Source organism: Carcharodon carcharias, chromosome 1, assembly GCF_017639515.1.
Source record: "Carcharodon carcharias isolate sCarCar2 chromosome 1, sCarCar2.pri, whole genome shotgun sequence".
Lineage (NCBI taxonomy): Eukaryota > Metazoa > Chordata > Chondrichthyes > Lamniformes > Lamnidae > Carcharodon > Carcharodon carcharias.
The window spans coordinates 247,512,051-247,584,139 of NC_054467.1; the positions used below are offsets into that span (position 1 = coordinate 247,512,051).

At 44.5% G+C, this 72,089-nt stretch overlaps 3 protein-coding genes across 6 annotated transcripts in view; all 3 read right to left on the minus strand.

Annotated features, from left to right (window-relative positions):
• Nucleotides 1-10,248: 10,248 nt before the first annotated feature.
• Nucleotides 10,249-26,574, minus strand: LOC121279987 (apolipoprotein L3-like). Of its 4 annotated transcripts, XM_041191622.1 has the most exons (6): nt 26,441-26,573; nt 25,918-26,000; nt 16,535-16,562; nt 14,126-14,198; nt 12,629-12,915; nt 10,249-11,906 (listed from the first exon to the last, which is right to left on the minus strand). In XM_041191622.1, the coding sequence occupies exon 6, from the start codon at nt 11,883-11,885 to the stop codon at nt 11,154-11,156; it is 732 nt and encodes a 243-aa protein (XP_041047556.1). In that variant the 5' UTR covers nt 11,886-11,906; nt 12,629-12,915; nt 14,126-14,198; nt 16,535-16,562; nt 25,918-26,000; nt 26,441-26,573; the 3' UTR covers nt 10,249-11,153. The 4 variants fall into 4 exon arrangements, with proteins under 4 accessions (XP_041047556.1, XP_041047549.1, XP_041047564.1 ...); XM_041191615.1 differs by lacking the exon at nt 14,126-14,198; XM_041191630.1 differs by lacking the exons at nt 14,126-14,198; nt 16,535-16,562.
• Nucleotides 26,575-36,194: 9,620 nt separating this feature from the next.
• On the minus strand, nt 36,195-59,628 carry LOC121275893 (apolipoprotein L3-like). The gene is made up of 5 exons (XM_041183708.1): nt 59,530-59,628; nt 56,896-56,978; nt 56,373-56,455; nt 45,751-45,775; nt 36,195-37,640 (listed from the first exon to the last, which is right to left on the minus strand). The coding sequence occupies exons 1-5, from the start codon at nt 59,626-59,628 to the stop codon at nt 36,893-36,895; spliced, it is 1,038 nt and encodes a 345-aa protein (XP_041039642.1). The 3' UTR covers nt 36,195-36,892.
• A 7,353-nt stretch (nt 59,629-66,981) lies between these two features.
• LOC121275902 overlaps nt 66,982-72,089 on the minus strand; it is a 46,537-nt gene continuing 41,429 nt past the window's right edge. The window contains 1 exon segment of the mRNA XM_041183717.1: nt 66,982-68,095. Coding sequence (XP_041039651.1) covers nt 67,351-68,095 — 745 coding nt within the window. The 3' untranslated portion in view covers nt 66,982-67,350.

Here is a 72,089-nt window from a genome sequence, read left to right on the forward strand (position 1 = left end):
TTTACAAAGGGGAGTTACTATAATTTGTAATTGGCAGTTGCATGCTGGGCCACATTTATATTCAAGGCAGAGTCAAGACAGATTTTTGATCCATGGAGGCAAGAGTTATGGGGGGCAGGCAGCGAGGCGGAGTTGAGGCCACAATCAGATCATCCTTGATTTTATTGAATGAAGGAGTTGAATGGGCCATTATTTTTATGTTCCTATGTTCCCCACTTGCCCTGTCACCTTCAACGATTTGTATGTTTGTACCCCCTCTATTCCTGCACCTCCTTTAGAATTGTACTCTTTACTTTATATTGTTCCTCTACATTCTTCACTTGGTACTTCCCCACACTGTGTTACAACCAGGTGAGCAGGAGTGAAATGGCTCCCCTCTATTCAGCTTCCTTGCTTGGTCACAGCAAGTTTTTTTCCAAAAATGTCTTTTCAATATGCCTTTCTCAATATATTTTTTACTATCTCTGCAGTGAACAATAAGGTTTTGCTGAGTCAAAGAAAGAGCAAGTTTAATAACTACTAAACCCGAGGGGAAAAAAATAAAAGATGCGACACTGTTTACACACAGATATCAGAAGTAAGGAAAGTTAGAATTCAAGTAATTGTTAAAAGAATATAATGTTAGAAATCCTCTTCTTGTCTTTGAGGCGTAGATTGTTAAACACTGCGGCCATTGTAAGTGCGCTGGTTTCTTTAGAATCCCGGAGTTGAATTGAAATCCAAGTAGTTGTACTTGTTGGAGGCAATTTCCTTCATAATCTGTAAGCCGTTGATGGCAGAAATCAAAGAGATTCTCCTGAGGTTCCTATGGAAATACACTATCTCTGTGAATGATTTTGAGACTGTTAAGAAATAGGGCTTTGCTTAACTTAAGAGAGAGAGAGAGAGAGATGCCTTGCTACTCCATTAGCAACTTCTCCAGCTTTCTCTGACGACTTTTGCTCTCTTACTCTGCTTTGGCAAAACCAGTTCCTCAAACCCTGCTGTAGATGTAGATTCCAAAGGGATCTGATTACCTTGTCAGCTGTAGTCATTGTTGTAGAACAAGTAATTACATTTTCATGTTTCGACTCAGAAACATTTGACACATTTCAAGAGTGTAGAAACCAATGGGAGATGGGATTATTTCATCCTGCACAGAGGGTTTGAATGTCTGTTGGGTGTATATCCTGATTGGCCAGCAGTCACCCCAATGTTTTGACAGAATTACAGTTGATTAAAGTCCAGAGCTTTGCATTCTTAATGCCTTCCTTTTAATAGTCCCTTGTTGAAGTGGACCTTGACACCCATGCATGCTGCTGGCACTTAGAATTTTAATTGTATTCATGTGCGAGAGCAAGAAAGTGGACATGGTGCATGGTTCTGGTTATGACATTCGGAATGACACACTGTTGACAAAATCCTGACAATGGTCATAAGTCTAGCCCACTTCCATAAGCTTTGATTCATCCAAAACACAGCCTGTATTCCAAGTGGCACAAAGAGCTGCTCAACAATCACCACTGTGCTCTTCATGCACCAACTTCAATTTCAAATTCTCAAGCTTGTGCCTCCAAAATAAGTGCAACGAGCCCTGGAATTCTTGCAGAACTCTGCACAATTTTTTTATTCATTCATGGTATGTGGGTGTCACTGGCTGGGCCAGCATTTATTGCCCAGCTCTATTTGCCCTTGAGAAGGTGGTGGTGAGCTGCCTTCCTGAACCACTGCAGTCCATGTGGTGTAGGTACACCCACAGTGCTGTTAGGGAGGGAGTTCCAGGATCTTGACCCATCGACAGTGAAGGAACAGCGATATATTTTCGAGTCAGGATGGTGTGTGGCTTGGAAGGAACTTTCAGGTGGTGGTGTTTTTATGTGTCTGCTGCCCTTGTCCTTCTAGAGAAACCTTGGTGAATTCCTGCAGTGCATCTTGTAGATGGTACACACTGCTGCTACTGTGCGTCAGTGGTGGAGGGCGTGAATGTTTGTGGATGTGGTATCAATCAAGCGGGCTGCTTTGTCTTGGATAGTGTCAAGCTTCTTAAGTGTTGTGGGAGCTGCACTCATCCAAACAAGTGAATAGCATTCCATCGCATTCCTGACTTGTGCCCTGTGGATGGTGGACAGGGAGTCAGGAAGTGGGTTACTCTCCACAGAATTTCCAGCCTCTGACCTGCTCTTGTAGCCACAGAATTTATATTGTTAGTCTTGCCATGGACGCTAAGAGCCGTGTGATATTCAAAGTGAGGGACGCCGAATGTGTCCAAGGTGGCTGTTGGGGGAGGGGGTTAGGAGCAGCCATACTATCTTCTGGGGTCTGATCACCAGTCGTGTGGACAGGAGCCGCAGGAGGCCTCAGATGGGCCGCTGTGGTTGGGGTGCGGCCTGCGCGTGCAGAGTACATGAGCGAGCAGCCCCAATAAATCCTCTTCTCTGTTTTGCAGGCAAACAATCACCACAATGCCCAGGAGCGCCAGAGGACTGGAGGTGGGCGCGCCGTCCTGCAGCGCCTCACGCCTTATGAAGAGCAGGCCATGGAGCTGGGCAGGAGGCAGGAGGCCAGGGCAGCCAGGGTTGTTGAGGCTGGGGTCCGGCGGGGAGGTATTTGAGGTCCACAGTCCCATCCACTCTGTCTGCCCACCATCCAAACCTCTGATGGTTGCTGCAATCGTTAATGCTGAAACAATGCTCATTCACAGACAGAGGCATCCTGCTGTGTGGGTCATACAGGAGGGACCCTAGTCCCCTTGAGGAATCGCATCTCCACCACCTTCCAAAGTCACTTCACCCTATTTGTGACCACTATCACCATGGTCTAACACGCCATTGGATCGCTGCTGCACAGCCAAAGTCTTATTTCATCTGAGGGGGTTTGGGACCTCCTGCACCCTTTCAGCCAGTGCGACCCACATTACTCTGTCCAAAAGGACCTCAGCACCTCAGCTGCGAATCATATGACACTCAACTTAGATGAATGTCACCACGTTACTCATCCCTGCGCCAAGGGGAAATGTTGCTTTCTGCCCACCCGGTCTATACCCCTCCTTATGGAATGAAGGCCAATAATGTGACCTCTCAATCTCCTGTGATCGACAGCAAATGTCGCTACTGTTTGCAATGTTTCATCAGCCCTGCAACTATCCAGGCCACAATGCATCCAGGTCATGTACCTAGGATCTCTCCCCACTCCTATGGTACATAACAAGCCATGTGGCATTCCTGAGGCCATCTGACCAGCCTGTCTGCATGTGTGTTTAATGGTTGGGGCTCATCTTGACTCTTTTCCACCTCACCAATGTTCTTCTCCTTAGGGTCTTGAAGGGCAAGTGACCTATGAGGCTGGAGGGGGGAGAGGGATGAAAGGGTGAATTGAGTGAACGCTAACTGATGCAGTGTCCTTGTTGTTAATTTCAGCATCACCACCAGAACGACCCACAAGTCCACACTGCAGCCCCCCCTCCACACCTGAGGGCCAACATGTGCAACTTGCGGCACATCATTTCAGCCAGCGCAGACACACACACTTCGGTCGGGACTTTACCGGCAGCTAGTGTCCTGGGTCACAGCGGAGAGGGCATTTCATGATCACTGGAGGAGATGGCAGGGACAGAGCTGGAGAGCTGAAGGGAATGAGGCACATGCTGAGTCCAACACTGATGATGTGCCTCTGGAGTTGTCCACATTGCAGCAGCTGCAGGACAGGCGGCAGGAAGCGCGTTTGCATCTGGCAGGGTTGCATGAGGGAGTGGTTCAGTTGCTCTCTGTGACAGAGGACTCCAGGCAGACTGAAGGTGAAGATTCCCCCCTCAGGGCAGAGCTTCAAGCTTCCTCCAATGAGAGATTGGAGACCCTCATAGAGACGGGCTTCAATCGAATGGAACATTTCATGATTAAGATACGCTCTGATCTGCAAGCCCTCACAGCGGTACTGGCTATGGGTGGTCATTCCCAATGTGGGAGATGTTGTGGATACTAAGTATCTGCAGTGAACAGGGGGGTCCAATGTGACCTCATGTCGGTGCAGCAGCTGCCTGTCATCGCTGCGAGCTCCTCTCAGGGCGCTCCGGATGAGGGCTGCAGCTCCTCCGCCCCTCTGCCAGTCAACGTTTCTTCCGTTGAGGCTGCAACAACTGGGGAGGTGCCAGTTCTGGAAATGGCCGCTCCCTCCCAGGCGGAGCCATCACAGTCTCCATGGGCCAGAGAAAGCTCGCCAAGGTCATCGAGGCCAACAGGACAGCAGAGTCAGCAGGCTGTCTCACAAGCCACTCCGAGTGACGGGACGGCACCTAGACGTAGCACCCTCAAACATAAGCATAAGGCACGTTAAGCACTTCACGGGTTTGTCATTGGTGATTTTGTGTTGGTCTTAGAACAGGGACCCATATATTGGTGAGTGCAAACAAGTGCTGTGCGCTTTTGCTTTTGGACAAAATAAAGACCACCTTTGTAACCATGGCTGAGGGTCTTTTGTTTGTGGTATATTTTTCTTTTTCACATATTTATCATGAGTGTTTGAGTGGACATTGATGTTTCTGTACTAAGCCCTTAGTTGCAGCTGATGAGGTGGAAGATGGAGCACCTAAGTGCCACGTGTGGAAGCGCCAGGCAATGCTGCTCCTGCAGATCCATGTGTGTGGAGCTAGTTGAAGGTTCTTTGGATTAAATTGTCCCAGGTGTCCCTGCCTCCTTGGTGTAGCTGTGGGTCGGCATGCTGACCCCTCATCATTGCCCTGTGCTTCTTCATCCTCTGGATTCATCATGTGCTGCCTCATCCACTGCGTCAAGGTCTTCACCGTCAACTGCATCCCCCCCTTTCCGGCGCAAGATTGTGCAGAGCGCAGCATGCTACCTCTATCACAGAGATGTGATCTGGAGTGTGCCCCCTGAGCAGTCCAGGCAATAGAAGTGCATCTTGAAAAGACCGATGGCTCTCTCCACCACAGCCCTGGTGGTGCCCTGGTTCCTATTGTACCGCTGCTCAGCTTCTGATCTTGGATGGCGGAGAGGCGTCATGAGCCACCTTCTGAGGGGATAGCCCTTATCACCCAGCAGCCATCCATCTAACCGGGCTGGAGCACTGAGGTGCCCCGGCACCTGAGAGTGTCTGAGGATGTAGGTGTCATGGGAGCTGCCTGGGTACCTTGCACAGACTTGTAGAATCAGCATCCTGTGATCACACACTATCTGCACGTTCATGGAGTGGAAGCCTTTCCTGTTGACGAAGGCACCGGGCTCACCTGCTAGCGCCTTGACAGCCACATGTGTGCAGTCTATTGCACCCTGGACATGGAGGAAGCCAGCAATGGTCATGAAGCCTCTGGCTTGCTGTGTCTGACTTGCCTGGTCACAGCGGAAGTGGATGAAGGTAAATACCTGTCTGAACAGAGCGTCTGTAACCTGCTTGACACAAGTGTGGACAGCTGATTGGGAGACACCGCAAAGATCACCCACCATGCCCTGGAAGGAGCCAGAGGCATAGAAGTGGAGGGCAACTGTGACGTTTAGAGCCACTGGCATGGGGTGTCCACCCACACAGTTAGGGGAGATCTCAGGGCCAATCATCTGACAGATATAGATAATATTTCCCTTGAGAGTCGGAGTCTCCTTCCGCACTACACCCCAGACATATTGAGGTAGCTGCTTCGCCGCCTGTATACCCTGGCAGCAGGATAATGGGGTCCTCTGCGGCCCCTTCCGCCTTGGACAATCTCTTGGCCCTGCGCCCCTTGTGCCTGCGCCTGGCCTCCCAAAGGTGGCTCCCCTGGAGACTGATTGTCCAGCCCTGGCCTCCTCCTTATTCTAGCCCTTCCTTCCTCCTCAGAGGAGCTGCCTCCAGTGGAGAGCTCAGAACCCATACCCCCAGGCTAAATGGAGGCCTCCGGAAAGCTGCAGGCCCGGGAAAGATTACTGTCTGCAGACTGGTTTCAAAGTACACAAGAAGCTCTTGGAAATCGATGAGAATTGCTAACAATCACACAGGCAACTTTTAAACACTTTTAGCAATTAAAACTTTGTGTAAAACATGAACAACCCCTCTGAGTCCACATATCCCGACATTGCATGAGTTTTCTTAAATAATCTCCTACCCGCCTGCTCATTGGGCCCTTGTGCAGACCCAAAGTTCACACGGGCCCCTCAAAATCCTGGACAACTGGCAAGTTAAGGGCCTTAATGAGCCTTAAGGGCCTTAAGTACGATAGCAAGAAATGATCTTCGATTGGAAGATGTGGAATCCATTTGGATGAAGGTAGGAAATAACAAGGCAATGGTGGAGTAGTCTATAGCCCCCCTAACAGTAGCTATGCGGCTGGACAGAGAAATCAGGAAATAATGAGGGCATGTATAAAAGGCAGTATAGTAATCATTGGTGACTATAATCTCCATGTAGGTTGGGAAAATCAAATTGACAGAGTTAGCAACAAGCAAAAATTCATAAAGTGTATTCAGGGCAGTTTCTTGGAACAATATGTTCCAGATCCAACAAGGGATCAGGCTATTTTGGATCAGGTAATGTGTAATGAAGTAGGTTTTATAAAGGACCTCAGAGTAAAAAATCCCCTAGGAAATAGTGATCATAACATGGTGGAATTTAGCACTCAGTTTGAGAGTGAGAAACCTAGTTCAGAAACAACTGTGCTAAACTTAAATAAGGGTAATTACAAAGGAATGAGGACAGAGTTGGCTGAAGGGAATGGGAAAGGAGTTTATCAGAAAAGACGGTTGATAAACAATGGCAATGGTTTAAGAAAATAGTTGATGACTCACAATAAAGATATATCCCAGTGAGGAAGAAGGATTGTAGGAAGAGGCTAAACCAAACATGGTTAACCAAGGAAGTTAAAGATAGTATCAAAGTGAAAGAAAAAAACATACAACGTGGCAAAGATTAGTGGTAAGCCAGAGGATCGGGAAAGTTTTAAAAACCAACAGGAGATGACCAAAAAATAATACTAAAGAGGAAGAAAATAAACTTTGAGGGCAAACTAGCAAGTAATATAAAAACAGGCAGGAAGAGCTTCTTTAAATATATAAAAAGGGAGAGAGGCCAAAGTCAATATAGGCCCCTCAGAGAATGAGGCTGGGGAAATAATAATGGGGAACCAGGAAATGGCAGAGGAGTTGTATAAATACTTTGCATCAGTCTTCATGGTAGAAGACACTAATAGCATTCCAAAAATACTAAATAATCAAGGGGCAAAAGTAGGAGAGGAAACAAATACAATAACTATCACTAGAGAAAAAGTACTAGGGAAATTAATAGGGCTAAAGGCCAATAAGTCACCTGTTCCTGATGGGTTATATCCTAGGATATTAATGGAAATAGCTGCAGAGATAGTGGATGCACTGGTAGTAATCTTCCAAGAGTCCTTAGATTCTGGGAAAGTCCCAGAGGGTTGGAAAACTGCCAATGTAACACCCTTATTCAAAAAGGGAAGAAGACAAAAAAATCGGTAACTATAGGCCAGTTAGCTTAATGTGTGTCACTCGGATAATGTTAGAGTCTATTATAAAGGATGTAATAGCAGAGACAGGGAGTTGGGATAAGGGGGGCATTTTCAGGATGGCAACCTGTAACTAGTTGGGTAACACCTGATTCAGTGCTGGTGCCATAATTATTTACAATATATATAAATGACTCGGATGAGAGAAGTGAATATACCGTCACCAAATTTGCAGATAACACAAAAATAGGTGGGAAGGTGAGTGGTGAGGTTGATACAAGGAGGTTAGGTGAGTGGGAAAAAAAACTTGTCAGATGGAATATAACGTGGGAAAATGTGAGGCTATGCACTTTGGCAGGAAAAATAAAAGAGCTGAATATTACTTAGATGAAGAAAGACTGCAGAAAGTTACAGAATAAACCCCAAAAAGCTAGCATACAATTTCAACAGGTAATAGTGAAGGCAAATGGAATGTTGGCCTTTATTTCAAAGGGAATGGAGTATAAAAATAGAGAAGTCATGCTAGAGCCCTAAAAGGCAAAAGTTAGGCCACATCTCAACTAATGTGAACAGTTTTGGTCCCCTTATCTAAGGAAAGGTATAGTGACATTGGAAACATTGGAGAAGATTCACTAGGTTAATCCTGCGTATGGAGGGATTTTCCTATGAGGAGAGGTTGAGTCGGTTGGGCCTGTACCCATTGGAGTTTAGAAGAATGAAAGGAGAACTTATTGAAAGATAAAGATTCTTAGGGGGCTTGACAGGGTAGATGTTAAGAGGTTGTTTACCCCTTGTGGGAGAGTCTAGGACTAGAGGGCATAATCTCAGAGTAAGGGGTCCATCAACAGGTCTGGGCAGCGGGCGATTGTGGGGGTTGTCCGACTTGACTGTCTGCCGTCCCCCCGTGGCTACTTTCATGTTGTAAATATGTACACCGTCCCTGGGCGCGCAGAAGCAAGCAAGATTCTTTGAGGAAGTTTCCGTCCATCTCGGCTCCATCGAAGCGGCTGAGTGCAATGACCTTGGGGGGCATTTCAACTGTCCCCTCGAGGCCAGGGACCATCTCGTTGCCGATCTCACCAGATTGTGATTCTGAGGCTACTTGGTCCCACCGAGGTGTGTGTCCCTGCGCTGGTGGAAGGTGTGGGTGAGCGCTGTGACGGGACTTCAGGGAAGGTGCCTTCAGATTCCTCTTCAGAAGTTTCTTTGGGGCTTGATTGGATGCCCTGGGCCATGGACACCATTGGCTGTTTCCCAGATGTGCCTGTGAAAGCAAGGGGAGATAATCAGTGCTTGGCAGTGGCCTGTGAAACAGGACACATCACTCACAGCAGGCTTGTCTGATGGATGTTGCACTGCTGGATCCTCACTTGGAAGAGTACCACCGACCTCACCATCAGCACAGGAACAGCCTAGATCCTCGTTGGCTCTGTTTTCAAATCCGTGAGGACCTTGATTTCAGGCATTCCTTCCCCCCTCAGACCCTCAGGTCTGCCACCTCTCCCTCTTGTTGTGGGCCATGACTAGAGATGGAGAGAGTGTAAGCAGGATGCCTGCTAAACCAGGTGATAAGTATAAAAGCAAAATACTGCAGATGCTGGGAATCTGAAACAAAAACAAAAATAGCTGGAAAAACTCAGCATGTCTGACAGCATCTGTGGCGAGGAAGACAGAGTTAATTTTTCGAGTCCGTATGATGAAGCGTTGACTCAGGTGATAAGTATGCCTGGTATGTGTGGGTGGTGAGTGGTCCCATGGATGGGGTGAGGACAGTGAAGGTGTGCGTGTAAAAGAATGTCCCTTCAACCGGCAGTGAGTGAGGGCACTGTGGATGTATGATGGGTTTGTGAGTGTGAGAGTTGAGGGTGATGAGAAGAGTGAATTACCTTGGTGGAACAGAGGAGATCATTTACCCTCTTACAGCAGTGGCTGGCTGTCCTCTTTTTAAGGGCGTTGGTGCTGCCCATTGCTGCCACTGCCTCCTAAGCCGGATTAGAGAGGTTGCTAACAATCCTGCAACCAGAGCAGGGGTAGAGGAAATCACAACGAGCTCCTACTGCGTCCAACAGGCATTCCAGTGATGCGTCATTAAACCGGGGGCTACTGTCTTTTTATCTTTCAGGGCCATGTCTTCTGTGCAGCAATCATGGGCTGGAAGCACTGAGAGGTATTTTATTCAATTATGGGATGTGGGTGTCACTGGCTAGGCCAGCATTTATTTCCCATCCCTAACTGCCCTTGTTCAGAGGGCATTTTAAGAGCCAACCACATTGCTTTGGCTGTCCGTGTGGATGGACTTTAAATATGGCGTCCGGCGTGTTGAATCGGCGAGGTGATGTCGTGGTGGGTGAATGAGCGCCCGCCCGCCATGTGAGGGGCATGTTTCCCGAAAATTTATCATTTATGCAGCAGGTTTAAGATGATACGGTGTGAAAAGCTTCCATTGCGGACGGCGGGTATAACCTCATTTTACCAACCCACTACCGCACTTGGTGCAAATCTGGGACGGATCTGCCCGTTATATCCACATCTCAATCAAAATTTCCCATCGGCTTCATCAAGTCACCTTGTATGCCACATTTCCTGCCCTTGCAGTCTCCATAAAATCCATGCCCGTCACACTCCATCCCACCATTTCACCAACAGAAATCTAAAGTGAATCTGTAAATTTTAAAGTAAACATAACCAATGTTGTTATTTTTCCTTGGTATCTGATCTTGTTATCTGTAATTTAATTGATTTCGGCCACCACCATTTTGCCATTTAATAAATTGGCTGTGGTTCGGACAAGACTTAACCCAATCAAGACTTAATCCTTTGGATAGTAAATTTTAAAAAAGTTTATTAAAGGAAAAAGATAAACTTAACAAGAATGACTTTTGAAACTTCATTTGGTAATCATTCCGTGGAAGCGGAGCGCTCTCAGAATTCCTTCTTTGACGTAAATTCTATTGGAATTCTGCCTCAGGAGTCTTCAGTACTTGGCTAGCAAAGAAATCTCTTCAAACCTCTGCTTTTAATCCCCAAGTGATCATTACCTCATATCAGAGTTGGGCTTGTTCACACTTAATAATTGGTCCTTCTTGTTGCAAAGTTGGTTTAATTGGTTTCCAATTACATATGCCATCTGTCTTCATTAAGGCAGACAAGAAAACAATAGGACTGCTTCAAAATTTCTATCTGATTTTGTACAACTTGCATTCATAAACTTCAATTAATGTTACTTAAAACCCAATTCCTTCTAAGGCCATGGTACACTTTTCGACCTTAACACATCGTATCTGAACAAATATTCCTTCATAGACTGTACAGAGACTTACAATTATTAAGCGACTGTAACAAGCTTGCAGCGAAAAGTTTCAAGTTAAACCCAGTCTTTCTAATATATTTATTGATTCATCACTAGATCATTAATTGTAACTCAATTAAGGCTCACTACTTGCTCAATCATTATTTCTGACTGGTGACTATCTTAATAGAGTAGTTTTGATTAATACAGTTGTTTGTACAGAATGCAGAATTCAAAATGTCTTCTTTAGCCCTATGTTAGAATCAAAATGGCTTCCTTGGCCTTGCCAATTTGTTACAGTGGATACAAAATGAGAGTGGTCTAAAAATGGTCAAGTTAAACTAAAATCTGATGATTACTTACATCCACAAGGAATGTGAAATGTTTCTAATAATTTAGGGAGAGTTGTTTCGAATATTGACAGATTCCACCTCTCAGCCATTATTGAAATGTGAAAGTTTTCTTCAGCTCACTGTCAACTTTTTCATATTCATTCAGTTCCTCCTCTATAGTTTTAGCTGCTTCATGTATGTTTTTGGCAATTTCAGTCTTGCTTCCTTTGTAAAGATCCTTTGCATCTGACACCATAGAATAGAAATCCCACACCACGAGGAGCCCTGCCAGAACTCCTGAAGCAGCTTTGAGTGCTCTTAAACTGCTTTTGGTCACTACTGAGGACACCAGACTAACAGTACTCAAGCTTTTCATGACAGCCGCAGACGTACCGACAAAAATATTTTGTGGTATGTCTTTCTCACCACCTTTAATCCATGATTCAATTGCCTGGCGAACATTGTTTAAACTGTCTGACATAATTTTGTTCTCTTTTTGATATTCTTCCATAATGCTCTTTACTGTCTCCAGGTTATTTTTTTGTTTAACAGTATCAGAAACACTGGCTGCAACGTTAGTGGCTCCAGAAACTACGCCAACACCACAACCCACCCCAGTGAGGATTAATGAGGCTCCTGCTGAGAAAGGAGCAGCAATTAATCCAGCGATGCTCAGAGCTCCTCCTACAATACCTACAGATGACCCTGTGACATTTGCAATGGTGGCATCTTTGTGAAAACTGTCAATACCATCTGCAATCCTTCGTAGATTCATGATGTATCCTGTAACCTTCTCTTTATAAACACCGAATTTGATGAGATGCTGCTTAACATTCTCCATGGTCTTCTTTCTCCTGTAACACTGAAAACACAATATTTTTCTAAGTTATTTTGAGACACCACAAACACTGATGAAGTGGGATAACTGAAATGATTTTATATTTGTTAATGTTAAGACATGTATCAAAAGCTTTAGAATAGACAATATAGTAAATTATAGTGACTCCTTCTGGGCATGATGGTGTCATGAAGCTATTAATGTATATAATGTATTGAATTTGTAAGGTGAAAATGCTTTGCCTGGTGCCTGGTTAAGTCTCTGGGTTGCTGTTGCCTTAATGGAGATTAGTTTGAGAATTTGTGAAAAGTTATGATAGTAGTAATTTGTAGCCATGTGTATATATATTTTAACCTGTGTAAATTAATAAAATGTTTAATTTAGTTTAAAGTAAAACCTCGAGAACTGGTGGTCTGATTCCTGAATTTAGAATCACACCCCAAACATAACAATTAAAATTATAGGTTATGACAGTTGTTTAAAGTTTCCCTCTGGAATTTTTAAGTAACTCAGCTCTACCAACTGTTTGGTCATAGCAATGGGATCCTTGGCCAAGGACAGTTCCAGAGGTGGCTAGCTCAGCAGTTGTGACAACAAGACCTTTCACAGATATTCATTGCTGAACCAGAAAAGAAGATAAGGTGAACTGGAGGCCAGAAAGATGGTCAAGTCACCATGGGAATTGTGAGGGCCCAAGGCTGGACAGGGAAACAGGGGATCAAGAATTAAAAATATGTGCGACAAACCTTGTATCATGGAGACAGATTTCTTGGCTGGCTAAGGTTCTCTCCCTTGGAAGTGCCTGAAGTAAAATCTTTGCTTACATGAAACTCACAAACTTGAGAGCGGTCATTTTTACCACAACAATTGGCGTAGTCAGCAGGATCTTCGCAATGTCAGTCACCGGTACAAAAGTGAACGTTGATAGCAAAGGACTGGTGAACAAGCTCATTTACACCAATTAGAGAGGGCGGTCAGTATTGGAGACGGAAAGCCGGTGGGCTGGTTTGAGGATCAGTGCCAGAGTACAGGCCTGTGAGTGGAAAAGCTAAAGTTAGTGTGGTTGCGGTTTGATTCCTTGGGTAAACAAGAAGGGATTATTATAACTCTTCTCAGGGTAAACTATTAGTGAGAAACAGCAGGGTAAAACAGGAAAGACCATTTCCTAAAGAGTCAGATTCACACTGGGGAGGTGGCGGCATTGTTATATTGTCACTGGACTAGTAATCCAGAACCCCAGGGTAATGCTCTGGGGACCTGGGTACAAATCCCAACATGGTAGATGGTAGAATTTGAATTCAATAAAAATCTGGAATTAAAAGTCCAATGATGACCATGAAACCATTGTCAATCTGGTTCACTTTAGTCTTTAGAGAAGGAAGTCTACCTTATCTGGTCTGACTTATGTGTGACTCCAGACCCACAGCAATGTGGTTGACTCTTAAATAGCCTAGCAAGCCACTCAGATGTATCAAACTACCAAAAGGAATGAAATGGATGGAGCAGCATTGACCTAGCTGGCAAACTCAGCATCACAGGCTAGTCAAACCTAACATAGACATACTCACAGAATCATATGTTACAGATAATGTTCCAGGTACAACTATCACTATCCCAGGTGGGAGGAAGTTGCCCTAGGAGTCCTCAACATTGACTCTGAGCCCCATGAAGTCCCATGGCATCAGCTCAAATATGGGCAAAGAAACCTCCTGCTGTTCGCCACATACTGCCCACCCACCCCACCACCACCCAGCATTCAGCTGATCAATCAGTGCTCCTCTATGTTGGACACTGCTGGCAAGGGCGCAGAATGTACTCTGGGTGGGGGACTTCAATGTCCATCACCAAGAATGGCTCGGTGGCACCACTACTGGCCGAGCTGGCCGAGTCCTAAATGACATAGCTGGTAGACTGAGTCTGTGTCAGGCGGTGAGGGAACCAACAAGAGGGAAAAACATACTTGATGTCAACCTCACCAAACTGTCTGCTGGACATGCATCTGTCCATGACAGCATCGGTAGAGGTGACCACCACACAGTCCTTGTGGAGGCAAAGTCCCATCTTCACATTGAGGATACCCTCCATCATGTTGTGTGGCACTACCACCAAGCTAAATGGGATAGACTTTCAACAGATCTAGCAACATAAGGCTGGCCAACCATGAGGCGATCATCAGCAGCAGAATTGTACTCAACCACAATCTGTAACCTCATGTCCCGGCATATCCCCCGCTCTACAATTACCATAAAATCGGTGGGTCAACCCTGGTTCAATGAAGAATGCAGGAGGGCATGCCAGGAGCAGCATCAGGCATACCTAAAAATGAGGAAAACAAAAACAGAATTACCTGGAAAAACTCAGCAGGTCTGGCAGCATCGGTGGAGAAGAACAGAGTTGACGTTTCGAGCCCTCATGACCCTTCGACAGAACTTGAGGTGTCAACCTGGTGAAGCTACAACACAGGACTACTTGTGTGCCAAACAGCATAAGCAGCAAGTGATGGACAGAGCTAAGCAATCCCACAACCAAAGGATCAGATCTAAACTCTGCAGTCCTGCCACATCCAGTCGTGAATGGTGGTGGACAAATAAACAACTCACTGCAGGAGGAGGCTCCACAAATATCCCCATCCTCAATGATGGAGGAGCCCAGCACATCAGTGCAAAAGATAAGGCTGTAGCATTTGCTACAATCTTCAGCCTGAAATGCCGAGTGGATGATCCATCTCGGCCTCCTCCAGAGGCCTTGAGCTTCACAGGTGCCACTCTTTAGCCAATATGATTCACTCCATGTGAATGAAACTGCAGCTTGAGCAGAACTATATTTCATGCTATGGTTGTTCTGGTGGAAGCATGCCTGAGATTGGAACTCTCTTTAGCCTGAGACCATTCATGCCTGATGGGTGCTACAAGCTACATGTTTAATGGGTATCATTCGTCACCAATAAATTAGCCATTTAGTTGAAAAGAGATGAGAAGAGCTGTGTTGCATGGCAATGTTTGAGGATATAGGGATCATGACTACTCCCAGGGGACCGCACAGACAGTTACAGGATGTACTAACAATGATCACAGACAATCTGCGCGTTTAGAGTGTGAAAACTTTCCTGACTGACAGAAGCCCCTGGCTGGCTCGTGGCTGCCCCAATAGCTGCAGTTGAACAATTGATGGCCCCATGTGTCCTAAGAAAGCCTGCCATTGGCCCAAAGCCTCTCACTGTCAGGATGGCTCTCATCAGTAGTGAAATGAATGAAGGTTTCAACCCTCATTACAATGTCAGTACAAAGGTGGGTTGCTGATTGTGAAATGACAGACAGATCACTTTCTGATTCCTGAAAGGATCCTAATGCTTAGACATTGAGGGTCACCATTACCTTCAAACATGCAGCTGAAATGGCATGAACCTAAACTACCTAAGCCTATGAACCTAATTCCTATCTCCCCATCAATCATTGCATATTGATGTTACTAGTTCCCTGTATAGACAGAGTATACTACAACTCTGGCATTCATTCATCTGAAGGTCCTATAAACTCTTTCCTTAGGATAGTGTCTTCTCCTGGAGAGTACCTGTCCACACTCCCTTCACTGGTCTCAGGGCCTTCAGCATCATTGTGATGCTCATGTTGCTGGTGTGCTGGTTGCTGATGACCATGTCTCTCTACCTCACTGGAGAAGCCACCACCAGAGTGATTCTTCCGTTCTTCTGTTGTTGCAGGCTGTCCTGAAATTGTCTTTCCTGGTTCAAGCCCTTCTTCCAAGTCCCTCACAGATTATCCCCTTACATTCTCGACAGCCAAGCTGACATATATTTAAACAATGGAGCACACAGACCTCTCCTGCAACCTCCTAATCCTCAGTGTTCTCCTCTCCTGTGCTTGCTTTTAACCTACCTGCCTCACTGTGAGGCACCCTGTCGTGATTCCCACCTGCCTGTGCATCCCTGCAGCTACCATTCAATTGGATAGATTGTGTTAAATCTCAGTCAAGTAATTTGTTAAATAGCTAAAGCATTTCTTAATTGTCCTTAAGCGGAAGGCACGCTGGCTCCTGGGTTTTGGCTTGCTGGCCTTCTATAATTTCAGAATTGTTCATGGTAACATCGGCTGTTAATCAGAGCAATTGAGGTTAAATGGAGGGCATTGATTGGATGGTTACAGGACCACACGTAAAGAGACACTTACTGACACAGGGGCACTGTGGGGACAGGAGATATTTATACCTGTAATGTCTCACTCTGTGAATAAATCTATTCCAAATAAAGACTGGCTTCATCTGACTTAACATCACAGTTTCACCAGTTGGTGAACAGGGAGGTGATCCTTCCTGCTCTACACTCCAATATATCCTCATGAGAGAAGGAACACATGCTGTTTAAAAGGCTATGGGGGTGGGAATAAATTCAACAGCCCTTCTCTGAAAATTAAAGATATGGAAAGGATGAAACATGGTGTGGTATAAAATGGGGAAAAGATCGGTCAATGTGATGGGAACAGTTTGATTACATTGAGGGTAAAAGCTGACAGGGTTGAATGACCTGTTTCTATACTGTAACTGTTACATATTACAGTTTTTGATGAAGCAAAGAAGAATAATTCATTCCTAATTTAGAACAATTCATTCACATGTCTGCTACATAAATGTGTGCATACCTGAACTTCACTGTGTCTGAATCATTATCTGTTAAATGAATTAAACAAAAAAATTATTAATATGAATATATTAATGGTGGATACATATAAATATGCATATGAATTTTACCAGACATAGGTTTTCCTGCATCACAGTATGAGAGCAAGAGTGTCAGTGTGTTGGCTATTTTACTAAGAATTGCACAGAATTTACTGGTCTACATTGCAATTAATTCTACACCAGTCTCCTTCCACTCAAAGTCATATAACCTTATCAACCCTTATGTGTTTATCTAGCTTTCCCTTAAATACATCTATATTATTCACCTCAACTACACCTTCTAGCAGGGAGTTCCACATTCTAACCAATCTCTGTGTAGATAAGGGCTGGATTTAATGTTCACAAAGTGAGTCCCACTCACTGGTTCTCCAGCTGCTTCAATGGGGGTTGTGCAGCAAAATTAAATGTCAGTCAGACACTTAACTGGCCAGCATTGGTCTTTCCCTGAGATTTGGGACCATGGTGTCCAAAATCCCGCCACTCCCAAGGGTAACTGGCGAATCAGAGGGTGGCAGCTCTCCATTGCCAGTAACACCACTCGGAGCGGTGGCTGCTGTCTGCAGTGCTCCAAGTACTTCACCAGGGTTTGTTGCTGGGTCCCTGGACTCAGGTGAGCGAGGACTTTACTAATGGTCGTATCCACTTTCACCAACCATGGTTCCATTAGGCTTACACTCACTTCTTTAATATTGCTTCTCCCTCTCTCACAGCTTATCATTCCATTAGTCTTGCATGCCTATTGACTGGCCAGACCCATATTCTTAAAGATTATGTTTCGATCATCATAGCACACATCTCTTTTAGTTTAAATTTCCATTGGTTCTGTTATGTTTTGCTCCATTTTACCATTTAATTGAAAATGAACTGTTGCCCTGAGGTGTGCAACGGGCTGTGTTTATATGAGCTGTGTGGTGATCTGACATTTACATATTGAAATGATCATGAGGAAGCATTATCCAATTGAAGGGTTTCCCAGAATCGCTGATTAACCAACTCATCCCAAGCCAGATATCAAGGATATTTCATATTTCAGGAATGAAAAAGACTACAAGAAGGAAAATTTTACTCCCTCATCAATTGAAATAAAAGCCATAAACTATTTTACATTCACACCATTATCAGGTTTTATTTCCTGTTTGGCAAAAAAATAGTTCCGCTGTAATTTGCACAATGACCTCAAATTCTTTTATTTAAGGATTAATGGTAAAAACCTAAAAGATGCGTATAAACAACACAATTAATATAGAAATAGTGAATCAAGTTGGTTGTCAGGTGGGAAAAGAAGAGAAAAGTGTTTTAAAAGCTGTCTTGTAGTAAAGGCAGCCAGTCATCTGGGAAACCCTTCCAGACTGCTGAGGGAGGCAAGGGAGGAGATCACAGGGGCTCTGACCCAAATTTTTAATTCCTCTCTCGCCACAGGGGAGGTGCCAGAGGTCTGGAGAACAGCTAATGTGGTTTCGCTATTGAAGAAGGGTTGTAGAGAGAAGCCAGAGAACTACAGGCCGGTGAGTCGCACGTCAGTGGGAGGGACACAATTGGAGAAAGTTCTGAAGGAGAGTATCTATCTCCACTTGGAGAGGCAAGGTTTGATCAGGGATAGTCAGCATGGCTTTGTCAGAGGGAGGTCATGCCTAACACATTGATTGAATCTTTTGAGGAAGTGACCAGGTGTGTAGATGAGGGTAGTGTAGTTGATGTAGTTTATTAGGATTTCAGCAAAGCCTTTGACAAGGTCCCACATGGGAGACTTATAAAGAAGGCATATGCACATGGGATACAGGGTAATTTGACAAGGTGGATTCAAAATTGTCTTAGATGTAGGAGGCAGAGGGTGATGACAGAAGGATGCTTTAGTGACTGGAAGCCAGTGTCCAGTGGCATACCACAGGGATCTGTGCTCAGTCCCCTATTATTTGTCATTTATATAAACGACATAGAAGACTATGTGGGGGGTAGGATTCGTAAGCTTGCGGATGACATAAAGATTGGCCGGCTGGTTAATAGTGAGATTGAGTGTCTTGTGCCACAGGAAGTTATAGACGGGATGGTAAAATGAGCAGATAATGGCAGTTGGAATTTAACCCTGAAAAGTGTGAGGTGATATATTTTGGAAAGAGTAATTTGACAAGGAGGTATTCAATGAACGGCATGACACTAGGAAGTTCTGAGGAACAAAGGGACCTTGGCGTCTGTGTCCATAGATCTCTGAAGGCAGAGGGGCATGTTACTGGGGTGGTGAAAAAGGCATATGGGACACATGCTTGTTGGTGTTTTATAGAACCTTGGTGAGGCCACAGCTGGAGTACTGAGTGCAGTTCTGGTCACCACATTATAGGAAGAATGTGATTGTACAGGAGGGGGTGCAGAGGAGATTCACCAGGATGTTGCCTGGGATGAAACATTTAAGTTATGAAGAGAGGTTGGATAGACTTAGGTTGTTTTCGTTGGAGTAGAGAAGACTGAGGGGTGACCTGATCGAGGTGTACAAGATTATGAGGGGCATGGACAGGGTGGATAGGGAGCACCTGTTCCCCTTAGTTGAAGGGTCAGTCACAAGGGGGCATAAGTTCAAGGTGAGGGGCAGAAGGTTTAGGGGGGATGTGAGGAAAAACATTTTTACCCAGAGGGTGGTGATGGTCTGGAATGCGCTGCCTGGGAGGGTGGTGGAGGCGGGTTGCTTCACATCCTTTAAAAAGTACCTGGATGAGCACTTGGCACATCATAACATTCAAGGCTATGGGCCAAGTGCTGGTAAATGGGATTAGGTAGGTAGGACAGGTGTTTCTCACGTTAGTGCAGACTTGATGGGCCCAAGGGCCTCGTCTGCACTGTGAGATTCTGTGATTCTGTTTCCCACCCAAAACCTGTCCCACTGGAAAGGTCACACATTAGATCTCCTTGTACCTGTTTAAGGCTGTTCTGAGACAAGGATTAGGGAATTCACAGTGACCAGCCCTTGAACACAAGTTTGCAGCAGCATCGATGCACCCTACATTTACTGAAACTGAAACCCCAATATTAAACGTATGAAGCACTTTTCAGGCAACACCGAAAATACTGAATTCTTTACCAAAAAGACGACAACTTCCTTTCCAATTACAAATAAAATGTGAATAAAATTTGAGTGGAGGAAAGGTTGAAGCAAATTTTCAACAGAATTCTGCCAAAAAAAAAAGTGGGTAAAAATGTTTACAGACGAATTCGGAGCATGAGTAGGCCATTCGGCCCCTCGAACCTGCTCCACCGTTCAATAAGATCATGGCTGATCTGATTGTAACTTCAACTCCACATTCCTGCCTACCCCCGATAACCTTTTACCCCTTGCTTGTCAAGAATCTATCTGCCTCTGCCTTAAAAGCATTCAAAGACTCTGCTTCCACTGCCTACTGTGGAAGAGAATTCCAAAGGCTCGCGACCCTCAGAGAAAAAAATTCTCCTCACCTCTGTCTTAACTGGTCCCTAGTTTTAGATTCTCCCAAAAGAGAAAACATCCTCTCCGCATCCATCCTTTCAAGACCCCTCAGGATCTTGTATGTTTCAATCAAATGTCATATTTGTTCTACTTAATATAGATTTAAGCTTAGCTAGGATAATGCCTAATTATAGGTTTTTATGGGTAAACGGTCAACATTTTCTAGCAGCTTGCAACCATCTCCCTCAGACCTCAAGCTTGGAGCTGCCTGCCCATATTGTGCAGCTCAGAGCGAAATGCTGAGTGTTTGCACATCTTAGCAGGAGACTAAAGTTCATGCAAGGCTAGCACCACATGCAGGAAAGACTCAAAATGGTGCATCAGGCAAGAGAGAACCTCCACAATTTAAAATGCTGTTCTGGTGGAAGAGGTGGAGTGGAGGATAGAGTTTCTGCTCCTTCAGTGGGCCAGGAGGCCACCTCAAGCAAGTGTTTAGCAGGCAGTGGGAGGCCCCAGTCATGTGGAAACTGTCACAAGCGTAGTGCCAAGGATCCGGATGCAGTGCTACAAGACTTCAAGTGAGTGGCCAAAGCCATGCCAAGGCCATATCCTTCAAGCTAAATCCTACCAATTGCACCCGTTAAACAGGGCAGTGAGTGAATTTACCCACCAGAGCTGATTAGCAAGAAAAACAGCTTTTACTTTCCATCACACTCCTGACTTGGGTCTTGTAGATGGTGCACAGACTTTGGTGAGTCAGGAGGTGAGTTAGTCATTGCAGAATTCCCAGCTCAAATAGTCTTTATATGGCTGGTCCAGTTCAGTTTCTGATTAATGCTGTAAATGTTGCTTGCTACTTATCAGCCCGAGTCTGAACGTTGTCCAGATCTTTCTGCAAATAGACATGAACTGCTTCAATATTTCAGAAGTCACAATGTTACTGAACCATGGACAGTGCAATCATCAGCAAACTACCTCACTTCTGACCTTATGATAGAGGAAGGTCATTGATGGAGCAGCTGAAGATGGTTGTTCCTAGGTTGCTACCCTGAGGAACTCCAGCAGAGCTCGCCCCCGGGGCTGAGATGATTAGCCTCCAACAACCACAACTAATTCACTTTGTACTAGCTGTGATTCCAACCAGTGTAGAATTTTCCCTCAATACTCATGAACTTCAATTTTGCTAGTGCTCCTTGATGCCACAATTGGTCAAATGCTGCCTCGATGTTGAGGGCAGTCACCCTCACCTCACCTCTTGAGTTCAGCTCTTTTGACTTTCTTTAGACCAAGGACATTCAGGAGCTGAATGGCCCTGGCAGAACCCACACTGAGCATTAGTGAGCAGGTTATTACTTTGTAAGTGCTGCTTGATACCTTTGTTGATGATGCCTTCCATCACTTTGCTGACAATTGAGGGTAGACTGAGGGGGGCAGTAACTGAACTGATTGGATTGTCCAGGTTTTCTTTTGCACAGGTCATACCTGGTCAATTTTCCGGATGGTCGGGTAGATGCCAGTGTTGTAGCTGTACTGGAAAAGCTTGGCTAGGGGGTGCAGCTAGTTCTAGAGCACAAGTCTTCAGTACTTCTACCAAAGTGTTGTCAGGGCCCATAGCCTTTCCAGTATCCAGTGCCTTCAACCATTTTTTGATATCATATGGAATGTAGCAAATTGGCTGCAGACTGGCACCTGTGATGCTGGGGACATCACGAGAGCCCCAAGGTGGATCATCCACTCGGCACTTCTGCCTGAAGATGGTTGAAAATGCTTCAGCTTTGTCTTTTGCAATGATATGCTGGGCTCCCCCATCATTGAGGATGGGGATATCTGAGGAGCCTCCATCCTCCAGTTAGCGTAAATCATGGCATATAAGATGTCCGGGCATATAAGTCGACCCCATTTTTTGGGTACAGTAAATCATGCTTTTGCATTTACTGAACATATAACTCAACCCGCGTTTAAGGCTACAAAATGCTATACTTGCATTAGTAGTCCCCCTCAATTTTTCACCCCTAGTACATGTTTTATTTATCTTATACTGTTGGAATCTCATGTGGACAACTCTTTGGAACAAGATTTAGACATCATGGGCCTAAGCTTACCCAGATTGTGCCATTTTTTTTCAGTTTGCACATGATGGAACTGCACTAGTCAGTGTGCTGATGCACACAACAGATAATGCCCTTATGTATTCTGTCATCCAACTCGCTCTTTAGCTTGTCCTGTATTTGCATCTTCTCTGAAGTGTAGTACAGCATCAACTCTGAAGTTTCCTATAGTGTTGCATCTATCTGGGTACATCTGTTGTAGGTCGTGGACTGACTCACGCAATTATTCTTGGCATCTTCTGCTGCGATCGGTAGAGGTGATCTCATGTTTTGTACATGCCGATAACCCTGCTGCTGCTGGTCCACTCGTATCCTCCAGGTAAAATATTTGTTTAAGGATTTGCCGTAGTTGCTTTTCAATGTCAATGTTCCTATGCAATGAATGGGTGGCCTATTGTACACAGTTTGTTTGGTTCTTGTGGGTGGTATCATTGATACAGATACATATTCTTCATATCCTTCCAAAAAATCATGGTCCTTGCCCTTATCAGAGCATCTGCTGACGAACTCATCCATTGAGGTTTATGGCTGTTGTCTGTAAGCCATCAGCTCAAAACAATGAGCCCTGAAGTTCACATTTACATGAAACTGATTCTCCAGCATGTTGCATAGATTAACAGGCTCCTTCTGATCCTCCTCTATACAACCCCTCGTTTCCAATGGCGATTTTTATTTTCATCACTTGTTTATCCGGCTCTGGGACAGATAAATCTAAGAGGCATATTTCCATCCGTTGATTGAAAATCCTAACTTCTGATGGGACGCCTGTGGCCTTCCGATTCATGCTGAGGAATTTGGTGGTCAGCTTTTGATGCTCCCTGTCTTTTATGGGTACTCCAGGTGTGTAGGGGGTTTGTAAGCTCACTACTCCGTGCAGAGACTCACCAATGTAGCTGCTGTGTTCTTTATATTCTCTTTTGTTTTGTAGGTGCAGTTCAGGCTTTTACCCGCTTCGCAAGCTTATGTCTTTTGCGTGGGAATGGCACCCGAGGACCTCTCAATCATCCTGTAGCTTTTAATGCCTGATCAAAACTGACTTGATGCACCCATTACCCACAGATTGGCTATTCCACAAATCAAGTACTCATCGTTCAGATAAGCACCGCCTGTGGAGAGACTCTGCCTCCTGTGGTTTCAAGGGACATACAGCCTCCATATTGCACCAAATCTTGTCTGCAGCTTCCTCTGAGGTTTCCAAATTCACATCGCTGCCATCATGTTGCGTTTCTATGTCTGCTTTACATAAACTCAGCAATCTCACATGAGGTCTGGTCAACTATATGTAGGTTCAGTTTATTCAAAGATACATTATAGGATGGCTGTAATGCTCGATTCATTGTGGGCAATAGGGAAACCGTAGAGAGCCACTGGAGTCAGTGTGGGCTATAGGGAAACCGTAGAGAGCCACTGGATACATTGTGGGATGTAGGAAAACGCAGAGAGCTGCTGGAGTCCGTGTGGGATATAGGGAAACTGTAGAGAGCCAGTGGAGTCAGTGTGGGATATAGGGAAACCGTAGAGAGCCACCGGATCCATTGTGGACTATAGGGAAACCGTAGAGTACCACTGGTACTCTATATACTCTGGTACTAAATGTACTTGAGAGATCCGACAACCATTATTCACAAGGACAACACAGCTGCAATTGATACAAGCACACAAATAGCTGCTGCCAAACCTCCTGAGTTTTTCCAGCATTTTCTGAAATGTCAGGGAACCAAGGGTCTAGTGAGAGGGAGGAATTGAAGAAAATCAGTATCAGTAAAAAATAGAGAAATTAATGGGATTAAAGGCTGAAAAATCCCCAGGGCCTGATAATCTACATCCCAGGATACTAAAGGAAGTGGCCCCGGCAATATTGGATGTAGTGGTGGTCATCTTCCAAATGTTATAATCTCTGGAGCAGTTCCTACTGGTTGGAGAGCAGCAAATGGAACCCCATTATTTAAAAAAGGAGGGAGAGAACAAAACAGAGAATTACAGGCCAGTTAGCCTAACATCAGTAGTGGGGAAAATGCTAGTGTCTATTATAAAAGATGTGGCAACAGAACACTAGGAAAGCATTAACAGGATTAGACAAAGTCAGCATGGGTTTATGAAAGGAAAATCATGCTTAACTAATCTACTGGAGATTTTTCACGGTGTAACTACTAGAATAGATAAGGGAGAACCAGTGGATGTATTGTACTTGGATTTCAAGAAGGTCCCACGTAAGAGGCTAGTGGGCAAAATTAAAGCACATGGGATTGGGGGTAATATACTGGCATGGATTGAGAATTGGTTGACAGACTGGAAACAGAGAGAGAGAATAAATGGATCTTTTTCCAGGTGGCAGGAAGTGATCAGTGGGTTACTGCAGGGATCAGTGCTTGGGCCCCACCTATTGACGATATATATACATGACTTGAATGAGGAAACCAAATGCAATATTTCCAAGTTTTCTGACAATGCGAAATTGGGTGGGGTTGTGAGTTGTGAGGAGGATGCAAGGAGGTTTCAGGGTGATTTAGACAAGTTGTGTGTGTGGACAAACACATGGCAGATGCAGTATAACGTGGATAAATGTGAAGTTATACACTTTGGTATGAAGAACAGAAAGGCAGAGAATTATTTAAATGGTGATACATTGGGAAATGTGGATGTACAAAGGATCTGGGTGTCCTTGTACACCAGTCAATGAAAGTAAACAGGCCGGTGCAGCAAGCAATTAGGAAGGCAAATGGTATGTTGGCCTTCACTGCAAGAGGATTTGAGTTCAGAAGTAGGGATGTCTTATTGCAGTTATACAGGGCCTAGGTGAGACCACACCTGGAATATTGTGTGCAGTTTTGGTCTTTCTACCTACTCCTGCGCAACCTGTCTCCTGTGCAGCCCGGCACTTGCGTACTCTGACTCCTGCGCACTCTGACTCCTGTGCACCCTGTCTCCTGCGCACCCTGTCTCCTGCACACCCTGTCTCCTGTGCACCCTGTCTCCTGTGCACCCTGACACCTGTGCACCCTGTCTCCTGTGCACCCTGACACCTGTGCACCCTGTTTCCGTGCAAACCCAGGGACCACAATATTCTGTTTTAGTAAAGGCAGTCTAAGCCAAGCAACGTTGAGCTGCCAGGATATTTTGCAGTATCCTGCATCAATGTCTAAATAAGGCATTTTTCTGGTCTTGTGGAAAGAATTGTTGCAGTTAATGTCCTTAAGAGAGGTTGCGAATTTTAGTTGAATATTTATAGACAATTTTCTATAGCTTTCACTTTTAATTACTTTTTGTACCTCTAATCTTTTACGACAATTTCCTTTCTCAATTAATTATTATTATTATTTGAAATGTGCCCATTTACTGGAAAGATTGTGCTTTCAGTTTCACAACTTATGTGTATGATTTTATGAAAATGAAGAATATAAAAATGGTATCTTGATTATTAACAACAGATTTTGCATGTTAGTGTTCAGTAAAAAGTGATGATAAATTAACTGAGTCTTCCAGTACAGACACTCTTTATCTATTACATGTAGAATGTAGAAGAGTGTCTCTGTAAACGGTAACGCTACACCTCTGGGTAAAGTTAGTTCTCATTCTGTGACAGGACCGGAGAGTCTCAAAGAAAGGAGAGGGAAGCTTTTGAGATGTTAAAACATTTGACTCTTTCACCTAGATACAAATAGCTATGTGTGTCACTAAGATATGTAGATTCATTCAGAAATAAGGAGGGTGATTTCTTTTACGATGTATTTCCAAGTCAGGATGGTGAGTGACTCGGAAGGGAAATTCCAGACAGTGGTGTTCCCACCGATTCAAATAAAACCTATCAAATATTTGACATTACCCATTGTTGGCACCAATTCCGTTATGACAAAGGGAAGGTCCTGCTGCAACTTTACAATGTGACTGCAAACAAATTCTTCTGATCTAAGGGGAAAAAAAGGTAAAAATCAACAAGTTGTATCTAAACAACGGGGTTAACAAAGAGATAATGAATACAAATGGTCGAACGGTCCGAAACTGAGAGAAAAATATTTAAAAGTTGTCCTGCAGTAAACACGAGCAGGATACCTGGAAAATAAACACTTCAAGATTTCCCATTGATAATCTGGCCCATTGTTAGACTCTGTTACTTTTACAGTAAAAACCAACCCCTCTGTACCCTTCGTAGCATCGAAGTATCACTTCATTGAAGCGGCCGGGTTAATGTTGCTCCTTGTATCCCTTTACCTGCAACTCACCAAATAGAAACAATTTCTGTAGGTTAATATAATGTTCACTCCAGTACTAATGAGGTTTCTTTCATTATTTGGCTTATTAGAACTAGACCATAACTGCAAACTATTGTTTCCCCACTGATAACTCACCTCTTCTGAAAGACTGATTGCAGATTCACAGTGAACTCATTTGACCAAGAGTTTGCACTAGCTCTGAAGCACTCTGTCAAGGTCTAGGAGAAAATGTGCCCTATTTATATATTTATAGCGACTGTGAAACTGAAACTATATTTAAAGTATGCATAATAATTTCAGTCCACACCTCAAACACAGGAAGTTGCTTCAAGAAAAACAGGATACAATTTAACAGTAAAGCACAATAGTGTGGATGCTGGAAATCTGAAACAAAACCAGAAAATGCTGGAAAAACTCAGCAGGTCTGGCAGCATCTGTGGAGAGAGAAACAGAGCTGATGTTTCGAGTCTGTATGACTCTCCTTCAGAGCTAAACTGAAGTGTAATGAATGTAATGAAATTAATACTGTTTAAGGCGGGGTGGAGCAGGTGAAACTGGATAGAAGGACAGCATTAGGTGGGGGTTAAGGAGAGATTGACAAAGATGTCATGGACACAGGACAAAGTGAGTGTTAATGGTAGCAGTAAGGGCTAAGGAAGGTGCTGACAGTGTCCACGACATCTTTGTGAATCTCTCCTTAGCTCCCAACTATCACCGACCTTCTGTCCAGCACTATCATCCTCACTGTTCACATTGCTTACAAATTCTTTGTCATTCACCAATTTTGCCCTGTATACCCAAGTCCAGGTCACCAATATATATCAGAGAAAGCAGGGGTCATTCCAATGACCCCTGAGGAACCCCACTCTCAATTGTTAAACTAGGCTTTGGAAACTGTGAAGTATTGAATTAAACACGTAGCTTAAATGGTTAAACTAATTATTAAAACTGCAAATAAATAAAACATTTCAATCAACTCCCTAATAAATTAAAAGCAAAAAACTGCAGATGCTGGAAATCGAAAACAAAAACAAAAATAAAAAATACCTGGAATAACTCAGCAGGTCTGACAGCATCTGCAGAGAGGAACACAGTTAACGTTTGGAGACTTTTGAACAGAACTAAGGAAAAATAGAAGAGAGATGAAATATAAGCTGGTTTAAGGAGGATGGACAAGTAGAGCTGGATAGAGGGCTAGTGATAGGTGGAGATTGCAAAAAGATGTCATAGACAAAAGGACAAAGAAGTGTTGACAGTGGTGATATTATCTAAGGAATGTACTAATAGGTGACATTAAGGCTCGAAAGCAGAATGAGCAAGGTACAGATAGCCCTAGTGGGGGTGGGGTGGGTGAAGGAATCTACAAAGGCTAAAAGGTAGAGATAAAACAATGGATGGAAATACATTTAAAAATAATGGAAATAGATGGGAAAGGAAAAATCTATATTAATTATTGGAAAAATAAGGGGGGGATCGGAAAGGGGGTGGGGATGGAGGAGAGAGTTCATGATCTAAAATTGTTGAACTCAATATTCAGTCCGGAAGACTGTAAAGTGCTCAGGCTGTAAGGCTGTAAAGTGCTTGACCCTATCCCACCCCCACTAGGACTATCTGTACCTTGCTCGTCCTGCTTTCTACTCTTAATGTCACCTATTAGCACATTCCTTAGATAATATCACCGCCATCAACACCTCTTTGTCCTTTTGTCTATGACATCTTTTGGCTATCTCCACCTATCTAGCACTGGCCCTCTATCCAGCTCTACTTGTCCCACCCTCCCTTAAACCAGCTTATATTTCACTTCTCTTCTATTTTTCCTTAGTTCTGTTGAAGAGTCATACGGTCTCGAAATGTTAACTGTGTTCGTCTCCGCAGATGCTGCCAGACTTGCTGAGTTTTTCCAGGTATTTTTATTTTTGTTCCAGTGCAGAACACGTCTTGACAAGTGTGACGTGCAGAAGTCGGGACGTACTGTCATGGACTTGCTCACATCACGGACATCCAAGAAACAGAAGATGCTGGGGCCTAACACCAATGTCATACTGGAAAACAACTCTAGACCTTTCAACCCTTGCGTTTGTATTCAATACCCAATAAAGGAAGGCATTCCATATGCTTTCTTGACCATTCTGTCGACTTGTCCTGACATCTTAAAGGACCTGTGGAAGCGCACTGCAAGGTCTCTTACTTCCTCAACCCCACTCAATAACTTCCCATTAACTGAGTATTCCCTTGCTTAGTTTGCCCTCCCCAAGTGCATAACCTTGCCCTTTTCAGAATTGAATTCCATTTGCTGTACCAACCCATTGATATCATTCTGGAGTCGACACCTATCCTCTTCACTGTCAACTACATGGCCAATTTTTGTGTCATCTACAAATTTCCCAAACAAGCCTCCCACTTTTAAGCCTAAAGCATTAATATAGACAATAAACAGCAAGGACCCCAACACTGAATCCTGTGGAGCATCACTGAAAATTGTTTCCATTTGTAAAAACATCCATTAACTAATACCCTTTGTTTCTTGTCGCTGAGCCAATTTTGGATCCAACCTGCCATCTTCCCCTGTATCCCATGAAATCTCACTTTTCTGACCAGTCTGCCATGTGGGACCTTGTCAATTACTGAAATCCATTTAGACATCATCCATTGCTCTACCCTCATCAATCCTCCTTGTTACGTCCTCAAAAAATTTGATTAAGTTAGTAAGACACAATCTTCCCTTAACAGTAGCTTGATCACAACCTGTGATCAATGTGTGCCTTACCATGTCACAATTTATCCTGCCTCTCAGAATAGTTTCCAATAATTTGCCAATCACCAAAGTCAGAACATCGAAGTCCTCAACAGCGACTCCGGTCACCATGAAGCCTCATGGCGTCAGGTTAAACATGGGCAAGGATATCTCCTTCTGATTATCATGTACTGACCAAATCCCCCACCCCCACTCCCTCCACTAGACTGATGAATCAGTGCTCCTCCATGTTGAACATCTCTTGGAGGGAGCACTGATGGTGGCAAGGGCACAGAATTACTCTGGAGGGAAGACTTACGTTTCCATCACTATAGGTGGCTTTGTAGCACCACCAAGGACCGAGCTGGCCAGGCCCTAAAGGACATAGCTGCTAGACTGGGTTTGCGGCAGGTAGTTGTCAATCTCTCCTTGTCTCCACCTATTGCTGACCTTCTATCCAGCTTCACCTGCTTCACTCCCCCTAAACAGTATAAATTTAATCACATTTCCACTTCTCTTTAGCTCTGAAGAAGAGTCACACGGATTCAAAACATTAACTCTGTTTCTCTCTCCACAGATGCTGTTGGACCTGCTGAGTTTTTCCAGCATTTTCTGTTTTTGTTTCAGATTTTCAGCAGCCACGGTATTTTGCTTTTACATCAGGCTGGGGCTCTTCTCTGAGTTGTGCTAGATGGCAACAGGCCCTTCTTCTCCTCCTCAACCTGAGCACTGCCATCAGGAAGGCAGCATTAAATTCTCCTTCTTCCTGTGGACAGGTCAATCCATTAGATGAATTTAGATTGACCATTTATAGTAGACTTCCCTTTCTCAGCCAGAAATCATTGTCATGCTCTAGTGCTGGGTCTGCGCTATCTGCCTTTCCCTGTTGCAGCCTTGTAGCTGAGGTGTTACCTCAGGTATAGATGCCTAAGAAGCAACCCAAACAACTTGACATCTCAAGGCCCATCGCGAACAGAAGAGGCTCGAGCACAGCCAGGTTATGGTCACTCAGAAAGGCACTCACATGAGGCTTGATTTGGATTAGAGATTAAGCCTTTTTGAATGATTGGATGCCTTTTTGCCTGTAACCCATGTGAATTGGATAATGCACTTTGCAGGGTTGGATTAAATTTGCAGAGATGTGGCAGCTTCGCTCTCTTAATGCCTCTTCACTTCTCACATGCCTGACTTTTGAATGTTCAGTGAGGCCACCTCTAATGTGAGCCCATTACCGATTGCTGTCTCACGTAAAAGCACACTATTACTTATTGTTTCTTAGTTCTCAGTAAAGTGTTCATGAGTTCTATAAGGTCAGCATTCATCTCGGTGTTAAGAATTTAACAAGTGTGACAGTGCCCCCTTCAAGGGTGCCTGAGACCAGGTGTGGGCTTCTCACACACTGTTTTTGACCTCTCCCATGGAAAGTTTTTGTCCAGTTTCATTTTTAAACTGCATCACTCGTTCAAGCCTCAGCATGTTGGTTCTGCATTGTTACTCCCAGAGCAACTTCAACCCTCCCCCTGTCACCATTCGCATCCCTCTGATCATCCTGGAACCCCATGATGCGTCACTCTCCAGTCTCCTCCAGTGACCCTGGAGACCATAGTGATTGTTGTGGACATTCCTGCTCTCTCCCCTGAACCCATCACTGTGGTTGTCCCCATGCCCCACGTGGAACTCACCTCTCTCCATCTTGAGGGTGTGCGCACGGTCACTTACACAGACACACCCCCACTCCCGCCACAAGAGCTTTGTGCATTTCCCTCTTTATTAGCTTATCCCTATTTGTAGGCTGCGGATGTCTCCCCTGACCATTACCATCCCATCTGCAGTGCAGGAACATACCAGACACCCCCATCACCACCACCGAGCCCTGCTCACCATGATGTGCCAGATCCCCATTGATTACACAGGCCTTGCCCCTCCCTACAGTGGGAGCATGACGTGTGTGCCATGCATAGCTCTGTTGGCATGGTGCAGTGGAGTCACAGGACTACCTTTAATCTCTCAATCTGACCTTTTGGCCTTAGTCATGGGACTATGACTCTCTGTCACTCAGCCCCTGTGTTCCTTCAGGACTGACGACAACATTGTTTCCCTACCAGTTCCAACACTCCATGAGTGTCTGTGTAATTCCCTTTCCGATCCCCCTTTTTCCAATAATTTATGTAGATTTTTCTTTTCCCACTTATTTCCATTATTTTCAAATGTATTTCCATCCATTGTTTTATCTCTACCTTCTAGCCTATTTCGATCCCTTCCCCCCACCCCACTCCCACTAGGGCTATCTGTACCTTGCTCGTACTGCTTTCTACCCTTAATTAGCACATTCCTTTAGATAATATCATCACCTTCAACACCTCTTTGTCCTTTTGTCCATGACATCTTCTGGCAATCTCCACTTATCACTGGCCCTGAATCCAGCTCTACTTGTCCCACCACCCACCACCACCCCCCCTCCAAACCAGCTTATATTTCACCTGTCTTCTATTTTTCCTTATTTCTGTTGGAGAGTCATAAGGACTCAAAATGTTTAATGTGTTCCTCTCCTCTAATAAATTAACGTGAGTTCAGCACAAGCGAAGCAGCTGATTGCTTAGTAGCTACTGAGTCCATTTTTTCTTTAAGTCTTATGTTTGTTTAGGTTATGTCAATTAATAGTCTAATAAATAGTGGCAAGGCAGGGTATATCACTCCCGTGGTATACACATCCTGTTCTATGTGGGAAAACCAGAATGCCTCTTTTGTCCAGGACAACTATTTGCGCAGGAAATGTCCTCATCTGGAGCATCTGAAGCTCTGGGTTTTGGAGCTGGAGCTGATATTACTGTGGTGTTTCTGAAAGGAGCCAAATTTTATAGATAGCACATCTCTGGATGTAGCCATAAAGCAGCTTAAGGGTTTGCGGACAGAGGGGCAATGGGTCAGCACCAGGCAGGCAAGGAAGACCAGGCAGGTACTGCAGTTGTCCCTGGAATGAATCTCACTCTCCAACCAGAATAGGGTTCTGGATACTGGCGAGAGTGATCGCTCATTGGGATAGTGCAGTCAGAGCCAAGTCCACGGCACCACAGCTGGCTCAGTTGTTTAGCGGGGAGCGAGGTGGGAGAAAGCTTGTAAAAATAATAATTATGAGGATTCTGTAGTTAGAGTTACAGGCAGAAATTTCTGCGGGTGCAGTGGGGGATCCAGGATAGTGTTTTGCCTACCTGGTGCCAAGGTGAAGGATCAGGCTGAGTGGCTTGAGTGTCTGTGTACCCTGAGGCAGGAGGATGAAAACCCAATAGCCGTGGTCCATATTGGTCACAACGGAACAGGTAGAAAGAAATGAGGTCCCGGAGACAGATTTTAGAGAGTTAGGAAAGAAACTTGTAAGCAGCCCTCCGAAGGTAGTCACCTCCACGTCAGTCCAGTACCATGCATTAGGGTGTGTAGAAATCAGTAGAAATAGTCGGATCCAGCAGATGGATTTGTGGCTGGACAGATGGTGCAGGAGAGGGGGTCTTAGCTTCTTAAAACATTAGGATCGGCATCGGGGGAAGATGGGATACGTACGGATCGGAGGGGTAACACCTCAACAGAGTTAAATTCATCACAGGAGAGTTTGTTAACTTTTAAAAATAATTCATTCACGGGGTGTGGGCTTTGCAGGCTGGGCCAGCATTTATTGCCCATCCCTAGGTATACCTGTGAAAGCAAGGGGAGATAATCAGTGCTTGGCAGTGGCCTGTGAAACAGGACACATCACTCACAGCAGGCTTGTCTGATGGATGTTGCACTGCTGGATCCTCACTTGGAAGAGCACTACCGACCTCACCATCAGCACAGGAACAGCCTAGATCCTCGTTGGCTCTGTTTTCAAATCCGTGAGGACCTTGATTTCAGGCATTCCTTCCTCTCTCAGACCCTCAGGTCTGCCACCTCTCCCTCTTGTTGTGGGCCATGACTAGAGATGGAGAGAGTGTAAGCAGGATGCCTGCTAAACCAGGTGATAAGTATAAAAGCAAAATATTGCAGATGCTGGGAATCTGAAACAGAAACAAAATTAGCTGGAAAAACTCAGCATGTCTGACAGCATCTGTGGTGAGGAAGTCAGAGTTAATGTTTCGAGTCTGTATGATGAAGCGTTAACTCAGGTGATAAGTATGCCTGGTATGTGTGGGTGGTGAGTGGTCCCATGGATGGGGTGAGGACTGTGAAGATGTGCGTGTAAAAGAATGTCCCTTCAACCGGCAGTGAGTGAGGGCACTGTGGATGTATGATGGGTTTGTGAGTGTGAGAGTTGAGGGTGATGAGAAGAGTGAATTACCTTGGTGGAACAGAGGAGATCATTTACCCTCTTACAGCAGTGGCTGGCTGTCCTCTTTTTAAGTGCGTTGGTGTTGCCCATTGCTGCCACTGCCTCCTAAGCCGGATTAGAGAGGTCGCTAACAATCCTGCAACCAGAGCAGGGGTAGAGGAAATCACAACGAGCTTCTACTGCGTCCAACAGGCATTCCAGTGATGCGTCATTAAACCGGGGGCTACTGTCTTTTTATCTTTCAGGGCCATGTCTTCTGTGTAGCAATCATGGGCTGGAAGCACTGAGAGGTGTTTTATTCAATTATGGGATGTGGGTGTCACTGGCTAGGCCAGCATTTATTTCCCATCCCTAACTGCCCTTGTTCAGAGGGCATTTTAAGAGCCAACCACATTGCTTTGGCTGTCCGTGCGGATGGACTTTAAATATGGCGTCCGGCATGTTGAATCGGCGAGGTGATGTCGTGGTGGGTGAATGAGCGCCCGCCCGCCATGTGAGGGGCATGTTTCCCGAAAATGTATCATTTATGCAGCAGGTTTAAGATGATACGATGTGAAAAGCTTCCATTGCGGACGGCGGGTATAACCTCATTTTACCAACCCACTACCGCACTTGGTGCAAATCTGGGACGGATCTGCCCGTTATATCCACATCTCAATCAAAATTTCCCATCGGCTTCATCAAGTCACCTTGTATGCCACATTTCCTGCCCTTGCAGTCTCCATAAAATCCATGCCCGTCACACTCCATCCCACCATTTCACCAACAGAAATCTAAAGTGAATTTGTAAATTTTAAAGTAAACATAACCAATGTTGTTATTTTTCCTTGGTATCTGATCTTGTTATCTGTAATTTAATTCATTTCGGCCACCACAATTTTGCCATTTACTAAATTCACTGTGGTTCGGACAAGACTTAACCCAATCAAGATAACAGCAGGACCCTTTGGATAGTACATTTTAAAAAAAGTTTATTAAAGGAAAAAGATAAACTTAACAAGAATGACTTTTGAAATTTCATTTGGTAATCATTACGTGGAAGCGGAGCTCTCTCAGAACTCCTTCTTTGACGTAAATTCTATTGGAATTCTGCCTCAGGAGTCTTCAGTACTTGGCTAGCAAAGAAATCCCTTCAAACCTCTGCTTTTAATCCCCAAGTGACCATTACCTCATATCAGGGTTGGGCTTGTTCACACTTAATAATTGGTCCTTCTTGTTGCTAAGTTAGTTTAATTGGTTCCCAATTACATATGCCATCTGTCTTCATTAAGGCAGACAAGAAAACAATAGGAGGTGTGGCTATGGGTACCCGCATGGGCCCCAGCTATGCTTGTCTCTTTAAGGGGTATGTGGAACATTCCTTGTTCCAGTCCTACTCTGGCCCCCTTCCACAACTCTTTCTCTGGTATATCGATGATTACTTCGGTGCTGCTTCATGCTCTCGTCAGGACTTGGAAAAATTTATTAATTTTGCTTCCAATCTCCACCCCTCCATCATTTTCACGTGGTCCATCTCTGACACTTCCCTTCCCTTCCTTGACCTCTCTGTCTCAATCTCTGGTGATAGACTGTCCACCAATATCCATTACAAACCCACCGACTCCCACAGCTACCTCGACTACAGGTCCTCACACCCTGCTTCCTCTAAGGACTCCATCCCATTGTCTCAGTTCCTTCGCCTCCATCGCATCTGTTCCGATGATGCTACCTTCAAAAACAGTTCCTCTGACATGTTCTCCTTCTTCCTTAACCGAGGTTTTCCACTCACGGTCGTTGACAGGGTCCTCAACCATGTCCGGCCCATCTCCCGCGCATCCGCCCTCACGCCTTCTCCTCCCTCCCAGAAACATGATAGGGTCCCCCTTGTCCTCACTTATCACCCCACCAGCCTCCGCATTCAAAGGATCATCCTCCGCCATTTTAGCCAACTCCAGCATGATGCCACCACCAAACACATCTTCCCTTCACCCCCCCTATCGGCATTCCGTAGGGATCGCTCTCTCTGGGACACCCTGGTCCACTCCTCCATTATCCCCTACTCCTCAACCCCCTCCTATGGCACCACCCCATGCCCACACAAAAGATGCAACACCTGCCCCTTCACTTCCTCTCTCCTCACCGTCCAAGGGCCCAAACACTCCTTTCAAGTGAAGCAACATTTCACTTGCATTTCCCCCAACTTAGTCTACTGCATTCATTGCTCCCAATGTGGTCTCCTCTACATTGGAGAGACCAAACGTAAACTGGGCGACCGCTTTGCAGAACACCTGCGGTCTGTCCACAAGAATGACCCAAACCTCGCTGTCGCTTGCCATTTTAACACTCCACCCTGCTCTCTTGCCCACATGTCTGTCCTTGGCTTACTGCATTGTTCCAGTGAAGCCCAACGCAAACTGGAAGAACAACACCTCATCTTCCGACTAGGCACTTTACAGCCTTCCGGACTGAATACTGAATTCAACAACTTTAGGTCTTGAGGGCCCTCTTCCATCCCCAACCCCTTTCTGTTTCCCCCTTCCTTTTGTTTTTTTCCAATAAATTATATAGATTTTTCTTTTCCCACCTATTTCCATTATTTTTAAATATTTTTAAATCTTTTATGCTCTCCCCACCCCCACTAGAGCTATAAATTGAGTGCCCTCCCAACCATTCTGAATTAGCACATTCGTTTAGATAATATCACCAACTTTAACACCTATGTGTTCTTTTGTTCTGTTGTTGGTGACATCTTTTGATGATCTGCTTCTATCACTACTTGTTTGTCCCTACAACCACACCAACCCCCTCCACTTCTCTCTCTCTCTCTCTCCCCCACCCCACACACCTTAAACCAGCTTATATTTCAACTCTTTCTTGGACTTGAACTCAAGTTCTGTCGAAGGGTCAAGAGGACTCGAAACGTCAACTCTTTTCTTCTGCGCCGATGCTGCCAGACCTGCTGAGCTTTTCCAGGTAATTCTGTTTTTGTTTAAGAAAACAGTAGGAGTGCTTCAAACTTTCTATCTGATTTTGTACAACTTGCATTCATAAACTTCAATTAATGTTACTTAAAACCCAATTCTTTCTAAGGCCATGGTACATTTTTCGACCTTAACACATCGTATCTGAACAAATATTCCTTCATAGACTGTACAGAGACTTACAATTATTAAGCGACTATAACAAGCTTACAGCGAAAAGTTTCAAGTTAAACCCAGTCTTTCTAATATATTTATTGATTCATCACTAGTTCACTAATTGTAACTCAATTAAGGCTCACTACTTGCTCGATCATTATTTCTGACTGGTGACTATCTTAATAGAGTAGTTTTGATTAATACAGTTGTTTGTACAGAATGCAGAATTCAAAATGTCTTCTTTAGCCCTATGTTAGAATCAAAATGGCTTTCTTGGCCTTGCCAATTTGTTACAGTGGATACAAAATGAGAGTGGTCTAAAAATGGTCAAGTTAAACTAAAATCTGATGACTACTTACATCCACAAGGAATGTGAAATGTTCCTAATAATTTAGGGAGAGTTGTTTCGAATATTGACAGATTCCACCTCTCAGCCATTATTGAAATGTGAAAGTTTTCTTCAGCTCACTGTCAACTTTTTCATATTCATTCAGTTCCTCCTCTATAGTTTTAGCTGCTTCACGTATGTTTTTGGCAATTTCAGTCTTGCTTCCTTTGTAAAGATCCTTTGCATCTGACACCATAGAATAGAAATCCCACACCACGAGGAGCCCTGCCAGAACTCCTGAAGCAGCTTTGAGTGCTCTTAAACTGCTTTTGGTCACTACTGAAGCCACCACACTAACAGTACTCAAGCTTTTCATGACAGCCGCAGACGTACCGACAAAAATATTTTGTGGTATGTCTTTCTCACTACCTTTAACCCATGATTCAATTGCCTGGCAAACATTGTTTAAACTGTCTGACATAATTTTGTTCTCTTTTTGATATTCTTCCACAATGCTCTTTACTGTCTTCAGGTTATTTTTTTGTTTAACAGTATCAGAAACACTGGCTGCAATGTTAGTGGCTCCACCAACTACGCCGACCCCACATCCCACCCCAGTGAGGATTAATGAGGCTCCTGCTGTGAAAGGAGCAGCAATTAATCCAGCGATGCTCAGAGCTCCTCCTACAATACCTACAGATGACCCTGTGACATTTGCAATGGTGGCATCTTTGTGAAAACTGTCAATACCATCTGCAATCCTTCGTAGATTCGTGATGTATCCTGTAACCTTCTCTTTATAAACACCGAATTTGATGAGATGCTGCTTAACATTCTCAATGGTCTTCTTTTTCCTGTAAGATTGAAAACACAATATTTTTCTAAGTTATTTTGAGACACCACAAACACTGATGAAGTGGGATAACTGAAATGATTTTATATTTGTTAATGTTAAGACATGCATCAAAAGCTTTAGAATAGACAATATAGTAAATTATAGTGACTCCTTCTGGGCATGATGATGTCATGAAGCTATTAATGTATATAATGTATTGAATTTGTAAGGTGAAAATGCTTTGCCTGGTGCCTGGTTAAGTCTCTGGGTTGCTGTTGCCTTAATGGAGATTAGTTTGGGAATTTGTGAAAAGTTATGATAGTAGTAATTTGTAGCCATGTGTATATATATTTTAACCTGTGTAAATTAATAAAATGTTTAATTTAGTTTAAAGTAAAACCTCGAGAACTGGTGGTCTGATTCCTGAATTTAGAATCACACCCCAAACATAACAATTAAAATTATAGGTTATGACAGTTGTTTAAAGTTTCCCTCTGGAATTTTTAAGTAACTCAGCTCTACCAACTGTTTGGTCATAGCAATGGGATCCCTGACCAAGGACAGTTCCAGAGGTGGCTAGCTCAGCAGTTGTAACAACAAGACCTTTCACAGATATTCATTGCTGAACCAGAAAAGAAGATAAGGTGAACTGGAGGCCAGAAAGATGGTCAAGTCACCATGGGAATTGTGAGGTCCCAAGGCTGGACAGGGAACCAGGGGATTAAGAACTAAAAATATATGCAACAAACCTTGTATCACGGAGAGAGGTTTCTTGGCTGGCTAAGGTTCTCTCCCTTGGAAGTGCCTGAAGTAAAATCTTTGCTTACTTGAAACTCACAAACTTGAAAGCGGTCATTTTTACCACAACCAATGGCGTAGTCAGCAGGATCTTCGCAATGTCAGTCACTGGCACTAAAGTGAACGTTGATAGCAAAGGACTGGTGAACAAGCTCATTTACACCAATTAGAGAGGGCGGTCAGTATTGGAGACGGAAAGCCGGTGGACTGGTTTGAGGATCAGTGCCAGAGTACAGGCCTGTGAGTGGAATAGCTAAAGGTAGTGTGGTTGAGGTTTGATTCCTTGGGTAAACAAGAAGGGATTATTATAACTCTTCTCAGGGTAAACTCTTAGTGAGAAACGGCAGGGTAAAACAGGAAACACCATTTCCTAAAGAGTCAGATTCACACTGGGGAGGAGGCGGCATTGTTATATTGTCACTGGACTAGTAATCCAGAACACCAGGCTAATGCTCTGGGGACCTGGGTACAAATCCCAATATGGTAGATGGTAGAATTTGAATTCAATAAAAATCTGGAATTAAAAGTCCAATGATGACCATGAAACCATTGTCAATCTGGTTCACTTTAGTCTTTAGAGAAGGAAGTCTACCTTATCTGGTCTGACTTATGTGTGACTCCAGACCCACAGCAATGTGGTTGACTCTTAAATAGCCTAGCAAGCCACTCAGATGTATCAAACTACCAAAAGGAATGAAATGGATGGAGCAGCATTGACCTAGCTGGCAAACTCAGCCTCACAGGCTAGTCAAACCTAACATACTCATACTCACAGAATCATATGTTACAGATAATGTCCCAGGTACAACTATCACTATCCCAGGTGGGAGGAAGTTGCCCTGGGAGTCCTCAACATTGACTCTGAGCCCCATGAAGTCCCATGGCATCAGCTCAAATATGAGCAAGGAAACCTCCTGCTGATCGCCACATACTGCCCACCCACCCCACCACCACCCAGCATTCAGCTGATCAATCAGTGCTCCTCTATGTTGGACACTGCTGGCAAGGGCGCAGAATGTACTCTGGGTGGGGGACATCAATGTCCATCACCAAGAATGGCTCGGTGGCACCACTACTGGCCGAGCTGGCCGAGTCCTAAATGATATAACTGCTAGACTGAGTCTGTGTCAGGCGGTGAGGGAACCAACAAGAGGGAAAAACATACTTGATGTCAACCTCACCAAACTGTTTGCTGCACATGCATCTGTCCACGACAGCATCGGTAGGAGTGACCACCACACAGTCCTTGTGGAGGCAAAGTCCCATCTTCACTCTGAGGATACCCTCCATCATGTTGTGTGGCACTACCACCAAGCTAAATGGGATAGACTTTCAACAGATCTAGCAACATAAGGCTGGGCAACCATGAGGCGATCATCAGCAGCAGAATTGTACTCAATCACAATCTATAACCTCATGTCCCGGCATATCCCCCGCTCTACAATTACCATAAAATCAGCGGGTCAACCATGGTTCAATGAAGAATGCAGGAGGGCATGCCAGGAACAGCATCAGGCATACTTAAAAATGAGGTGTCAACCTGGTGAAGCTACAACACAGGACTACTTGTATGCCAAACAGCATAAGCAGCAAGCGATAGACAGAGCTAAGCAATCCCACAACCAAAGGATCAGATATAAGCTCTGCAGTCCTGCCACGTCCAGTCGTGAATGGTGGTGGACAAATAAACAACTCACTGCAGGAGGAGGCTCCACAAAAACCCCAATCCTCAATGATGGAGGAGCCTAGCACATCAGTGCAAAAGATAAGGCTGAAGCATTTGCTACAATCTTCAGCCAGAAATGCCGAGTGGATGATCCATCTCGGCCTCCTCCAGAGGCCTTGAGCTTTACAGGTGCCTCTCTTTAGCCAATATGATTCACTCCATGTGAATGAAACTGCAGCTTGAGCAGAACTATATTTCATGCTATGGTCGTTCTGGTGGAAGCATGCCTGAGATTGTAACTCTCTTTAGCCTGAGACCATGGATGCCTGATGGGTGCTATAAGCTGCATTTTTAATGGGTATCATTCGTCACCAACAAATTAGCCATTCAGTTGAAAAGAGTTGAGAAGAGCTGTGTTGCATGGCAACGTCTGAGTATATAGGGATCATGACTACTCCCAGGGGACCGCTCAGACAGTTACAGGATGTACAAACAATGATCACAGACAATCTGCACGTTTAGAGTGTGAAAGCTTTCCTGACTGACAGAAGCCCCTGGCTGGCTCGTGGCTGCCCCAATAGCTGCAGTTGAACAATTGATGGCCCCATGTGTCCTAAGAAAGCCTGCCATTGGTCCAAAGCCTCTCACTGTCAGGATGGCTCTCATCAGTAGTGGTGAAATGAATGGAGGTTTCAACCCTCATTACAATGTCAGTACAAAGGTGGGTTGCTGATTGTGAAATGACAGACAGGTCACTTTCTGATTCCTGAAAGGATCCTAATGCTTAGACATTGAGGGTCACCATTACCTTCAAACATGCAGCTGAAATGGCATGAACCTAAACTGCCTCAGCCTATGAACCGAATTCCTATCTCCCCATCAATCATTGCATATTGATGTTACTAGCTCCCTGTATAGACAAAGTATACTACAACTCTGGCATTCATTCAGCTGAAGGTCCTCTCAACTCTTTCCTTAGGATAGTGTCTTCTCCTGGAGAGTACCTTTCCACACTCCCTTCACTGGTCTCAGGGCCTTCAGCATCATTATGATGCTCATGTTGCCGGTGTGCTCGTTGCTGATGACCATGTCTCTCTACCTCACTGGAGAAGCCACCACCAGAGTGACTCTTCCGTTCTTCTGTTGTTGCAGGCTGTCCTGAAATTGTCTTTCCTGGTTCAAGCCCTTCTTCCAAGTCCCTCACAGATTATCCCCTTACATTCTCGACAGCCAAGCTGACAAAAATTTAAACAATGGAGCATACACACCTCTCCTGCAACCTCCTACTCCTCAGTGTTCTCCTCTCCTGTGCTTGCTTTTAACCTACCTGCCTCACTGTGAGGCACCCTGTCGTGATTCCCACCTGCCTGTGCATCCCTGCAGCTACCATTCAATTGGATAGATTGTGTTAAATCTCAGTCAAGTGATTTGTTAAATAGCTAAAGCATTTCTTCATTGTCCTTAAGCGGAAGGCACGCTGGCTCCTGGGTTTTGGCTTGCTGGCCTTCTATAATTTCAGAATTGTTCATGGTAACATCGGCTGTTAATCAGAGCAATTGAGGTTAAATGGAGGGCATTGATTGGATGGTTACAGGAGCACACGTAAAGAGACACTTACTGACACAGGGGCACTGTGAGGACAGGAGATATTTATACCTGTAATGTCTCACTCTGTGAATAAATCTATTCCAAATAAAGACTGGCTTCATCTGACTTAACATCACAGTTTCACCAGTTGGTGAACAGGGAGGTGATCCTTCCTGCTCTACACTCCAATATATTCTCATGAGAGAAGGAACACATGCTGTTTAAAATGCTTTGGGGGTGGGAATAAATTCAACAGCCCTTCTCTGAAAATTAAAGATATGGAAAGGATGAAACATGGTGTGGTATAAAATGGGGAAAAGATCGGGCAATGTGATGGGAACAGTTTGATTACATTGAGGGTAAAAGCTGACAGGGTTGAATGACCTGTTTCTATACTGTAACCGTTACATATTACAGAGTTTGATGAAGCAAAGAAGAATAATTCATTCCTAATTTAGAACAATTCATTCACATGTCTGCTACATAAATGTGTGCTTAGCTGAACTTCATTGTGTCTGAATCATTATCTGTTAAATGAATTAAACAAAAACATTATTAATATGAATATATTAATGGTGGATACATATAAATATGCATATGAATTTTACCAGACATACGTTTTCCTGCATCGCAGTATGAGAGCTAGAGTGTCAGTGTGTTGGCTATTTTACTAAGAATTGCACAGAAGTTACTGGTCTACATTGCAATTAATTCTACACCAGTCTCCTTCCACTCAAAGTCATATAACCTTATCAACCCTTATGTGTTTATCTAGCTTTCCCTTAAATACATCTATATTATTCACCTCAACTACACCTTCTAGCAGGGAGTTCCACATTCTAACCAATCTCTGTGTAGATAAGGGCTGGATTTAATGTTCACAAAGTGAGTCCCACCCACTGGTTCTCCAGCTGCTTCCATGGGGGTTGTGCAACAAAATTAAATGTCAGTCAGACACTTAACTGGCCAGCATTGGTCTTTCCCTGAGATTTGGGACCGTGGTGTCCAAAATCCCGCCACTCCCAAGGGTAACTGGCAAATCAGAGGGTGGCAGCTCTCCATTGCCGGTAACACCACTCGGAGCGGTGGCTGCTGTCTGCAGTGCTCCAAGTACTTCACCAGGGTTTGTTGCTGGGTCCCTGGACTCAGGTGAGCGAGGACTTTACTAATGGTCGTATCCACTTTCACCAACCATGGTTCCATTAGGCTTACACTCACTTCTTTAATATTGCTTCTCCCTCTCTCACAGCTTATCATTCCATTAGTCTTGCATGCCTATTGACTGGCCAGACCCATATTCTTAAAGATTATGTTTCGATCATCATAGCACACATCTCTTTTAGTTTAAATTTCCATTGGTTCTGTTATGTTTTGCTCCATTTTACCATTTAATTGAAAATGAACTGTTGCCCTGAGGTGTGCAACGGGCTGTGTTTATATGAGCTGTGTGGTGATCTGACATTTACATATTGAAATGATCATGAGGAAGCATTATCCAATTGAAGGGTTTCCCAGAATCGCTGATTAACCAACTCATCCCAAGCCAGATATCAAGGATATTTCATATTTCAGGAATGAAAAAGACTACAAGAAGGAAAATTTTACTCCCTCATCAATTGAAATAAAAGCCATAAACTATTTTACATTCACACCATTATCAGGTTTTATTTCCTTTTTGGCAAAAAAATAGTTCCGCTGTAATTTGCACAATGACCTCAAATTCTTTTATTTAAGGATTAATGGTAAAAACCTAAAAGATGCGTATAAACAACACAATTAATATAGAAATAGTGAATCAAGTTGGTTGTCAGGTGGGAAAAGAAGAGAAAAGTGTTTTAAAAGCTGTCTTGTAGTAAAGGCAGCCAGTCATCTGGGAAACCCTTCCAGACTGCTGAGGGAGGCAAGGGAGGAGATCACAGGGGCTCTATCCCAAATTTTTAATTCCTCTCTCGCCACAGGGGAGGTGCCAGAGGTCTGGAGAACAGCTAATGTGGTTTCGCTATTGAAGAAGGGTTGTAGAGAGAAGCCAGAGAACTACAGACCGGTGAGTCGCACGTCAGTGGGAGGGAAACTATTGGAGAAAGTTCTGAAGGAGAGTATCTATCTCCACTTGGAGAGGCAAGGTTTGATCAGGGATAGTCAGCATGGCTTTGTCAGAGGGAGGTCATGCCTAACACATTGATTGAATCTTTTGAGGAAGTGACCAGGTGTGTAGATGAGGATGGTGTAGTTGATGTAGTTTATTAGGATTTCAGCAAAGCCTTTTACAAGGTCCCACATGGGAGACTTATAAAGAAGGCATATGCACATGGGATACAGGGTAATTTGACAAGGTGGATTCAAAATTGTCTTAGATGTAGGAGGCAGAGGGTGATGACAGAAGGATGCTTTAGTGACTGGAAGCCAGTGTCCAGTGGCATACCACAGGGATCTGTGCTCAGTCCCCTATTATTTGTCATTTATATAAACGACATAGAAGACTATGTGGGGGGTAGGATTCGTAAGCTTGCGGATGACATAAAGATTGGCCGGCTGGTTAATAGTGAGATTGAGTGTCTTGTGCCACAGGAAGTTATAGACGGGATGGTAAAATGAGCAGATAATGGCAGTTGGAATTTAACCCTGAAAAGTGTGAGGTGATATATTTTGGAAAGAGTAATTTGACAAGGAGGTATTCAATGAACGGCATGACACTAGGAAGTTCTGAGGAACAAAGCGACCTTGGCGTGTGTGTCCATAGATCTCTGAAGGCAGAGGGGCATGTTACTGGGGTGGTGAAAAAGGCATATGGGACACATGCTTGTTGGTGTTTTATAGAACCTTGGTGAGGCCACAGCTGGAGTACTGAGTGCAGTTCTGGTCACCACATTATAGGAAGAATGTGATTGTACAGGAGGGGGTGCAGAGGAGATTCACCAGGATGTTGCCTGGGATGAAACATTTAAGTTATGAAGAGAGGTTGGATAGACTTAGGTTGTTTTCGTTGGAGTAGAGAAGACTGAGGGGTGACCTGATCGAGGTGTACAAGATTATGAGGGGCATGGACAGGGTGGATAGGGAGCACCTGTTCCCCTTAGTTGAAGGGTCAGTCACAAGGGGGCATAAGTTCAAGGTGAGGGGCAGAAGGTTGAGGGGGGATGTGAGGAAAAACATTTTTACCCAGAGGGTGGTGATGGTCTGGAATGCGCTGCCTGGGAGGGTGGTGGAGGCGGGTTGCTTCACATCCTTTAAAAAGTACCTGGATGAGCACTTGGCACATCATAACACTCAAGGCTATGGGCCAAGTGCTGGTAAATGGGATTAGGTAGGTAGGACAGGTGTTTCTCACGTTAGTGCAGACTTGATGGGCCCAAGGGCCTCGTCTGCACTGTGAGATTCTGTGATTCTGTTTCCCACCCAAAACCTGTCCCACTGGAAAGGTCACACATTAGATCTCCTTGTACCTGTTTAAGGCTGTTCTGAGACAAGGATTAGGGAATTCACAGTGACCAGCCCTTGAACACAAGTTTGCAGCAGCATCGATGCACCCTACATTTACTGAAACTGAAACCCCAATATTAAACGTATGAAGCACTTTTCAGGCAACACCGAAAATACTGAATTCTTTACCAAAAAGACGACAACTTCCTTTCCAATTACAAATAAAATGTGAATAAAATTTGAGTGGAGGAAAGGTTGAAGCAAATTTTCAACAGAATTCTGCCAAAAAAAAAAGTGGGTAAAAATGTTTACAGACGAATTCGGAGCATGAGTAGGCCATTCGGCCCCTCGAACCTGCTCCACCGTTCAATAAGATCATGGCTGATTGATCTGGGGGTGGGAATAAATTCAACAGCCCTTCTCTGAAAATTAAAGATATGGAAAGGATGAAACATGGTGTGGTATAAAATGGGGAAAAGATCGGTCAATGTGATGGGAACAGTTTGATTACATTGAGGGTAAAAGCTGACAGGGTTGAATGACGTGTTTCTATACTGTAACCGTTACATATTACAGAGTTTGATGAAGCAAAGAAGAATAATTCATTCCTAATTTAGAACAATTCATTCACATGTCTGCTACATAAATGTGTGCTTAGCTGAACTTCATTGTGTCTGAATCATTATCTGTTAAATGAATTAAACAAAAACATTATTAATATGAATATATTAATGGTGGATACATATAAATATGCATATGAATTTTACCAGACATACGTTTTCCTGCATCGCAGTATGAGAGCTAGAGTGTCAGTGTGTTGGCTATTTTACTAAGAATTGCACAGAAGTTACTGGTCTACATTGCAATTAATTCTACACCAGTCTCCTTCCACTCAAAGTCATATAACCTTATCAACCCTTATGTGTTTATCTAGCTTTCCCTTAAATACATCTATATTATTCACCTCAACTACACCTTCTAGCAGGGAGTTCCACATTCTAACCAATCTCTGTGTAGATAAGGGCTGGATTTAATGTTCACAAAGTGAGTCCCACCCACTGGTTCTCCAGCTGCTTCCATGGGGGTTGTGCAGCAAAATTAAATGTCTGTCAGACACTTAACTGGCCAGCATTGGTCTTTCCCTGAGATTTGGGACCGTGGTGTCCAAAATCCCACCACTCCCAAGGGTAACTGTCTGTCAGGGATTGTTGCTGGGTCCCTGGACTCAGGTGAGCGAGGACTTTACTAATGGTCGTATCCACTTTCACCAACCATGGTTCCATTAGGCTTACACTCACTTCTTTAATATTGCTTCTCCCTCTCTCACAGCTTATCATTTCATTAGTCTTGCATGCCTATTGACTGGCCAGACCCATATTCTTAAAGATTATGTTTCGATCATCATAGCACACATCTCTTTTAGTTTAAATTTCCATTGGTTCTGTTATGTTTTGCTCCATTTTACCATTTAATTGAAAATGAACTGTTGCCCTGAGGTGTGCAACGGGCTGTGTTTATATGAGCTGTGTGGTGATCTGACATTTACATATTGAAATGATCATGAGGAAGCATTATCCAATTGAAGGGTTTCCCAGAATCGCTGATTAACCAACTCATCCCAAGCCAGATATCAAGGATATTTCATATTTCAGGAATGAAAAAGACTACAAGAAGGAAAATTTTACTCCCTCATCAATTGAAATAAAAGCCATAAACTATTTTACATTCACACCATTATCAGGTTTTATTTCCTGTTTGGCAAAAAAATAGTTCCGCTGTAATTTGCACAATGACCTCAAATTCTTTTATTTAAGGATTAATAGTAAAAACCTAAAAGTTGCGTATAAACAACACAATTAATATAGAAATAGTGAATCAAGTTGGTTGTCAGGTGGGAAAAGAAGAGAAAAGTGTTTTAAAAGCTGTCTTGTAGTAAAGGCAGCCAGTCATCTGGGAAACCCTTCCAGACTGCTGAGGGAGACAAGGGAGGAGATCGCAGGTGCTCTGACCCAAATTTTTAATTCCTCTCTCGCCACAGGGGAGGTGCCAGAGGTCTGGAGAACAACTAATGTGGTTTCGCTATTTAAGAAGGGCTGTAGAGAGAAGCCAGAGAACTACAGGCCAGTGAGTCGCACGTCAGTGGGAGGGAAACTATTGGAGAAAGTTCTGAAGGAGAGTATCTATCTCCACTTGGAGAGGCAAGGTTTGATCAGGGATAGTCAGCATGGCTTTGTCAGAGGGAGGTCATGCCTAACACGTTGATTGAATTTTTTGAGGAAGTAACCAAGTGTGTAGATGAGGGTAGTGTAGTTGATGTAGTTTATTAGGATTTCAGCGAAGCCTTTGACAAGGTCCCACATGGGAGACTTATAAAGAAGGCAAATGCACATGGGATACAGGGTAATTTGACAAGGTGGATTCAAAATTGTCTTAGATGTAGGAGGCAGAGGGTGATGACAGAAGGATGCTTTAGTGACTGGAAGCCAGTGTCCAGTGGCATACCACAGGGATCTGTGCTCAGTCCCCTATAATTTGTCATTTATATAAACGACATAGAAGACTATGTGGGGGGTAGGATTCGTAAGCTTGCGGATGACATAAAGATTGGCCGGCTGGTTAAAAGTGAGATTAAGTGTCTTGTGCCACAGGAAGCTATTGACAGGATGGTAAAATGAGCTGATAATGGCAGTTGGAATTTAACCCTGAAAAGTGTGAGGTGACATATTTTGGAAAGAGTAATTTGACAAGGAGGTATTCAATGAACAGCATGACACTAGGAAGTTCTGAGGAACAAAGGGACCTTGGAGTGTGTGTCCATAGATCTCTGAAGGCAGAGGGGCATGTTACTGGGGTGGTGAAAAAGGCATATGGGACACTTGCCTTTATCAGTCGAGGCATAGATTACAAAAGTAGGGAGGTCATGTTGGTGTTTTATAGAACCTTGGTGAGGCCACAGCTGGAGTACTGAGTGCAGTTCTGGTCACCACATTATAAGAAGAATGTGATTGTACAGGAGGGGGTGCAGAGGAGATTCACCAGGATGTTGCCTGGGATGAAACATTTAAGTTATGAAGAGAGGTTGGATAGACTTAGGTTGTTTTCGTTGGAGCAGAGAAGACCGAGGGATGCCCTGATTGAGGTGTACAAGATTATGAGAGGCATGGACAGGGTGGATAGGGAGCACCTGTTCCCCTTAGATGAAAGGTCAGTCACAAGGGGGCATAAGTTCAAGGTGAGGGGCAGAAGGTTGAGGGGGGATGTGAGGAAAAACATTTTTACCCAAAGGGTGGTGACGGTCTGGAATGTGCTGCCTGGGAGGGTGGTGGAGGTGGGTTGCTTCACATCCTTTAAAAAGTACCTGGATGAGCACTTGGCACATCATAACATTCAAGGCTATGGGCCAAGTGCTGGTAAATGGGATTAGGTAGGTAGGTCAAGTGTTTCTCACATGTTAGTGCAGACTCGATGGGCCCAAGGGCCTCGTCTGCACTGTGAGATTCTGTGATTCTGTTTCCCACCCAAAACCTGTCCCACTGGAAAGGTCACACATTAGATCTCCTTGTACCTGTTTAAGGCTGTTCTGAGACAAGGATTAGGGAATTCACAGTGACCAGCCCTTGAACACAAGTTTGCAGCAGCATCGATGCACCCTACATTTACTGAAACTGAAACCCCAATATTAAACGTATGAAGCACTTTTCAGGCAACACCGAAAATACTGAATTCTTTACCAAAAAGACGACAACTTCCTTTCCAATTACAAATAAAATATGAATAAAATTTAAGTGAAGGAAAGGTTGAAGCAAATTTTCAACAGAATTCTGCCAAAAAAAAAAGTGGGTAAAAATGTTTACAGACGAATTCGGAGCATGAGTAGGCCATTCGGCCCCTCGAACCTGCTCCACCGTTCAATAAGATCATGGCTGATCTGATTGTAACTTCAACTCCACATTCCTGCCTACCCCCGATAACCTTTCACCCCTTGCTTGTCAAGAATCTATCTACCTCTGCCTTAAAAGCATTCAAAGACTCTGCTTCCACCACCTACTGAGGAAGAGAATTCCAAAGGCTCGCGACCCTCAGAGAAAAAAATTCTCCTCACCTCTGTCTTAACTGGTCCCTAGTTTTAGATTCTCCCAAAAGAGAAAACATCCTCTCCGCATCCATCCTTTCAAGACCCCTCAGGATCTTGTATGTTTCAATCAAATGTCATATTTGTTCTATTTAATATAGATTTAAGCTTAGCTAGAATAATGCCTAATTATAGGTTTTTATGGGTAAAAGGTCAACATTTTCTAGCAGCTTGCAACCATCTCCCTCAGACCTCAAGCTTGGAGCTGCCTGCCCATATTGTGCAGCTCAGAGCGAAATGCTGAGTGTTTGCACATCTTAGCAGGAGACTAAAGTTCATGCAAGGCTAGCACCACATGCAGGAAAGACTCAAAATGGTGCATCAGGCAAGAGAGAACCTCCACAATTTAAAATGCTGTTCTGGTGGAAGAGGTGGAGTGGAGGATAGAGTTTCTGCTCCTTCAGTGGGCCAGGAGGCCACCTCAAGCAAGTGTTTAGCAGGCAGTGGGAGGCCCCAGTCATGTGGAAACTGTCACAAGCGTAGTGCCAAGGATCCGGATGCAGTGCTACAAGACTTCAAGTGAGTGGCCAAAGCCATGCCAAGGCCATATCCTTCAAGCTAAATCTTACCAATTGCACCCGTTAAACAGGGCAGTGAGTGAATTTACCCACCAGAGCTGATTAGCAAGAAAAACAGCTTTTACTTTCCATCACACTCCTGACTTGGGTCTTGTAGATGGTGCACAGACTTTGGTGAGTCAGGAGGTGAGTTAGTCATTGCAGAATTCCCAGCTCAAATAGTCTTTATATGGCTGGTCCAGTTCAGTTTCTGATTAATGCTGTAAATGTTGCTTGCTACTTATCAGCCCGAGTCTGAACGTTGTCCAGATCTTTCTGCAAATAGACATGAACTGCTTCAATATTTCAGAAGTCACAATGTTACTGAACCATGGACAGTGCAATCATCAGCAAACTACCTCACTTCTGACCTTATGATAGAGGAAGGTCATTGATGGAGCAGCTGAAGATGGTTGTTCCTAGGTTGCTACCCTGAGGAACTCCAGCAGAGCTCGCCCCCGGGGCTGAGATGATTAGCCTCCAACAACCACAACTAATTCACTTTGTACTAGCTGTGATTCCAACCAGTGTAGAATTTTGCCTCAATTCTCATGAACTTCAATTTTGCTAGTGCTCCTTGATGCCACAATTGATCAAATGCTGCCTCGATGTTGAGGGCAGTCACCCTCACCTCACCTCTTGAGTTCAGCTCTTTTGACTTTCTTTGGACCAAGGACATTCAGGAGCTGAATGGCCCTGGCAGAACCCACACTGAGCATTAGTGAGCAGGTTATTACTTTGTAAGTGCTGCTTGATACCTTTGTTGATGATGCCTTCCATCACTTTGCTGACGATTGAGGGTAGACTGAGGGGGGCAGTAACTGAACTGATTGGATTGTCCAGGTTTTCTTTTGCACAGGTCATACCTGGTCAATTTTCCACATGGTCGGGTAGATGCCAGTGTTGTAGCTGTACTGGAAAAGCTTGGCTAGGGGGTGCAGCTAGTTCTAGAGCACAAGTCTTCAGTACTTCTACCAAAGTGTTGTCAGGGCCCATAGCCTTTCCAGTATCCAGTGCCTTCAACCAATTTTTGATATCATATGGAATGTAGCAAATTGGCTGCAGACTGGCACCTGTGATGCTGGGGACATCACGAGAGCCCCAAGGTGGATCATCCACTCGGCACTTCTGCCTGAAGATGGTTGAAAATGCTTCAGCTTTGTCTTTTGCAATGATATGCTGGGCTCCCCCATCATTGAGGATGGGGATATTTGAGGAGCCTCCATCCTCCAGTTAGCGTAAATCATGGCATATAAGATGTCCGGGCATATAAGTCGACCCCATTTTTTGGGTACAGTAAATCATGCTTTTGCATTTACTGAACATATAACTCAACCCGCGTTTAAGGCTACAAAATGCTATACTTGCATTACTAGTCCCCCTCAATTTTTCACCCCTAGTACATGTTTTATTTATCTTATACTGTTGGAATCTCATGTGGACAACTCTTTGGAACAAGATTTAGACATCATGGGCCTAAGCTTACCCAGATTGTGCCATCTTTTTTTCAGTTTGCACATGATGGAACTGCACTAGTCAGTGTGCTGATGCACACAACAGATAATGCCCTTATGTATTCTGTCATCCAACTCGCTCTTTAGCTTGTCCTGTATTTGCATCTTCTCTGAAGTGTAGTACAGCATCAACTCTGAAGTTTCCTATAGTGTTGCATCTATCTGGGTACATCTGTTGTAGGTCGTGGACTGACTCATGCAATTATTCTTGGCATCTTCTGCTGCGATCAGTAGAGGTGATCTCATGTTTTGTACATGCCGATAACCCTGCTGCTGCTGGTCCACTCGTATCCTCCAGGTAAAATATTTGTTTAAGGATTTGCCGTAGTTGCTTTTCAATGTCAATGTTCCTATGCAATGAATGGGTGGCCTATTGTACACAGTTTGTTTGGTTCTTGTGGGTGGTATCATTGATACAGATACATATTCTTCATATCCTTCCAAAAAATCATGGTCCTTGCCCTTATCAGAGCATCTGCTGACGAACTCATCCATTGAGGTTTATGGCTGTTGTCTGTAAGCCATCAGCTCAAAACAATGAGCCCTGAAGTTCACATTTACATGAAACTGATTCTCCAGCATGTTGCATAGATTAACAGGCTCCTTCTGATCCTCCTCTATACAACCCCTCGTTTCCAATGGCGATTTTTATTTTCATCACTTGTTTATCCGGCTCTGGGACAGATAAATCTAAGAGGCATATTTCCATCCGTTGATTGAAAATCCTAACTTCTGATGGGACACCTGTGGCCTTCCGATTCATGCTGAGGAATTTGGTGGTCAGCTTTTGATACTCCCTGTCTTTTATGGGTACTCCAGGTGTGTAGGGGGTTTGTAAGCTCATTACTCCGTGCAGAGATTCACCAATGTAGCTGCTGTGTTCTTTATATTCTCTTTTGTTTTGTAGGTGCAGTTCAGGCTTTTATCCGCTTCGCAAGCTTTTGTCTTTTGCGTGGGAATGGCACCCGAGGACCTCTCAATCATCCTGTAGCTTTTAATGCCTGATCAAAACTGACTTGATGCACCCATTACCCACAGATTGGCTATTCCACAAATCAAGTACTCATCATTCAGATAAGCACCGCCTGTGGAGAGACTCTGCCTCCTGTGGTTTCAAGGTACATACAGCCTCCATATTGCACCAAATCTTGTCTGCAGCTTCCTCTGAGGTTTCCAAATTCACATCGCTGCCATCATGTTGCGTTTCTATGTCTGCTTTACATAAACTCAGCAATCTCACATGAGGTCTGGTCAACTATATGTAGGTTCAGTTTATTCAAAGATACATTATAGGATGGCTATGACGCTCGATTCATTGTGGGCAATAGGGAAATAGGAGCCACTGGAGTCAGTGTAGCCTATAGGGAAACCGTAGAGAGCCACTGGATACATTGTGGGATGTTGGAAAACGCAGAGAGCTGCTGGAGTCAGTGTGGGATATAGGGAAACCGTAGAGAGCCACCGGAGCCATTGTGGACTATAGGGAAACCTTAGAGTACCACTGGTACTCTATATACTCTGGTACTAAATGTACTTGAGAGATCCGACAACCATTATTCACAAGGACAACACAGCTGCAATTGCTACAAGCACACAAATAGCTGCTGCCAAACCTCCTGAGTTTTTCCAGCATTTTCTGAAATGTCAGGGAACCAAGGGTCTAGTGAGAGGGAGGAATTGAAGAAAATCAGTATCAGTAAAAAATAGAGAAATTAATGGGATTAAAGGCTGAAAAATCCCCAGGGCCTGATAATCTACATCCCAGGATACTAAAGGAAGTGGCCCCGGCAATATTGGATGTAGTGGTGGTCATCTTCCAAATGTTATAATCTCTGGAGCAGTTCCTACAGGTTGGAGAGCAGCAAATGGAACCTCATTATTTAAAAAAGGAGGGAGAGAACAAAACAGAGAATTACAGGCCAGTTAGCCTAACACCAGTAGCGAGGAAAATGCTAGTGTCTATTATAAAAATGTGGCAACAGAACACTAGGAAAGCATTAACAGGATTAGACAAAGTCAGCATGGGTTTATGAAAGGAAAATCATGCTTAACTAATCTACTGGAGATTTTTCACGATGTAACTACTAGAATAGATAAGGGAGAACCAGTGGATGTATTGTACTTGGATTTCAAGAAGGTCCCACATAAGAGGCTAGTGGGCAAAATTAAAGCACATGGGATTGGGGGTAATATACTGGCATGGATTGAGAATTGGTTGACAGACTGGAAACAGAGAGAGAGAATAAATGGATCTTTTTCCAGGTGGCAGGAATTGATCAGTGGGTTACTGCAGGGATCAGTGCTTGGGCCCCACCTATTGACGATATTTATACATGACTTGAATGAGGAAACCAAATGCAATATTTCCAAGTTTTCTGACAATGCGAAACTGGGTGGGGTTGTGAGTTGTGAGGAGGATGCAAGGAGGCTTCAGGGTGATTTAGACAAGTTGTGTGTGTGGACAAACACATGGCAGATGCAGTATAACGTGGATAAATGTGAAGTTATACACTTTGGTATGAAGAACAGAAAGGCAGAGAATTATTTAAATGGTGATACATTGGGAAATGTGGATGTACAAAGGGATCTGGGTGTCCTTGTACACCAGTCAATGAAAGTAAACAGGCCGGTGCAGCAAGCAATTAGAAGGTAAATGGTATGTTGGCCTTCATTGCAAGAGGATTTGAGTTCAGAAGTAGGGATGTCTTATTGCAGTTATACAGGGCCTAGGTGAGAACACACCTGGAGTATTGTGTGCAGTTTTGGTCTTTCTACCTACTCCTGCGCAACCTGTCACCTGTGCACCCCGACTCCTGCGCACCCTGTCTCCTGCGCACCCGACTCCTGTGCACTCTGACTCCTGTGCACCCTGTCTCCTGTGCACCCTGACTCCTGTGCACCCTGTCTCCTGTGCACCCTATCTCCTGTGCACCCTGTCTCCTGTGCACCCTGTCTCCTGTGCACCCTGTCTCCTGTGCACCCTGTCTCCTGTGCACCCCGACTCCTGCACACCCTGTCTCCTGTGCAACCCGACTCCTGTGCACCCTGTCTCCTGCGCACCCGACTCCTGCGCACTCTGACTCCTGTGCACCCTGTCTCCTGTGCACCCTGTCGCCTGCGCACCCTGTCTCCTGTGCACCCTGTCTCCTGTGCACGCTGTCTCCTGTGCACCCTGTCTCCTGTGCACCCTATCGCCTGCGCACCCTGTCTCCTGCGCACCCCGTCTCCTGCGCACCCTGTCTCCTGTGCACCCTGACTCCTGTGTACTCTGTCTCCTGTGCACCCTGTCTCCTGTGCACCCTATCGCCTGCGCACCATGTCTCCTGCGCACCCCGTCTCCTGTGCACCCTGTCTCATGTGCACCCCAACTCCTGCGCACCCTGTCTCCTGTGCACCCCGACTCCTGTGCACCCTGTCGCCTGCGCACCCTGTCTCCTGTGCACCCTGTCTCCTGTGCACGCTGTCTCCTGTGCACCCTGTCTCCTGTGCACCCTATCACCTGCGCACCCTGTCTCCTGCGCACCCCGTCTCCTGCGCACCCTGTCTCCTGTGCACCCCAACTCTTGCGCACCCTGTCTCCTGTGCACCCAGACTCCTGTGCACCCTGTCGCCTGCACACCCTGTCTCCTGCGCACCCCGACTCCTGCGCACCCCGACTCCTGTGCACCCTGACTCCGCATCCCGACTCCTGTGCTCCCTGTCTCCTGCGCACCCCGACTCCTGCGCACCCCGTCTCCTGTGCACCCTGTCTCCTGCGCACCCCGACTCCTGCGCTCCTGGGCTCCTGCGCACCCCGACTCCTGTGCATCCTGTCAGCTGTGCACCCCGACTCCTGCGCACCTTGTCTCCTGTGCACCCCGACTCCTGCGCACTCTGTCTCCTGTGCACCCTGACACCTGTGCACCCTGTCTACTGTGCACCCTGTCTCCTGTGCAACCTGTCTCCTGTGCACCCTGTCTCCTGTGCACCCCGACTCCTGTACACCCTGTCTCCTGTGCAGCCCGACTCCTGTGCGCCCTGTCTCATGTGCGCCCTGTCTCCTGTGCGCCCTGTCTCCTGTGTACCCCGACTCCTGTGCACCATGTCTCCTGTGCACCCTGACACCTGTGCACCCTGTCTCCTGTGCACCCCGACTCCTGTGCACCATGTCTCCTGTGCACCCTGTCTCCTGTGCACCCCGACTCCTTTGCACCCTGTCTCCTGCGCACCCTGTCTCCTGTGCGCCCTGTCTCCTGTGTACCCCAACTCCTGTGCACCCTGTCTCCTGTGCACCCTGACACCTGTGCACCCTGTTTCCGTGCAAACCCAGGGACCACAATATTCTGTTTTAGTAAAGGCAGTCTAAGCCAAGCAACGTTGAGCTGCCAGGATATTTTGCAGTATCCTGCATCAATGTCTAAATAAGGCATTTTTCTGGTCTTGTGGAAAGAATTGTTGCAGTTAATGTCCTTAAGAGAGGTTGCGAATTTTAGTTGAATATTTATAGACAATTTTCTATCGCTTTCACTTTTAATCACTTTTTGTTCCTCTAATCTTTTACGACAATTTCCTTCCTCAATTAGTTATTATTATTATTTGAAATGTGCCCATTTACTGGAAAGATTGTGCTTTCAGTTTCACAACTGATTTGTGTGATTTTATGAAAATGAAGAATATGAAAATGGTATTTTGATTATTAACAACAGATTTTGCATGTTAGTGTTCAGTAAAAAGTGATGATAAATTAACTGAGTCTTCCAGTACAGACACTCTTTATCTATTACATGTAGAATGTAGAAGAGTGTCTCTGTAAATGGTAATGCTACGCCTCTGGGTAAAGTTAATTCTCATCCTGTGACAGGACCGGAGAGTCCCAAAGAAAGCAGAGGGAAGCTTTTGAGATGTTAAAACATTTGACTCTTTCACCTAGATACAAATAGCTATGTGTGTCACTAAGATATGTAGATTCATTCAGAAATAAGGAGGGTGATTTCTTTTACGATGTATTTCCAAGTCAGGATGGTGAGTGACTCGGAGGGGAAATTCCAGACAGTGGTGTTCCCACCGATTCAAATAAAACCTATCAAATATTTGACATTACCCATTGTTGGCACCAATTCCGTTATGACAAAGGGAAGGTCCTGCTGCAACTTTACAATGTGACTGCAAACAAATTCTTCTAATCTAAGGGGAAAAAAAGGTAAAAATCAACAAGTTGTATTTAAACAACAGGGTTAACAAAGAGATAATGAATACGAATGGTTGAACAGTCCGAAACTGAGAGAAAAATATTTAAAAGTTGTCTTGCAGTAAACACGAGCAGGATACCTGGAAAATAAACACTTCAAGATTTCCCATTGATAATTTGGCCCATTGTTAGACTCTGTTACTTTTACAGTAAAATCCAAGCCCACTGTACCCTTCGTAGCATCGAAGTATCACTTCATTGTAGCGGCCGGGTTAATGTTGTTCCTTGTATCCCTTTACCTGCAACTCACTAAATAGAAACAATTTCTGTAGATTAATGTAAATGTTCACTCCAGTACTAATGAGGTTTCTTTCATTATTTGGCTTATTAAACAAGACCATAACTGCAAACTATTATTTCCCCACTGATAACTCACCTCTTCTGAAGGACTGATTGCAGATTCACAGCGAACTCATTTGACCAAGAGTTTGCACTAGCCCTGATGCACTCTGTCAAGGTCTAGGAGAAAATGTGCCCTATTTATATATTTAAAGCGACTGTGAAACTGAAACTATATTTAAAGTATGCAAAATAATTTCAGTCCACACCTAAAACACGGAATGTTGCTAAACAGGATACAATTTAACAGTAAAGCACAATAATGTGGATGCTGGAAATCTGAAACAAATCCAGAAAATGCTGGAAAAATTCAGCAGGTCTGGCAGCATCTGTAGAGAGAGAAACAGAGCTGACGTTTCGAGTCTGTATGGCTCTCCTTCAGAGCTAAACTGAAGTGTAATGAATGTAATGAAATTAATACTGTTTAAGGCGGGGTGGAGCAGGTGAAACTGGATAGAAGGACAGCATTAGATGGGGGTTAAGGAGAGATTGACAAAGATGTCATGGACACAGGACAAAGTGAGTGTTAATGGTAGCAGTAAAGGCTAAGGAAGGTGCTGACAGTGTCCATGACATCTTTGTGAATCTCTCCTTAGCTCCCACCTATCGCCGACCTTCTGTCCAGCACTATCATCCTCACTGTTCACATTGCTTACAAATTCTTTGTCATTCACCAATTTTGCCCTGTATATCCAAGTCCAAGTCACCAATATATATCAGGGAAAGCAGGGGTCATTTCAATGACCCCTGAGGAACCCCACTCTCAATTGTTAAACTAGGCTTTGGAAACTGTGAGGTATTGAATTAAACACGTAGCTTAAATAGTTAAACTAATTATTAAAACTGCAAATAAATAAAACATTTCAATCAACTCCCTAATAAATTAAAAGCAAAAAACTGCAGTTGCTGGAAATCGAAAACAAAAACAAAAATAAAAAATACCTGGAATAACTCAGCAGGTCTGACAGCATCTGCGGGGAGGAACACAGTTAACGTTTGGAGTCCATATGACTCTTCAACAGAACTAAGGAAAAATAGAAGAGAGATGAAATATAAGCTGGTTTAAGGAGGATGGGACAAGTAGAGCTGGATAGAGGGCTAGTGATAGGTGGAGATTGCAAAAAGATGTCATAGACAAAAGGACAAAGAGGTGTTGACAGTGGTGATATTATCTAAGGAATGTACTAATAGGTGACATTAAGGCTAGAAAGCAGAATGAGCAAGGTACAGATAGCCCTAGTGGGGGTGGGGTGGGTGAAGGAATCTACAAAGGCTAAAAGGTAGAGATAAAACAATGGATGGAAATACATTTAAAAATAATGGAAATAGGTGGGAAAGGAAAAATCTATATTAATTATTGGAAAAATAAGGGGGGAATCGGAAAGGGGGTGCAGATGGAGGAGAGAGTTCATGATCTAAAATTGTTGAACTCAATATTCAGTCCGGAAGGCTGTAAAGTGCTCAGGCTGTAAGGCTGTAAAGTGCTTGACCCTATCCCACCTCCACTAGGACTATCTGTACCTTGCTCGTCCTGCTTTCTACTCTTAATGTCACCTATTAGCACATTCCTTAGATAATATCACCGCCGTCAACACCTCTTTGTCCTTTTGTCTATGACATCTTTTGGCTATCTCCACCTATCTAGCACTGGCCTTCTATCCAGCTCTACTTGTCCCACCCTCCCTTAAACCAGCTTATATTTCACTTCTCTTCTATTTTTCCTTAGTTCTGTTGAAGAGTCATAAGGTCTCAAAATGTTAACTGTGTTCGTCTCCGCAGATGCTGCCAGACCTGCTGAGTTTTTCCAGGTATTTTTATTTTTGTTCCAGTGCAGAACACGTCTTGACAAGTGTGACGTGCAGAAGTCGGGACGTACTGTCATGGACTTGCTCACATCACGGACATCCAAGAAACAGAAGATGCTGGGGCCCAACACCAATGTCATACTGGAAAACAACTCTAGCCCTTTCAACCCCTACTTTTGTATTCAATACCCAATAAAGGAAGGCATTCCATAAGATTTCTTGACCATTCTGTCGACTTGTCCTGACATCTTACAGGACCTGTGGAAGCGCACTCCAAGGTCTCTTACTTCCTCAACCCCACTCAATAACTTCCCATTAACTGAGTATTCCCTTGCTTAGTTTGCCCTCCCCAAGTGCATAACCTTGCCCTTTTCAGAATTGAATTCCATTTGCTGTACCAATCCATTGATATCATTCTGGAGTCGACACCTATCCTCTTCACTGTCAACTACACGGCCAATTTTTGTGTCATCTACAAATTTCCCAAACAAGCCTCCCACTTTTAAGCCTAAAGCATTAATATAGACAATAAACAGCAAGGACCCCAACACTGAGTCCTGTGGAGCATCACTGAAAATTGTTTCCATTTGTAAAAACATCCATTAACTAATACCCTTTGTTTCTTGTCGCTGAACCAATTTTGGATCCAACCTGCCATCTTCCCCTGTATCCCATGAAATCTCACTTTTCTGACCAGTCTGCCATGTGGGACCTTGTCAATTACTGAAATCCATTTAGACATCATCCACTGCTCTACCCTCATCAATCCTCCTTGTTACGTCCTCAAAAAATTTGATTAAGTTAGTAAGACACAATCTTCCCTTAACAGTAGCTTGATCACAACCTGTGATCAATGTGTGCCTTACCATGTCACAATTTATCCTGCCTCTCAGAATAGTTTCCAATAATTTGTCAATCACCAAAGTCAGAACATCGAAGTCCTCAACAGCGACTCCGGTCACCATGAAGCCTCATGGCGTCAGGTTAAACATGGGCAAGGATATCTCCTTCTGATTATCATGTACTGACCAAATCCCCCACCCCCACTCCCTCCACTAGACTGATGAATCAGTGCTCCCCCATGTTGAACATCTCTTGGAGGGAGCACTGATGGTGGCAAGGGCACAGAATTACTCTGGAGGGAAGACTTACGTTTCCATCACTATAGGTGGCTTTGTAGCACCACCAAGGACCGAGCTGGCCAGGCCCTAAAGGACATAGCTGCTAGACTGGGTTTGCGGCAGGTAGTTGTCAATCTCTCCTTGTCTCCACCTATTGCTGACCTTCTATCCAGCTTCACCTGCTCCACTCCCCCTAAACAGTATAAATTTAATCACATTTCCACTTCTCTTTAGCTCTGAAGAAGAGTCACACGGATTCAAAACATTAACTCTGTTTCTCTCTCCACAGATGCTGTTGGACCTGCTGAGTTTTTCCAGCATTTTCTGTTTTTGTTTCAGATTTTCAGCAGCCACGGTATTTTGCTTTTACATCAGGCTGGGGCTCTTCTCTGAGTTGTGCTAGATGGCAACAGGCCCTTCTTCTCCTCCTCAACCTGAGCACTGCCATCAGGAAGGCAGCATTAAATTCTCCTTCTTCCTGTGGACAGGTCAATCCATTAGATGAATTTAGATTGACCATTTATAGTAGACTTCCCTTTCTCAGCCAGAAATCATTGTCATGCTCTAGTGCTGGGTCTGCGCTATCTGCCTTTCCCTGTTGCAGCCTTGTAGCTGAGGTGTTACCTCAGGTATAGGTGCCTAAGAAGCAACCCAAACAACTTGACATCTCAAGGCCCATCGCGAACAGAAGAGGCTCGAGCACAGCCAGGTTATGGTCACTCAGAAAGGCACTCACATGAGGCTTGATTTGGATTAGAGATTAAGCCTTTTTGAATGATTGGATGCCTTTTTGCCTGTAACCCATGTGAATTGGATAATGCACTTTGCAGGGTTGGATTAAATTTGCAGAGATGTGGCAGCTTCGCTCTCTTAATGCCTCTTCACTTCTCACATGCCTGACTTTTGAATGTTCAGTGAGGCCACCTCTAATGTGAGCCCATTACCGATTGCTGTCTCACGTAAAAGCACACTATTACTTATTGTTTCTTAGTTCTCAGTAAAGTGTTCATGAGTTCTATAAGGTCAGCATTCATCTCGGTGTTAAGAATTTAACAAGTGTGACAGTGCCCCCTTCAAGGGTGCCTGAGACCAGGTGTGGGCTTCTCACACACTGTTTTTGACCTCTCCCATGGAAAGTTTTTGTCCAGTTTCATTTTTAAACTGCGTCACTCGTTCAAGCCTCAGCATGTTGGTTCTGCATTGCTACTCCCAGAGCAACTTCAACCCTCCCCCTGTCACCATTCGCATCCCTCTGATCATCCTGGAACCCCATGATGCGTCACTCTCCAGTCTCCTCCAGTGACCCTGGAGACCATAGTGATTGTTGTGGACATTCCTGCTCTCTCCCCTGAACCCATCACTGTGGTTGTCCCCATGCCCCACGTAGAACTCATCTCTCTCCATCTTGAGGGTGTGCGCACGGTCACTTACACAGACACACCCCCACTCCCGCCACAAGAGCTTTGTGCATTTCCCTCTTTATTAGCTTATCCCTATTTGTAGGCTGTGGATGTCTCCCCTGACCATTACCATCCCATCTGCAGCGCAGGAACATACCAGACACCCCCATCACCACCACCGAGCCCTGCTCACCATGATGTGCCAAATCCCCATTGATTACACAGGCCTTGCCCCTCCCTACAGTGGGAGCATGACGTGTGTGCCATGCATAGCTCTGTTGGCATGGTGCAGTGGAGTCACAGGACTACCTTTAATCTCTCAATCTGACCTTTTGGCCTTAGTCATGGGACTATGACTCTCTGTCACTCAGCCCCTGTGTTCCTTCAGGACTGACGACAACATTGTTTCCCTACCAGTCCCAACACTCCATGAGTGTCTGTGTAATTCCCTTTCCGATCCCCTTTTTTCCAATAATTTATATAGATTTTTCTTTTCCCACTTATTTCCATTATTTTCAAATGTATTTCCATCCATTGTTTTATCTCTACCTTCTAGCCTATTTCGATCCCTTCCCCCCACCCCACCCCCACTAGGGCTATCTGTACCTTGCTCGTCCTGCTTTCTACCCTTAATTAGCACATTCCTTCAGATAATATCATCACCTTCAACACCTCTTTGTCCTTTTGTCCATGACATCTTCTGGCAATCTCCACTTATCACTGGCCCTGAATCCAGCTCTACTTGTCCCACCACCCACCACCACCCCCCCTCCAAACCAGCTTATATTTCACCTGTCTTCTATTTTTCCTTATTTCTGTTGGAGAGTCATAAGGACTCAAAATGTTTAATGTGTTCCTCTCCTCTAATAAACTAACGTGAGTTCAGCACAAGCGAAGCAGCTGATTGCTTAGTAGCTACTGAGTCCATTTTTTCTTTAAGTCTTATGTTTGTTTAGGTTATGTCAGTTAATAGTCTAATAACCTGGCAAGGCAGGGTATATCACTCCCGTGGTATACACATCCTGTTCTATGTGGGAAAACCAGAATGCCTCTTTTGTCCAGGACAACTATTTGCGCAGGAAATGTCCTCATCTGGAGCATCTGAAGCTCTGGGTTTTGGAGCTGGAGCTGATATTACTGTGGTGTTTCTGAAAGGAGCCAAATTTTATAGATAGCACATCTCTGGATGTAGCCATAAAGCAGCTTAAGGGTTTGCGGACAGAGGGGCAATGGGTCAGCACCAGGCAGGCAAGGAAGACCAGGCAGGTACTGCAGTTGTCCCTGGAATGAATCTCACTCTCCAACCAGAATAGGGTTCTGGATACTGGCGAGAGTGATCGCTCATTGGGATAGTGCAGTCAGAGCCAAGTCCACGGCACCACAGCTGGCTCAGTTGTTTAGTGGGGAGCGTGGTGGGAGAAAGCTTGTAAAAATAATAATTATGAGGATTCTGTAGTTAGAGTTACAGGCAGAAATTTCTGCGGGTGCAGTGGGGGATCCAGGATAGTGTTTTGCCTACCTGGTGCCAAGGTGAAGGATCAGGCTGAGTGGCTTGAGTGTCTGTGTACCCTGAGGCAGGAGGATGAAAACCCAATAGCCGTGGTCCATATTGGTCACAACGGAACAGGTAGAAAGAAATGAGGTCCCGGAGACAGATTTTAGAGAGTTAGGAAAGAAACTTGTAAGCAGCCCTCCGAAGGTAGTCACCTCCACGTCAGTCCAGTACCATGCATTAGGGTGTGTAGAAATCAGTAGAAATAGTCGGATCCAGCAGATGGATTTGTGGCTGGACAGATGGTGCAGGAGAGGGGGTCTTAGCTTCTTAAAACATTAGGATCGGCATCGGGGGAAGATGGGATATGTACGGATCGGAGGGGTAACACCTCAACAGAGTTAAATTCATCACAGGAGAGTTTGTTAACTTTTAAAAATAATTCATTCACGGGGTGTGGGCTTTGCAGGCTGGGCCAGCATTTATTGCCCATCCCTAGGTATACCTGTGAAAGCAAGGAGAGATAATCAGTGCTTGGCAGTGGCCTGTGAAACAGGACACATCACTCACAGCAGGCTTGTCTGATGGATGTTGCACTGCTGGATCCTCACTTGGAAGAGCACCACCGACCTCACCATCAGCATAGGAACAGCCTAGATCCTCGTTGGCTCTGTTTTCAAATCCGTGAGGACCTTGATTTCAGGCATTCCTTCCCCTCTCAGACCCTCAGTTCTGCTACCTCTCCCTCTTGTTGTAGGCCATGACTAGAGATGGAGAGAGTGTAAGCAGGATGCCTGCTAAACCAGGTGATAAGTATAAAAGCAAAATACTGCAGATGCTGGGAATCTGAAACAAAAACAAAAATAGCTGGAAAAACTCCGCATGTCTGACAGCATCTGTGGCGAGGAAGTCAGAGTTAATGTTCCGAGTCTGTATGATGAAGCGTTAACTCAGGTGATAAGTATGCATGGTATGTGTGGGTGGTGAGTGGTCCCATGGATGGGGCGAGGACAGTGAAGGTGTGCGTATAACAGAATGTTCCTTCAACCGGCAGTGAGTGAGGGCACTGTGGATGTATGATGGGTTTGTGAGTGTGAGAGTTGAGGGTGATAAGAAGAGTGAATTACCTTGGTGGAACAGAGGAGATCATTTACCCTCTTACAGCAGTGGCTGGCTGTCCTCCTTTTAAGGGCGTTGGTGCTGCCCATTGCTGCCACTGCCTCCTAAACCGGATTAGAGAGGTTGCTAACAATCCTGCAACCAAGCAGGGGTAGAGGACATCACAACGAGCCTCTACTGCGTCCAACAGGCATTCCAGTGATGCGTCATTAAACCGGGGGCTACTGTCTTTTTATCTTTCAGGGCCATGTCTTCTGTGCAGCAATCATGGGCTGGAAGCACTGAGAGGTGTTTTATTCAATTATGGGATGTGGGTGTCACTGGCAAGGCCAGCATTTATTTCCCATCCCTAACTGCCCTTGTTCAGAGGGCATCTTAAGAGCCAACCACATTGCTTTGGCTGTCCGTGCGGATGGACTTTAAATATGGCGTCCGGCGTGTTGAATCGGCGAGGTGATGTCGTGGTGGGTGAATGAGCGCCCGCCCGCCATGGGAGGGGCATGTTTCCCGAGAATGCATCATTTATGCAGCAGGTTTAAGATGATACGGTGTGAAAAGCTTCCATTGCGGACGGCGGGTATAACCTCATTTTACCAACCCACTACCGCAATTGGTGCAAATCTGGGACGGATCTGCCTGTTATATCCACATCTCAATCAAAATTTCCCATCGGCTTCATCAAGTCACCTTGTATGCCACATTTCCTGCCCTTGCAGTCTCCATAAAATTCATGCCCGTCACACTCCATCCCACCATTTCACCAACAGAAATCTAAAGTGAATCTGTAAATTTTAAAGTAAACATAACCAATGTTGTTCTTTTACCTTGTTATCTGATCTTGTTATCTGTAATTTAATTGATTTCGGCCACCACAATTTTGCCATTTAATAAATTCGCTGTGGTTCGGACAAGACTTAACCCAATCAAGATAACAGCAGGACCCTTTGGATAGTACATTTTAAAAAAGTTTATTAAAGGAAAAAGATAAACTTAACAAGAATGACTTTTGAAATTTCATTTGGTAATCATTCCGTGGAAGCGGAGCTCTCTCGGAACTCCTTCTTTGACGTAAATTCTATTGGAATTCTGCCTCAGGAGTCTTCAGTACTTGGCTAGCAAAGAAATCCCTTCAAACCTCTGCTTTTAATCCCCAAGTGACCATTACCTCATATCAGGGTTGGGCTTGTTCACACTTAATAATTGGTCCTTCTTGTTGCTAAGTTAATTTAATTGGTTCCCAATTACATATGCCATCTGTCTTCATTAAGGCAGACAAGAAAACAATAGGAGGTGTGGCTATGGGTACCCGCATGGGCCCCAGCTATGCCTGTCTCTTTATGGGGTATGTGGAACATTCCTTGTTCCAGTCCTACTCCGGCCCCCTTCCACAACTCTTTCTCCGGTACATCGATGATTACTTCGGTGCTGCTTCGTGCTCTCGTCGGGACTTGGAAAAATGTATTAATTTTGCTTCCAATCTCCACCCCTCCATCATTTTCACGTGGTCCATCTCTGACACTTCCCTTCCCTTCCTTGACCTCTCTGTCTCAATCTCTGGTGATAGACTGTCCACCAATATCCATTACAAACCCACCGACTCCCACAGCTACCTCGGCTACAGCTCCTCACACCCCGCTTCCTCTAAGGACTCCATCCCATTCTCTCAGTTCCTTCACCTCCGTCGCGTCTGTTCCGATGATGCTACCTTCAAAAACAGTTCCTCTGACATGTCCTCCTTCTTCCTTAACCGAGGTTTTCCACCCACGGTCGTTGACAGGGCCCTCAACCATATCCGGCCCATCTCCCGCGCATCCGCCCTCACGCCTTCTCCTCCCTCCCAGAAACATGATAGAGTCCCCCTTGTCCTCACTTATCACCCCACCAGCCTCCGCATTCAAAGGATCATCCTCCGCCATTTCCGCCAACTCCAGCATGATGCCACCACCAAACACATTTTCCCTTCACCCCCCCTATTGGCATTCCATAGGGATCGCTCCCTCCGGGAAACCCTGGTCCACTCCTCCATCATCCCCTACTCCTCAACCCCCTCCTATGGCACCACCCCATGCCCACACAAAAGATGCAACACCTGCCCCTTCACTTCCTCTCTCCTCACCATCCATTGGGCCCAAACACTCCTTTCAAGTGAAGCAACATTTCACTTGCATTTCCCCCAACTTAGTCTACTGCATTCGTTGCTCCCAATGTGGTTTCCTCTACACTGGAGGGACCAAACGTAAACTGAGCGACCGCTTTGCAGATCACCTGCGGTCTGTCCACAAGAATGACCCAAACCTCGCTGTCGCTTGCCATTTTAACACTCCACCCTGCTCTCTTGCCCACATGTCTGTCCTTGGTTTACTGTATTGTTCCAGTGACGCCCAACGCAAACTGGAGGAACAACACCTCATCTTCCGACTAGGCACTTTACAGCCTTCCGGACTGAATATTGAATTCAACAACTTTAGGTCTTGAGCTCCCTCCTCCATCCCCACCCCCTTGCTGTTTCCCCCTTCCTTTTGTTTTTTTCCAATAAATTATATAGATTTTTCTTTTCCCACCTATTTCCATTATTTTTAAATATTTTTAAATCTTTTATGCTCTCCCCACCCCAACTAGAGCTATAAATTGAGTGCCCTACCATCCATTCTTAATTAGCACATTCGTTTAGATAATATCACCAACTTTAACATCTGTGTGTTCTTTTGTTCTGTTGTTGGTGACATCTTTTGATGATCTGCTCCTATCACTGCTTGTTTGTCCCTACAACCACACCAACCCCCTCCACTTCTCTCTCTCTCTCTCTCTCTCCCCCACCCCACACACCTTAAACCAGCTTATATTTCAACTATTTCTTGGACTTGAACTCAAGTTCTGTCGAAGGGTCAAGAGGACTCGAAACGTCAACTCTTTTCTTCTCCGCCGATGCTGCCAGACCTGCTGAGCTTTTCCAGGTAATTCTGTTTTTGTTTAAGAAAACAGTAGGACTGCTTCAAACTTTCTATCTGATTTTGTACAACTTGCATTCATAAACTTCAATTAATGTTACTTAAAACCCAATTCCTTCTAAGGCCATGGTACACTTTTCGACCTTAACACATCGTATCTGAACAAATATTCCTTCATAGACTGTACAGAGACATACAATTATTAAGCGACTATAACAAGCTTACAGCGAAAAGTTTCAAGTTAAACCCAGTCTTTCTAATATATTTATTGATTCATCACTAGTTCATTAATTGTAACTCAATTAAGGCTCACTACTTGCTCAATCATTATTTCTGACTGGTGACTATCTTAATAGAGTAGTTTTGATTAATACAGTTGTTTGTACAGAATGCAGAATTCAAAATGTCTTCTTTAGCCCTATGTTAGAATCAAAATGGCTTCCTTGGCCTTGCCAATTTGTTACAGTGGATACAAAATGAGAGTGGTCTAAAAATGGTCAAGTTAAACTAAAATCTGATGACTACTTACATCCACAAGGAATGTGAAATGTTCCTAATAATTTAGGGAGAGTTGTTTCGAATATTGACAGATTCCACCTCTCAGCCATTATTGAAATGTGAAAGTTTTTTTCAGCTCACTGTCAACTTTTTCATATTCATTCAGTTCCTCCTCTATAGTTTTAGCTGCTTCACGTATGTTTTTGGCAATTTCAGTCTTGCTTCCTTTGTAAAGATCCTTTGCATCTGACACCATAGAATAGAAATCCCACACCACGAGGAGCCCTGCCAGAACTCCTGAAGCAGCTTTGAGTGCTCTTAAACTGCTTTTGGTCACTACTGAGGACACCACACTAACAGTACTCAAGCTTTTCATGACAGCCGCAGACGTACCGACAAAAATATTTTGTGGTATGTCTTTCTCACTACCTTTAATCCATGATTCAATTGCCTGGCAAACATTGTTTAAACTGTCTGACATAATTTTGTTCTCTTTTTGATATTCTTCCACAATGCTCTTTACTGTCTTCAGGTTATTTTTTTGTTTAACAGTATCAGAAACACTGGCTGCAATGTTAGTGGCTCCACCAACTACGCCGACCCCACAACCCACCCCAGTGAGGATTAATGAGGCTCCTGCTGTGAAAGGGGCAGCAATTAATCCAGCGATGCTCAGAGCTCCTCCTACAATACCTACAGATGACCCTGTGACATTTGCAATGGTGGCATCTTTGTGAAAACTGTCAATACCATCTGCAATCGTTCGTAGATTTGTGATGTATCCTGTAACCTTCTCTTTATAAACACCGAATTTGATGAGATGCTGCTTAACATTCTCCATGGTCTTCTTTCTCCTGTAAGATTGTAAACACAATATTTTTCTAAGTTATTTTGAGACACCACAAACACTGATGAAGTGGGATAACTGAAATGATTTTATATTTGTTAATGTTAAAACATGCATCAAAAGCTTTAGAATAGACAATATAGTAAATTATAGTGACTCCTTCTGGGCATGATGGTGTCATGAAGCTATTAATGTATATAATGTATTGAATTTGTAAGGTGAAAATGCTTTGCCTGGTGCCTGGTTAAGTCTCTGGGTTGCTGTTGCCTTAATGGAGATTAGTTTGGGAATTTGTGAAAAGTTATGATAGTAGTAATTTGTAGCCATGTGTATATATATTTTAACCTGTGGAAATTAATAAAATGTTTAATTTAGTTTAAAGTAAAACCTCGAGAACTGGTGGTCTCATTCCTGAATTTAGAATCACACCCCAAGCATAACAATTAAAATTATAGGTTATGACAGTTGTTTAAAGTTTCCCTCTGGAATTTTTAAGTAACTCAGCTCTATCAACTGTTTGGTCATAGCAATGGGATCCTTGGCCAAGGACAGTTCCAGAGGTGGCTAGCTCAGCAGTTGTGACAACAAGACCTTTCACAGATATTCATTGCTGAACCAGAAAAGAAGATAAGGTGAACTGGAGGCCAGAAAGATGGTCAAGTCACCATGGGAATTGTGAGGGCCCAAGGCTGGACAGGGAACCAGGGGATTAAGAACTAAAAATATATGCGACAAACCTTGTATCATGGAGAGAGGTTTCTTGGCTGGCTAAGGTTCTCTCCCTTGGAAGTGCCTGAAGTAAAATCTTTGCTTACTTGAAACTCACAAACTTGAGAGCGGTCATTTTTACCACAACCAATGGCGTAGTCAGCAGGATCTTCGCAATGTCAGTCACTGGCATTAAAGTGAACGTTGATAGCAAAGGACTGGTGAACAAGCTCATTTACACCAATTAGATAGGGCGGTCAGTATTGGAGATGGAAAGCCGGTGGGCTGGTTTGAGGATCAGTGCCAGAGTACAGGCCTGTGAGTGGAAAAGCTAAAGTTAGTGTCGTTGCGGTTTGATTCCTTGGGTAAACAAGAAGGGATTATTATAACTCTTCTCAGGGTAAACTATTAGTGAGAAACAGCAGGGTAAAACAGGAAAGACCATTTCCTAAAGAGTCAGATTCACAGTGGGGAGGAGGCGGCATTGTTACATTGTCACTGGACTAGTAATCCAGAGTCCCAGGGTAATGCTCTGGGGACCTGGGTACAAATCCCAATATGGTAGATGGTAGAATTTGAATTCAATAAAAATCTGGAATTAAAAGTCCAATGATGACCATGAAATGATTGTCAATCTGGTTCACTTTAGTCTTTACATAAGGAAGTCTACCTTACCTGGTCTGACTTATGTGTGACTCCAGACCCACAGCAATGTGGTTGACTCTTAAATAGCCTAGCAAGCCACTCAGATGTATCAAACTACCAAAAGGAATGAAATGGATGGAGCAGCATTGACCTAGCTGGCAAACTCAGCCTCACAGGCTAGTCAAACCTAACATAGACATACTCACAGAATCATATGTTACAATGTCCCAGGTACAATTATCACTATCCCAGGTGGGAGGAAGTTGCCCTGGGAGTCCTCGACTTTGACTCTGAGCCCCATGAAGTCCCATGGCATCAGCTCAAATATGAGCAAGGAAACCTCCTGCTGATCACCACATACTGCCCACCCACCCCACCACCACCCAGCATTCAGCTGATCAATCAGTGCTCCTCTATGTTGGCACTGCTGGCAAGGGCGCAGAATGTACTCTGGGTGGGGGACTTCAATGTCCATCACCAAGAATGGCTCGGTGGCACCACTACTGGCCGAGCTGGCCGAGTCCTAAATGATATAACTGCTAGACTGAGTCTGTGTCAGGCGGTGAGGGAACCAACAAGAGGGAAAAACATACTTGATGTCAACCTCACCAACCTGTCTGCTGCACATGCATCTGTCCAAAACAGCATCGGTAGGAGTGACCACCACACAGTCCTTGTGGAGGCAAAGTCCCATCTTCACATTGAGGATACCCTCCATCATGTTGTGTGGCACTACCACCAAGCTAGATGGGATAGACTTTGAACAAATCTAGTAACATAAGGCAGGGCAACCATGAGGCGATCATCAGCAGCAGAATTGTACTCAATCACAATCTATCACCTTATGTCCCGGCATATCCCCCGCTCTACAATTACCATAAAATCGGCTGGTCAACCCTGGTTCAATGAAGAATGCAGGAGGGCATGCCAGGAGCAGCATCAGGCATACTTAAAAATGAGGTGTCAACCTGGTGAAGCTACAACACAGGACTACTTGTGTGCCAAGCAGCATAAGCAGCAAGTGATAGACAGAGCTAAGCAATCCCACAACCAAAGGATCAGATCTAAACTCTGCAGTCCTGCCACATCCAGTCGTGAATGGTGGTGGACAAATAAACAACTCACTGCAGGAGGAGGCTCCACAAATATCCCCATCCTCAATGATGGAGGAGCCCAGCACATCAGTGCAAAAGATAAGGCTGAAGCATTTGCTACAATCTTCAGCCAGAAATGCCGAGTGGATGATCCATCTCGGCCTCCTCCAGAGGCCTTGAGCTTCACAGGTGCCACTCTTTAGCCAATATGATTCACTCCATGTGAATGAAACTGCAGCTTGAGCAGAACTATATTTCATGCTATGGTCGTTCTGGTGGAAGCATGCCTGAGATTGTAACTCTCTTTAGCCTGAGACCATGGATGCCTGATGGGTGCTATAAGCTGCATGTTTAATGGGTATCATTCGTCACCAATAAATTAGCCATTCAGTTGAAAAGAGGTGAGAAGAGCTGTGTTGCATGGCAATGTCTGAGGATTTAGGGATCATGACTACTCCCAGGGGACCGTACAGACAGTTACAGGATGTACTAACAATGATCACAGACAATCTGCACGTTTAGAGTGTGAAAACTTTCCTGACTGACAGAAGCCCCTGGCTGGCTCGTGGCTGCCCCGATAGCTGCAGTTGAACAATTGATGGCCCCATGTGTCCTAAGAAAGCCTGCCATTGGTCCAAAGCCTCTCACTGTCAGGATGGCTCTCATCAGTAGTGGTGAAATAAATGAAGGCTTCAACCCTCATTACAATGTCAGTACAAAGGTGGGTTGCTGATTGTGAAATGACAGACAGGTCACTTTCTGATTCCTGAAAGGATCCTAATGCTTAGACATTGAGGGTCACCATTACCTTCAAACATGCAGCTGAAATGGCATGAACCTAAACTGCCTCAGCCTATGAACCTAATTCCTATCTCCCCATCAATCATTGCATATTGATGTTACTAGTTCCCTGTATAGACAGAGTATACTACAACTCTGGCATTCATTCATCTGAAGGTCCTATAAACTCTTTCCTTAGGATAGTGTCTTCTCCTGGAGAGTACCTGTCCACACTCCCTTCACTGGTCTCAGGGCCTTCAGCATCATTGTGATGCTCATGTTGTTGGTGTGCTCGTTGCTGATGACCATGTCTCTCTACCTCACTGGAGAAGCCACCACCAGAGTGATTCTTCCGTTCTTCTGTTGTTGCAGGCTGTCCTGAAATTGTCTTTCCTGGTTCAAGCCCTTCTTCCAAGTCCCTCACAGATTATCCCCTTACATTCTCGACAGCCAAGCTGACATATATTTAAACAATGGAGCACACAGACCTCTCCTGCAACCTCCTACTCCTCAGTGTTCTCCTCTCCTGTGCTTGCTTTTAACCTACCTGCCTCACTGTGAGGCACCCTGTCGTGATTCCCACCTGCCTGTGCATCCCTGCAGCTACCGTTCAATTGGATAGATTGTGTTAAATTTCAGTCAAGTGATTTGTTAAATAGCTAAAGCATTTCTTCATTGTCCTTAAGCGGAAGGCACGCTGGTTCCCGAGTTTTGGGCTTGCTGGCCTTCTATAATTTCAGAATTGTTCATGGTAACATCGGCTGTTAATCAGAG

Coding starts and splice junctions, on each gene's coding strand:
- LOC121279987 (XM_041191636.1), bottom strand. CDS start 11,885: ATGGAGAATGTTAAGCAGCATCTCATCAAATTCGGTGTTTATAAAGAG.
- LOC121275893 (XM_041183708.1), bottom strand. CDS start 59,628: ATGGTGACCGGAGTCGCTGTTGAGGACTTCGATGTTCTGACTTTGGTG. Junction 45,776..56,372: donor GGAATTGGTGCCAACAATGG/GTAATGTCAAAT, acceptor TTCATTTAACAG/ATAATGATTCAGACACAATG. Junction 37,641..45,750: donor GATTCAGACACAATGAAGTT/CAGCTAAGCACA, acceptor TTTTCAATCTTA/CAGGAAAAAGAAGACCATTG.